Source organism: Corylus avellana, chromosome 4 (genome assembly GCF_965113065.1).
Source record: "Corylus avellana chromosome 4, dhCorAvel1.hap1.2, whole genome shotgun sequence".
Taxonomy (NCBI): domain Eukaryota; kingdom Viridiplantae; phylum Streptophyta; class Magnoliopsida; order Fagales; family Betulaceae; genus Corylus; species Corylus avellana.
In genome coordinates, this window is record NC_142493.1 from 18,698,024 (window position 1) to 18,770,112 (window position 72,089).

The 72,089-nt window shown below is 36.4% G+C and overlaps 2 protein-coding genes across 2 annotated transcripts; both read right to left on the reverse strand.

The window, feature by feature from the left end:
- Nucleotides 1-2,990: 2,990 nt before the first annotated feature.
- LOC132179751 (ubiquitin-conjugating enzyme E2 variant 1B) lies at nt 2,991-13,349 on the reverse strand. The gene is made up of 6 exons (XM_059592516.2): nt 13,142-13,349; nt 6,742-6,881; nt 4,159-4,284; nt 3,956-4,082; nt 3,431-3,494; nt 2,991-3,277 (listed from the first exon to the last, which is right to left on the reverse strand). Exons 1-5 carry the CDS (start codon nt 13,167-13,169, stop codon nt 3,436-3,438), a joined length of 480 nt encoding a protein of 159 aa, XP_059448499.2. The 5' UTR covers nt 13,170-13,349; the 3' UTR covers nt 2,991-3,277; nt 3,431-3,435.
- A 15,407-nt stretch (nt 13,350-28,756) lies between these two features.
- Nucleotides 28,757-40,004, reverse strand: LOC132178170 (uncharacterized). The gene is made up of 9 exons (XM_088515620.1): nt 39,834-40,004; nt 39,181-39,368; nt 38,398-38,899; nt 37,437-37,518; nt 36,808-37,256; nt 36,532-36,654; nt 35,184-35,280; nt 29,054-29,186; nt 28,757-28,946 (listed from the first exon to the last, which is right to left on the reverse strand). Exons 1-9 carry the CDS (start codon nt 40,002-40,004, stop codon nt 28,757-28,759), a joined length of 1,935 nt encoding a protein of 644 aa, XP_088371746.1.
- Nucleotides 40,005-72,089: the final 32,085 nt, after the last annotated feature.

Genomic DNA, 72,089 nt, shown 5'->3' on the forward strand with positions numbered 1-72,089 from the left:
TTGCTACTCAAAAAAAAAAAAAAAAAAAAAAAAAAAAAAAAAATCACAACAAAAAATTTATCAAACACGCCCATTCACTAGAACCATCGGCACTCTTCACAGAAGCAGTGAAAGCGATGAAGTTCATTGTTTTGCCCTTGGATTTCTTGTAATTAGAACATTCACAACCTATACATGGTTGTATCCACTACATTCATGACATTGAATGTCCTTATCTTTTTCTTTCTTTCCTTGGAAGGCTCCATTGGATCCCCCTTTAGAGATATTCAAGGCAAGGTTCTTGTTGTTCCTATTTCTAATCCTTTTTTGCTAACAAAGCCAAATCCTCAAAATCAGTTGAGTCTTCATCAGAGTAGACATGAACTTTCTTCTTTAGATGTCTTTAATGCCAAATTTTTATTCTTTGGCCTCATCCAAGAACAATTTATAAGTTTAAAGAGACCTAAGAAGCTCTTCATCTTTTATGTAGTCCAAATCCTTGCTCCACTCAATAGCCGTCACTCTAGGTCCAAACCTCTCAGGTAAAAACCTCAATATTTTCTTGACAATCCTATTATTGTCGAAAATCTTCTCCCTAATATTAAAACTTGAATTGACAATGTCATTCAACTTAGCATAGAACTCATCGAATGTCTCGCCGTACTTCATTCTAATTTCTTCAAAGTTAGATGTCAACATATGAAGTTGGGAATTCGTTACGGTCTTGGTATCTTCATGGGTAACCTCTAGGATTTCCCTTACTTCCTTAACAATCTCACACAATGAAATTTGCTTGAATTCCTCGAAAAATGCAGCCATGAAAATAACAGTCAGACCTTTATTATTCCAGTCACACTCGTTTAACTCATCTTTGGACCATGCATCCACAGGAGTGTGGCCGTTTCAAGCCCTTCTCAATGGAAGTCCAGACACGTTCATCCAAAGATTTTAGGAAGGCCCTTACGCAAATCTTCCAATAGACATAATTGTTTTCATCAAAACAAAAAGGCACATTCATCTAGGAAGGCTCTTATGCGAATCTTCCAATAGACATAATTGTTTTCATCAAAATAAAAAAGTCCCAACAAGGACTGTGAATGAGCCATTGATAACGGGGTCAAAGATCACAATTAGGAGGTTAATCTAAATGGAGTGAACCTTGTTCTTATAACAATTAAAAAATAAATAAAAATAAAAAACAATTTCGGTCCCAAACAATCACCTGGGGGGGTGGAGAAAAAACCCTGCAAAGGTAAAAAATTCTAAGGCAGTCCAACACACAGGAAATCAGTCACCATAAAGGAATGAGAAGTTTACAATAAGTTCATATTTACAAAACCTTTGTAAATGACCCTTTATTGTACTCAACGAGTGGCCCACTTGTCCATCTAATGCAGTAGGTCTCCTAGAACCTCTAAACAATTCTTCTATTCGATCTGTTTAACCAAAACTTCGTCTAGACTAAGGTTGTTGATTGACTTTGTGGTTTGAATCAAAACCCAAAAGATTACAATGAAAAAGGTCACCACAAAATAACTCGCTTGGCGCACAATGAAACAAGAAGGCCAACTGCTTCAGCCAAGCAAACTTCGTGTCTAATGACCCTAACCTGCACATTGACAAACCTTTGAACTCGTGCAAATCACACAACGGTGTAATAGCAAAGACGTCAGGATGAATTGCTACCATAGCTCTCTAAAAATTATCGTTTTAGGACATCTTGTTGACGCCATTCCTAATGACACATCATGTATCAAAAACGAGTCATGATTCAGAGCACGCCTGGCGTGCTTCAACAGTGAAGCACGCCAGGCTAAATTTTTTTTTTTTTTTTTTTTTTTCAAAAAAATTAAAATAATAAAATAATAATAAAAAAAAAAATCACGGCTGTGAAGCACGCCGGGCGTGCTCAATATCTTTACCCATCAAAAACTCTAGCTGACACCATCAATGATGATGCTTTCAGTGGGTTTTTTTTAACGACCTCGTCAAGACGGCTAGCTGACACAATTGTTGACGAGGCTCTCTAGAGTGCTATTGGAATGGTCACATCAAGACACCTCTATTGACACAATAGCTAACGCATGTTCAATTGTACTATCACTTAATCCTTGAGTTTCCAATTTAATTTCTTGATTATTCTTATATTCTTGAAATCATATTTTATTGAATATATTTAATATTACTAACTCTTTCTTTTTTTTTTAATGAGTATTGTTGTATATATCAAAAAGAGCAGAGTGGCGCAACCTGGTAACTCTTTACTTTTTTTGATAAGTAACCCTAGTAACTCTTTACTAAAATGCTCCAACCAAAGATTCAAAATAATCAATTTCCATTAAATTTATCTCAAGTAGATATTTCATCTCCTTTATTAAAAGCAAAGTGATTACGGAGTCTACAGTTTGTAGTGTTCTCACAATGGTTCATGTGATCACCCACCCAATACACCAAGATTTTGACCATAAAAGATATCTCCTAAATGAACCAAAATGACCTCCATTTTATATTTGAGTTTACATTCCTTTCAGAATTCAAAATCAATGCTACAAACAATCGTGAGTTGGAGTTATTCAATTTACAGTAATTTATAGAATATTCAATAAATGTCAAAACTTAAGCCCTTAATGGCAAAACTAAAAACTTATAAGGGTAATCCGAAAAACAAAACACTAAGTAATGGTTACAAGATCTGAAGATCAGGCTGGCCGGAGTAGAACAAGGTTAAAACAGGGTATCCTAAATTTATGATGGGAGCCATAGCCAAAATTCTGCAAAATGATAGTAACAAAGCCTGAAGCATTTCCATATATTACAGTCCAGGTAACCTTGGTTTAAGAAGGGAGAAAAAAGCCATTGAAATACTTACGAAATTCAGTAACTATACACTACGTCATGAGACAAGGCCTCAAATGCTGCATCATGCTCTAAAAGTGCAATAGCATATGACGACGACGACAACAACAACACACAGATTTCTAAATACAATCAATGAGTAGGTACTAATAAACTGACAATTCAAGGTGGGCTTACATTATAAAAACACAATATCAGAGAAAAAGGTAAACTCGAGACAATGTGTCAAACTGCTCAAGGTTCCATATCAGATTGGTCCTTAATTACATTTTCAAATGCGTTGGCCATGAATAGGTGTATGATCCGATTTATATAATTATTTACACTATCATATTCATTCATCTCTCACCCGACATACAGAATACATTCTTCTCTCACCTGACTTACAGAAAACAACATCTCAGAACTAGCCCCTTTTGATCCATCCTTTCCTCTTCATTGCCTGAAAAAACATCGACACATTACTTCGAGATAACATCTATCCAAGAGAAATAAAATGCATTTTCCGATTACATTTTTCAACTGCATTGCCCATGAATAGGTACGGTCTGATTTATATAATTATTTACACTTATCATATTCATTGATCTCTCACCTGGCTTAAAGAATACAACATTTCAGAACTAGCCCCTTTTGATCGATCCTCCCCTCTTCATTGCCTGAAAATACATCCACATATTAGCTTGAAGGTAACATCTATCCAAGAGAAATAAAAGCCAGCTTTATAATCAAATCAATAGAAACAGGGATTGTACTGCTGTCCATATAGTTAGACATCTTCCCATCCAAACCTAGCAACTAAAAGACATATAGACATCATGAGGAGGTTGCTCATGCCTCGTCCCATGAATTTCCAATAAACAACATGCTTCAATCACCATCTCAACCAAAACCCATCAGTTCAAACCAAAACCCACATTTCCTCTCTCTCTCTCTCTCCCCCCACCAAAAAAATAAAAAAAGATTTTTGTGCAGGTAACAAAAAGATGGCCCATGATGGCAGAGAAGAACATGGACCAAATCATTTCCTAGAAGGCATTAATGTACTATAATTAGATTGGTGTAGATAGAAAACAAAGGATAAGCCAGAATTAATTAATCAGACGTAAAATGGACACACCTTCAGGAGGCTGAGTTAGCTTCCGGTTTTGGGGAGACATCATATCTTTCTTCAGTTGAGTCAATATGTCCTCCATTGTATACTCCCTTTGCCAATTAGCAAGCATGGGAAACAAACTAGGTTCAACCTGGTAATTTGACCATCCATAAGCTTATCTTCAATCATATGACAGCATAAATTGCCTTAAGAATCTTATCACCTACCACTCCAGTTTCTTGATTGACACAAGTCATGTTTATCCGGGTCTGGAACCTAACAGTTGGTGGGTTATCTGGATAATCCTTCCCGCAGAACAGCTTCAACTGGTAGATTCTCCCTTCATGAACAGTCTGAAAGCAGCATGATTAACAAGACATCAATCTTCTCCTTTTAGATGTAACAATGAAAATTATACACTAATAATGTTGATCAGTGAAAATATCAGGTCCTAAATTCCAAGGAAAAGAAATTGAAATAAAAAATCAGAAACATTCCTAGTTGTAGGTGAACCATCTCACAATTGTATTACAACTAACAGATACTGGTGTGTTTGGACATGTTTGAAAATGCCTAGCTATGACCAGAACTTTATAGACACATGGTTGACACGTGTTTTGAAATGCAAGGACACTTTATCACATTAAACATAAATTACAGAAAACCTGGGTTGGATAATTATTTATAAATTGAAGTGTTATAGAACATGGAGATTCCACATAAAAGCAGGGTCAGGAGGATACCATCACATATACAAATAATTATGTCTCTCAATTCTTTATCCATGCTGCGTATCTATTTTTCCGCAAATTATTATTATTATTATTATTATTATCATTTTTTAACAAAAGAGAGAAAGAAACAGATGATAACTGAAACTTGCACCTTTTAAGGTGTTCTTTCAGCCCCAATCATGACCAATTTCTGGGGCCATGTGTAATACAAAGATTACAAATTTAAGGCGAGCCACCAAATTCAATGGATATTGTCTTCAGGATCACAAAATGGAAGCAAAAGACAGAAGGTTAAACAATCCTCAAATAAAAAGAGAAATGGATTTTGTGATCTTGGTAAAAGTTTTGATTGCAATTAATGGTAGCTATATATGGCTAAGATAACTACTTAAGAGGATATCAAGGTTCTGAACCTCACTATATTAATATGTATCACGGATATTAGTATCTACTGCTTAAAAACAAAAGAATTTTAGAGTTCAAGTCCTTGATACATTATGTGCAATTGGAAATCACTACAACGAGAGTCCCAAAGAGTAGGTGACAAAACAGATACAGACTGGATATGCCTGCGAGAAACTTACCAGAGAAGTCCCACGACACGGTGATAGAACAAAGAAAGTAGAGCTTGGATAGAAAAGAACTGTTGTCAATCTGCCAAAGGGATTTTAACTATTTAAAAGGTATTTATTGCAAGGTGAGGGGCTTGTACGATTGTTGGTGGTCGGGAGGAAGTTCTTGAAGCGCGGTAGTGTGGAAGATGATCCCTTTGTGCCTTATGTGGTGTATTTGGAATGAAAGGAATGCTAGATGCTTTGAGAACTCCACTAGGACTATAGAGAAATTGACTCATTTTTTCTTCTTTACTTTGTATTCCTGGACGGCCGCTTGGCTAGCTCCTATTGAAATTAGCTTCTCTGATTTTCTTTTTCATTTTTCTCCCTCTTAGGCGCTCTCTTTTATACTTCCCGTGTATGTGGGTTGCGCCCCTCTGCGCTCTTTTATATCATATTTACTTATCAAAAAAAAAAAAAGGTATTTATTTTTCATCTTTTGCTTTACATAGTAGTAGAACCTAATACCCGCTGCCACCCAACCTTATTACTTTACCATGTTCGCTGAGGCCCAGTGGTCTCTTCTATTGAAAATGAAATTCATATGATGAATTTCTGAAAATCAGAAAGTCTTTTTAAGGGGTAGCTTCAACTAGGATTGGACGTATGGCATAATATGAAACAAAAAACAAAAAAAAAAAAAAAAAAAATTGAGGATAGATCATTCTCCTTACTCCTTAATAGTGTCTTGACACTCATATATAATAACAAAAGCTGCCGGGTCCCACAACAGAAGAACCCAAAGCAAGCAATTAACGCTTGAACTTCAGACAATTATTCAGCGTGTCAACTACAGCCGGTACACAACAGGTGGTTGACTATGTTATAATTCAATATAATGCCAACCATCTGATTTGCAGCATGAATCTAATAATACTGCCAGTCCAATCTAATTAAAGCACATCTGCTCTCTCTCTCTCTCTTAATCATGTCAACTACAGGCTATTAATACAATATAATGCCAACCATCTGATTTGCAGCATGAATCTAATAATACCACCAGTACAATCTAATTAAAGCACGTCTGCTAGGACTCCACACTCAGCATGTCAACTACAGCCGGTATGCAACGGATGGTTGACTATGGCTATAATTCAATATAATGCCAAAATCTGATTTGCAGCATGAATTTAATAATACTGCCAGTCCAATCTAATTAGAGCACACCTCTCTCTCTCGTCCAATAAAAGCCCCAGTGTTTTTACATTCTTCTAAAGCACTCAATCAGTCTACCTTTCTACTGTCTACTTGTCTACAATTAACATGTCCATATTTACATAGTTAAACAAAGTATCCCATTTGAAAGATGGTCATTAGTACAAGACTGGTCACATTGATTTTAAGAATAAGTAAAGGCAGGCAGTGCACACACACCCGAAGTACAAAACATATATAGAAACGATGGGCAAAGAAGAGAAAAGGAAAGAAAAGGGAAAAAAAAAAAAAAAAAAAAAAAACCTACATTGGGGGGACCAATGACAGTCCCTGTCCACGACTGCATGAATATATCATCAGCATCATCCATTCCATAGCTGACAGTTCCATCCCCAATTCCTTTTTCACCTCTCTCAAGTTCTTCCAGTAATCTGAAATTCCTAGGAACTGTAATGACCACAAATTTCAATCAAATAGTTATAATCCACCCATGCATGTATCATAAAATATACGCTACTATGAAAAATTTGCCAATGAGATAGTTATACTGACTGATGAAGATTGTCAAATGCATATTCATTCCAGTTTTCAGAAGAAGAAAAAAGGCAAACGTAGAAACTACATTAAGATTCAGTTGCATCAAATTTATCTTGATTCAGTACTGCTTTTACAAATTCAGAAACATCTCAGTATGAGATTACAAGCAAGAAGAACTTGAAGCTCTAAGTTATGGCCAACCACCTGTGGGATGGTTATAAGAGATCGTGCAGTATCATTCCATTAGCAACACAAGGACACCAAGTTCTTTTTCACAACATTTTCGACAATAATTCCAAAAACAATCAGGGAAAACTATCAGTTAAATAGTCACAAAAATCTCACACTACCATTATGTTTGTAACACTAGGGCATCGAGACTTCTACTTTTATATATGCAAGTAATTGAAGTTCCTTTTTTCTTTTGATTAGTAATTGAAGTTCATTAAAAAGCGCAACAGTGCAACCCAGGCACACAAGAAACATACAAGAGAAATACCAAATCAAAAGAAGAAAAAAGATATAACAAAATAACAAAAGCTAGAAAAATGAAAGCAATTTAGGGCAGCTGTCCATTGGTAAAGGGTATTGAAGAAAAAAGCTTTTAATTCCACCAATTTCTCATGGTCTTCAAAACTTCGATCATTTCTTTCTCTCCAGATACATCATGAGGCAAGACGGAACCTACTTCCACACTATTGTACTATGAGGACTACCGGATTGCCCTCTCCAACAGGCGAAGAGGCCTACGACTCGTCTAGGCATGACCCAATCTAACCCAAAAAAACTAAAACTAGAATCCCAAAAGGAACTAGCAATCCTAGTGGGGTAAGAAGTGATCAATAGATTCCCCCCTCTTCTTGCACATGCAACATTACTATACCACTATGATATGCGCTTCCTCATGTTATCCATAGTGAACTTAAAGGAGAGTTGAGAAGTACAGTTTTCCTTGATTACAGTGTCTAACATCAGCCATGGTGCTCCTTCAACAGGAATTTGTTTTCACAATTTGTTGCACTACATATTGACCAGCATCATGAAGTGAATATGCTTAGTGAACAAGCGACCATCGACTATTATTTAGTCATTCTGGGCGTGACAGCATCCACAGAATGAAATCCTTCCAGGCCCTTCATTCAGCCTCTAAATGTCACCTATTTATTGCCCTTCCACCTTGTTTCTCTACTCTCCTGCTAAAGAAAGTGTTGTGAAATGTGGTCCTCCCCGTAGCTCCATTGTCAATGCATGATTACATGCAAGAACCACAGACCAGAATGAGGTATATGGAGTCACGGTAACCTGAGGGTGCCACAGTATCCCAGTTATCATGCTCACTCTGACAAGGGGTCTACCATGAGTTGCAACTTGATACATCATATGAGAAGAACATGACCGTCAGATTAGAAGCATTTCAAAATGTAGGCTCACCCATTTGATAACTTCATTTCAACTTGCCTTCTCTATGATGCCACAAACTTGGTTATACATCTCTATCAGATCCTTGGCAGCAAACCTCTGAATGTAACCATGTATGTGGCCCCAAAATAAGATTAAGGGATGTATGTCTTTCAAGACAAATGTAATATCTGGTTTCCCTATACTTCACAGAAAAGCAAAACTTGCTGGAACTAACCTAGGTTAAAGTTTAGAAGATAGGTTCAAAATGAGTAAAAGGAAGACAAAGCAAACATCAGCTTAAAGCCCAAATATATTTATGAAGTATTTAAAATTCCATTAACAACAATTTTTCATTCAACACCAAATATTATTTTAATTTTAAGCCATCAATAATTAGTGTATCAGCATGAAATCCATTATTTTTATTGTGCAAAACCATTATAAAAGAATTACTATAGCATCAAACTTTCACAGGAGATCGAAGTATAAAGATTACTAGCATAGCAAACACATCCAATGGCCATCACCATTGGGGTGCATACCTTCTAGTCAATGCAACATAAACCAACACAAAGTAGCAAGTGCTGCAATTTATCCTAGAACCAAAATAGACGAGGCACTCCTAATGACAAATCCTAATAATTTTTTTTTTTTTTTTTTTTTTGGGTGATAAGTAAAGGAAATTCATTAGACGTGCAAGGGACACAACCCAAATAAACAGAAAGTATACAAAAGACAACACCCAACAAATCAAGAACAAGAAAAAAGAGAACAAAACTCTGCATAGCTAGAGACACAGGGTAAAGAGGTAGCAAAGCTCCACTCAAATAAGGTTTTGAGAAGACATGTCCATAGAACTGGACTCGTTCTCTCTTGATCATTGAAGCTTCGAGCATTTCTTTCTCCCCATATGCACCAAATAAGGATTGAATTGCACTCTTAAACAAAAAAATTTTCCACCTAAGGCCCCAATACCAAAACGCCAAAAGGTCTACCACCCATTTAGGCATAACCACTCTAGCCCAAACATCTGAAAAACCACAATCCATAGCTCTCTAGCGATATCACGATGAAGAAAGAGATGACCTAGAGTTTTCCCACTTTTTACACATACAACACCAATCGATCACTAAGATGTGACGCTTGCGGAGATTATCCAAAGTAAGAATTTTTGCAAGGGAAGCTGTCCATGTAAAGAAAGCCAACTTCTAAGAAGCCTTAGTCCTCCAACCACTCTTCCAAGGGAAAGGGGAAACACCATTAGGAAGGAGAACCTTATATAAAGTTTTAACCACAAAAGATCTTCTTGAGGACCTCCAACAAAGGCTATCATCACCTTCCCGATCCACTCTAGCATAGTACAAAACATTGAAGAAAGAGGAGACAGAGTCCACGTCCCAATCACGCACTACGCACCAACCTGGTGAAGTTATTGTCCTAATGAGTTGTATCACTACTAACACTTCTAATATCAACCACCATTGCATCCCTATTCCTAGCAAGACAAAATAACTCGGGAAAAGAAACCTTTAAAGGACGATCTCCACACCAAATATAATGCCAAAAATTGGTATGAGAGCCATCATCACCCACCTCCACGCTAGTAAAATTACAGAAGATATCCCACCCTCTCCTAATGTGTTTCCAAAGGCTCACCCCATAAGCTCCATTGACCCATTAGTACACCAACCCCCACCAAATTCCCATACTTTTATCCACAATCTGGTGCCAAAAGGCCGCTCTCTCCAAAACAAACCTCTACAACCACTTACCCAAGAGGGCTTGATTGAACATAGACAAGTTCCTGATCCCTAACCCTCTTAAACGGATAGGAGAGCAAACCTTCTTACAAGTAAGAAGATAGAATTTTGGCACATCATCCAAACCACTCCACAAAAAAACCATCTGCAATTTTTCTAACCGATTAGGTACACTTACCGGGATAGGGAAAAGCGAGAGAAAATAGGTAGGAAAGTTAGACATAGTGCTCTTAACCAACGTTACTCAACCACCATTAGACAAGTAAAGTCTTTTCCAACCAGCTAATTTTCTCTTCATTTTCTCAATGATAGAATCCCAAACAGACTTAACCTTAAACGAAGCACAGCACCCAAATGGAGACCCAAATATTTCAAAGGCAAGGAAGAAACCCTACGAGCCAACCCACTCACATTGGGAACATAACCCACCGGAACCAATTTCTATCTAGCCAAGTTAGTCTTCAGGCAGTTTCAAAACAAAGGAGGACACATCTTAAGTATTGAATCTGGCCTGGCGCAGTCCAACATAAAATGAGTGTATCATCTACAAAAAAGAGATGGGATGTAGAAACAAGATCATCACTCCTAGCCCCCCACCGAAAATACCAAAAATAAAGCCCGCATTCACCGCCGATGCCATCATGCGACTCAAAGCTCCCATAAAAATCTCAAAAAGGGGGTCCAAAGAGGGTCTCCTTGTCTCAAACCACCAATGCTATTGAAGAATCCATTGGGCTTACCATTAACCAATTGAGAACCGAACTATAGATATGCAATGAGCAATCCACTTCCACCACTTCTCCCCAAAACCACATCTCCCTAGCAAGTAAAGCAAAAAGCCATAGGAAAGCCAACTGGACTCTGAGCCTTATCCTCATTCATGTCTTTTACTACCTCATAGACCTCCCTTTCCTCGAAAGCTCGTTCCGACCAAATGAAAAGGGAGGCCATCCACATCCGGGCGCCAATGCTTACTCTCGGAGTAGAGCTAAGAGTAAAAATTAATTTTATGCTCCTTGATATCCGACGGATTGGAGGAGGTAACGCCATTGCTAACCAGCTTCTCTATAGAGTTGCAACTTTTGTTAGAAGAACTTGGGTAGCCTAATCTAAGTAACAACCAAGAAATGAGACTCTCAAGCAGGAGAAAGATGAGAAATCTATCAATTCTATACAAAGAGGGGGAGTCCCAATTGTTGGACCAGGTGAAACTTCTACCCTGGAGAGGTATATCCATAACACACTGCTCAAAGATAAAGTCTAAAAATTCTTCCACAGTGGGAGAGGAATTAGCCCCCAATCTCTCATTAGGGCAACCAGAGACGTTGAAATCACCCCCAATACACCAAGGGATATCCCACCGCGAAGCTAGACCTGCTAGCTCCTCCCAAAGCAATCAAAGGCCAACATCTGAAGTGGGCCCATAGACACTGGCGAGAACCAGCTCAATTAATTCCATACCAATTATTAATATTTGACGGAAGCATTATGTTCTTGTGGTACATATTAGGCTTCATTAAGTAAAACCAAAAAAACATTTGTGCTTCATAGATGGCAGAACCATAAATTTAATGCGATTTCATAAAAAATAAAAAATAAAATAAAAAATTCACCCCATTTATTGATCAAGTATTTAAAATTCCAATAACCCCAACCATTTTGAATTCAACACCAAACTAATGTGTTGGAATTCACCTATCTATTAGCATGAAAATAACATTGCTTTAATTTTTGCCATCAATAATTAGTGTATCAGCCTGAAATCCACTATTCATATTCTGCAAAACCATTTAAAAAAAGAATTACTATAGCATCAAACTTTCATGGGAGATCTAAATTATAAAGATTTAGCATAGCAAACACATCCAATTGCCATCACCATTGGCGTGCATACCTTCTAATCAATGCAAGTAAAGCCAAAATAGACGAGGCACACTCCTAATGACAAATCTTAATAATTTTTTCTTTTCTTTTTTTGGTGATAAGAAGAGGAAATTCATTAGACGTGCAAGGGACACAACCCAAATACACAGAAATTATATAAGAGAAAACATTCAACAAATCAAGAACAAGAAAAAAGAGAACAAAACTCTGCATAGCTAGAGACACGAGGTAAAGCGGTAGCAAAGCTCCACTCTGTAGATCCGCGCTCGTTCTCTCTTGATCATTGAAGCTTCAAGCATTTTTTTTCTCCCCATATGTACTACATAAGAAGGAAGGAATTGCATTCTAAACAATAATGTTGTCATTCTGGTAAACCCCACTATGACAACACGCCAAAAGGTCTACCACCTGTTTAGGCATAACCCACTCTACCCCAAACATCTGAAAAACCATAATCCACAACTCTCTAGTGACATCACAATGAAGACATATATGACCCGGAGTTTATCCAATCCTTTTAACATATACAACACCAAACTATCACTATGATATGACGCATGCAAAGATAATCCAAAAGTAAGAATTTTCCTAAGGGAAGCTGTCCATGTAAAGAAAGCCGACTTCTAAGAAGCCTTAGTCCTCCAAACCCTCTTCCAAGGGAAAGGGGAGGCACCATTAGGAAGTTTTAACCTCAAAAGATCTTCTTCTTCAGGGCATCCAACAAAGGCTGTCATCACCCTCCCGACCCACTCTAGCGGAAAAGAAAGAAATTAATACCCAATACTGTTATATGACAAACCTCAAAATTCAACCCACAAACACCACAAATCCTAAACTTCCTCTGCTAGGCATTTGCCAAAGCTGAACACCTCAAAACTCAGCAAGAAACAATCAAATTCTTCAAACCCAAATCGTACCAAATCAAACCAAGAAAAGAACCCATATTTTAGAAACAAAACCAATCCAAATCCCTATGTAACATCCGCAGCAACACAAAACAGAATACTAAGAAAATCCCATCAAAACTCCCACAGAAATTTACAAACTAAATGGCAACAACCGCATGATCGACAAAAAAGTAAATAAATAAATAATAACAACAGTAGAGTGGGAATCTTAGTTTACCGACAACACTAGATCCCTCAGAGCCCATTTGACCCAGCTAGGGTTTCTGAATAGTAGAGAGAGAAGGAGGATGAGAAGATGTACTCGGGATGAAGAACGAAAGTCCAACTCTTGTTGTCGCAAACTGCGAAGGTCCACCTCCTACACATGTACCATGGACCAACAAGAGCAGGGATTAAAGGACTGGCAGACAGAAAGAAATTATTTTCTGTGCGAAGTCTATCTGCTGTTATTCTACACCTTCGAAATTAGGATTCTTTTTTTGGAAAATATTTTTAATTATTTTTAGTAGGCGGCCGCGGTGCCACGTACGCTCATTCGGAGAATATATACACGAGACGAGACCACGAGTACTGAATGTGCCCTTTTGCAAATGATTTTCTTCCAATTTGTTGTCCTTTAAATTGTTATTAAACTTTTAATTTTGTTAATTAACCTTTTAGCATTTTTCCCATATCATAAATAGGCCATTTCATTAATATTTTTGGGTTTTTCTAAACCGAATTTTATTGGATGCACAATTTGAGTAATGTTACAAGTCACTCTTGTGTTTCTCTTGTTTATGAATTTGAGTTTACATAAATTCAATAGTAAATTTATTACTATCAAAGGTGGTAGTTCAATGGCTTAAGGAAATGCTCAAGTGGTTAGGTAAATAATAGGGTGTGGATTTGCATTTTCGTAATGAAGAATTTACATGTCTGATTAGTATAAATTACTTTGGTTCTTATTGATGCCTTAATGGGGCGGGCGATTAAGCTATGATTTGACTGATCTTAAGGGTGCGCTTACCTTTTTTATTAGAAAAAAATAATAATAAATTCATTAATTGACTATGTAAAAATTGTTAAAAATAAATAAATTTTATCAATTTTTTCTTTTTATAAAAACAAGATGTGACTCGTATATCATTTGTGGACATGTAAAAAAAAAAAAAAAAATCTATGCCAACGTGTCCTGATGGAGAGTTCAAGTGATTTACTATATGGGAAATGTACAATGCAAGAAATTTTCCACAATTGGCCCATCTAATTCATATGTGGCAAAAGGCACATGACCATTTGCAATTTTTTATTATTTGATTTTTTTTTTAATTTTAAAATTAAAATCAGAATATAAAAAGATTAATAAAGAAATCAAAAAAATAAAAAGGGGTGGAAGCCACCCCATGGCTCTGGGGGGTGGTTCGTAATTGGTCAGTTAAGGGCAGATGACACTAATGAGGATCGAATATTACATCTCACATAAATGTAAAGTCCACTGAAAGGCATTATGTTGAGATTAAGTAATATCTATGCTCAAAAGGTGTAATAAGACTCTAATAAGGTGTATCAAGAAAAACCATAGGAATAATAGCTTTGAAGGAAGTACTTGATAAAAAATTTAGCGTAGGTCGACACATGGTTTTGTGTACGGCTAAAGTCATCAATTGTGGAATGAGTGTGGACTATACTCCCAACCATGGAGAATTCATGCCATTCGTTTGAGAGATAGCAAAATGAAGTCATCTCTAATATGCTATCGGTAAGGAAGTATATGGTAAAGGATGCGGTCAGATAAGATGACGAAAATGTGCGCACGTAAAGCCATGTCATGATCTGACGCCAATCTGTAGGTTTTACAAATGAGAGTTGGCATGAGGCAAAATTATTACTACCTTGTTAATCATGCTTAACTAATGGTAAAAACAGCATAATCAAAAGGATTCAGGGAACGCCTGAATGAATGATGGTATGCGTTTCTTTTGCCTCATTAAATGTAATAAACATTCTTGGGTGAATGACACTTGTGAATAACAAACATTATAAACTGACATAAATGTAAAGTCCACTTAAAGGCATTATGTTAAGTTTGGTATAATATCTGTATACTGATAGTCATCAGAAAGAAGTGTCAATATAAATCTCAAATAGGGATAACCTTGGAGATAAGAAATTGAATGAAAAATTGAATACAAGTTTACATATGGTTACTACGTAAAAATCATTAATTGTAGTTTGGGTGTGGACTGTATTCCCAACTATGGATAATTAATGTTATTTGCTTAGATTATATAGCAAGTAAAGTCACCACTAGTATGTCATCAAAATGACACATATGGTAAAAAGGTGCAATCAGATGAAATAACATAAGTGTGTACACATCAAAGATGTTATGATCTGATTATTGTCTGCAAGAGGTAGCAGATAAGGAGTTGACATGTTTTATGGTACCAAAGGTAAACATGTACAACTAGGGTTTTATTACCGATCATAATAGTATGATCAAGTGGGAGATGAAGGTGCATAGGGTAATCACACTATTATAAGTATGGCCATCCCCATACCAGACTGTATAAATATACAGGAAAGTAATATAACTTCCAATTGAGGTAACCGGTTAAGAGATACAACTCTTGGTGAAGAGTTGAGTTGGGACTCTATAAATAGAGTCCTATGAGAACACAAATTCTATTCCTACAATTTCAATATATGTACGTTAGTTTTACGTAATTGGGAGTGGGTGTTTTTCAAGTTCTCTTGATCTTCACAGGATTTCTACCCTAACGGGAGAAATCATTCCTGAGATTAATTATACAAGATCCTATGATCCTTTAGAATCCAATAGTTCGGCCACCCCAAGGGTCAAATCTGAAAAAAAAAAAAAAAAAAAAAAAAAAAAAAATTATTTATTTTTTTTGGCCCTTGGGGGTGGCCGAAGCCACTCCTAAGCTAAACTGAGGTGGTGGCCAGTCTGGGTTGGGCAGCCACCCCTTTTTATTTTTTTGATTTTTTTATTAATCTTTTTATATTTTGATTTTAATTTTAAGAATAATAAAAAATTACAAATGGCCATGTGCCTTTTGCCACATACGAATTAGATAGGCGAATTGTGAGAAATTTATTGCATTTAGCATTTCCCTTTACTATATACCTTTGTCCGTAGTCTAGCATCCAAGAGTTTCCTCGTAGTGGTATTCACATTCCATTGACTTGTTCCTTAAGTCATTCTCCCATTGTTACACTAATTTATAAGGCCTAAGTAGTATATGTTGTAACAATATCTCATGACATAAATTAACTAGTAATTAATTTGTGGTATGTCTCCATGTCTCTATTTATTGAATAAATAAGACACAAGGATTTGGGACCCTCATTAGAGGGCTTACAGCGAAATACTCATCACTTGCATAATAAAATAGTCGTCACTAACCCACATCAAGTAATAATAATCGGAGCAATTAAAAACATCATAACATAACTTATCATAATGATTGCACCAAATGTCTCAGTTTAGGTTCGATTATAAAGTTAAGTAACCCTAAGGGTCTCCCACTCAACTTTGTATAACTGACCTCGATCATATCTGCCAACACTTGGCAGTCTAAAAAACAATCTAGCGAGATCATCCAATGACATCCTCATGCTTGGGCACCCAAGCACCATCCCTAAAGAACACCCAACTGTAAAACAACTCAACGCATAAGTCCATGACTTAGTGAGTAAAGTACATCCAGAACATGTCATCATGCATGCAGTGAACTCAAGCAGTTTATAAAAAGATTAGTAAACCACATTCAATATTATAAAACAATGTCCTTGTTAAAAGAAATGCAAAAAATCATTCTAATCCAATATAATTATAGTATATAATATTTCACGTAAACAAGTTATAGTCAAACTTCATATGGCTTATTCGAATCCATAACCCCTTCTCGATAGGGTTTGTGCCTCCTAAAGGACCTCTGATACTACATCGGTGCCCTAATGAAACACAAGATAAAGCCATCATTAATGGCCTGACCAAGTCTAACCCCTGGTGATCCACACTATTTACAATGCCGCAGGACGTAACTACCACATGTTTATGGTAGCACTAGTCACTAACATCCATTGGATCTAATGCCAACAACATAAAAGTAAAATGTAGACCATATGGCTATTCCCATGTAATGGTAAGCCCATAACTGCCATCTGTACATAGCATGTTATGTTATACAATGCAATTAATCATCATCTCTTATATGCATGCACTTATAAAACTTACATTATGCAACATTCTATTTTAAAACGCTCTATTTACTCAAAAGATAGAGTTCACAATATTTGCAAAGCATTTCATGTGAGTATAAAGCATGCATGTTTTGGACATATAAAATTAGTATGTCATAAAAGGATGACAACAAGTATCTGTGTGAGCTTAACTCACCTTTATCGTAAAAGTTGTAGCGCCCCGACTTTACTTAATGAAAGGCGAAAGTGGAAATCTCCAATTCCCACTAAGCACTACTATTTCTTCCTCAATATCATCAGAGATTATAAATCTTGCAGCGGAATAAATTATTTTTTTCTTATATAACCCTTACAGAACACACCAGAGCTGATAATAAGACTTCTATATTAAACAGATTTTTACATTGTATTTTACATGATAAGAAACACACTAGTCAAAAGTGCCATAGACAGCACATAAGTAACTGTACAGCAAAAGTACCTAGAACATGTCTAACTATAGATACATTTCAAAAGATAGATATCTTCATGATATTCTACAACAAACTAAGGCACCAAAAAGCCTTATCCATAATAACCTAGGCAGGCATATGGATCATCTTCACCCTCTTCTACATCTGCATCAACATCTATGTAAATGTGGTGTAATTGTGGTGTAATTGTGGTGTTACCACATTTACATAGGTGGATTAATGAGTCCACGATCTCAATAAGTGTAAGAATTACTGATATTTTCAATATGAGTCATCTTTTTCACAAATATCTCTAACATGGTGATTATAATAACAGCTACGTTAGGTTTTATAGACAGATTCGTTTTTGTATAATCCATAGCTGATAAGATAAGCACTGTAAAGCTATTTTGTAATAAAATCTACTTATCTTCTTTACACATTTTCTTTACTATATACGACTTTATATTTATACATATGTGGATTTTACTTGTATCTCATAAAATGAATATGCATATAAATATAAAGAGGTAAAACAAATAAATCACAAAACATATAAATCACATTATTCAATGTATGTAATGCAATCTTTGGCTTTTTCGGCTTTCTAAAGGACTTGAATCTTTCGTTTACAGCTATCCGGAGACACCTACGGCTCCTCAGTTAGCACCTGGCTTCTTATTTTAACCTGAAAGGCTCCTTCAGCTTCCACCGTTAACATAAGAACATCTTATAATTTTACATTCAACTTTAGGAAGACAATAGGCTTCTTATTTAACCTGAGAGGCTCTTTCGGCTCCCACCGTTAACATTGAAAAACCTTCTTGCTTAATATTTAATTAATCTCTTATTCTCAATGTTCAATAATATGCAATAACATGTCTCTTAAAATCATTCTTTTGTTCTCATAATCATCTTCTTTCATTTCGCAACATATTTCACCGACACATGTAAAAATAATTGAAAGCATATAATCATGTTACTAACAAAATATTAAGGCTCATGTAATAATCATACTTCGAAAGCTTTATAAAATAATATCAGTCCCAATAAGTAGTTATACTTACTAAAATAGTATCATGCTCAGTAAGTAGCTATACTTACTTTTCATTGTAAACCGTCAAGTTGGATTCCCGCTCTAACCCTTGATTCTAATATTCACTGCATTTAGTGCGCCCGTACGCGACCATATATTAGTTTAAAATTATATTTAAAAGGCTAAAATAACGAACTCTTAATTTCTCCTTATGCTCTATACAAAATTGGACAGCATAACGACTATATAGCGTTACCACATTTTTTTATATGGGCATTACTACGGCATTAATATAATATTTATCTAAAACTTCTAATATTATTTGGGCATCACAACGGCGCTATTGTAAAATACCTAATAAAATTTAGGTAGCACAACGACGCATTTGTAATATTTACAAGGATGATTGAATATAATATCATTCCCTGAGATATTCAATCACACTTTCCCGAGCAATTTAGACATCATAATGACATAAATTAAATTCTAATAACTAAAATTGACGTAAATTAAGGATAAAAGAATTATATCTAACACTCCCACCTGAAGTAGCTCCAAAGCTTTAAGATTAAAGCTTATTACTATTATATATATATATTTCTCACTATTTAGAATCTCTCAGTAACCGACTCGTGAGAGAGGGAGAGAGCATTGCTGTGATTTGAAAAACACAAGCATCGCACGGCCTATTTATAGGCAAGGTTTGGGGACAAGGGTGGAATTAGCTGCAAAGAGTTCAAGCGGTGGAAAACAAAACTTGATTGCCGTTAATTTTTGTAGGCGTGGAATTTTCCAGAATTGGTTTGACTTGTTAGCGCAGCTTCCAAACCAACCCAATCCACACAATATCAAACATGAATCTTCTACTGTGTGTATAAAACCAGCTTTTGCAAAATATATATATATATATATATATACCACATCCACGTTTGCCACTTAGTAAAAATAATAATCTAATTAAATGAGTTATAACCTTAACTCATATTGTTACCTACTATATATATATATATATATATATATATATAGTAGGTAACAATATGAGTTAAGGTTATAACTCATTTAATTAGATTATTATTTTTACTAAGTGGCAAACGTGGATGTGGTATATATATATATATATATATATATATATATATCATTCAACTAATCCATTTTCTTTTGAAGTCTAATTAAATCTTGAATAACAAATTATTAATAATGTGAATCAAAGCCTAGTTCAAACCAACTACTTCTCAAATTAAACTATAACATAAAATTAGATATCAAATATATTTTCCTAATATATTTGATTTAACTTAAGACCAAAGTTTATACCAAAGCATTCTTAGTCATCTTTAATAAATTAATTCCTCGGAGGTTACATCCTCCCCTCCTTATTGGAATTTCATCCTCGAAATTTGTATGTAAACTTTGTTGACTTATCGTGCGCATTTCTATTGCACTGCCTTAGTAAACCTTAAAGATTATTTTTGCCAAACATACCACTCTTGCTATTACAACCATATTTAAGCTTTTATATTCTACTCACTAATATTCATTCTTATATTTTATATCACTACTCCGACACTCAACCATTCTAATCTTACTTTATCATCTACAGTTCTCTATCCCATCTACACATGGATCATCATACTGCATATGACCTTTAAAAGAATCACGTCCCATCTTCTATTTCTCTCAATTTCAACTCAAACTACTAAGTCTCTTTAGTCAAATCAGTTCTCTAACTAATATATTGCATATCACAATATCATTAATTTTCTAGTGACTCTTGTCATCCTATGATCTTATCCTTAACCTCAATCAGAGATCACCTTGTCGTATCACAATTTAAGGTCTCCAATTTTTATGTGTCATGCATTGGACAACTATAATTCCTCGAGCACTATCACAATCAAGTACCTTCATATTGTGTATCGAGCCATTCACCATACATCTATTACATATTTTCCCATCATTACATATTAAGAGACTCATCTCCAAAGTGCCCTATGGGTCATAGTATCATCATCTTCCAAGGATTAACTGAGAGTCTTACTACTTTATTTTCTATCTCTCAATCACATGGAAACAATATGCTACATTGATCGTTTAACACTACTTTGCTCATCAGATTGCCAAATTGCTTTCTAATCCATATGGAACTAGTTGACTTAAAATGACGTTGTCATAGAACTCCCCTCCTTATGAAGAAACTTATTATTCTAACTTACAACTTAACGATGATTATTCATAATCTCTTTATCCCTTAAATTTCTATATATCCTTCTGTATTGATCTTTAAGCTAAATATTCTCTCTTAGCAATCAAATCCTTAGTTGCAGCAAAGTTCTATCTCAAAATTTTAGCTAGTAAATCTAATATTTACTTAACCTTAATGGCATTCAATTGTACTTATACATATGAAAGGTGACCTCCCTTCATATAAATTTGTCTATCTCTTATTCCCTAGCCATACTGTGGCTCCGTCACTACTCTTACAAGTCCTACGATCATTTCTTTTGTAGTTCCTAGCAGCATAACTTGAAATATTTAACTATACATTTAAATTAAAACTTTCCACATGAGCTCACTACGTGTCCTCAATACTATTTTAATCAACTTAGTCAAAAGCGTGTGAAATAGTAATTCCATTTCTTTCTATCTCTTAATATTCGAGCTCATGCACCACCGACCTAATTATCCAAACTTCTATTTCCTCAATTTATATCTGGGTACGAATCCTTTTATGGTACCATGATTTGTTTCTTGCTTAAGCATAGATACTATAAGTCTATAATCCTCAATATATAAAATAATGAAATAAATATCTTTAATCCTACCTCTCTATGCTTTCACTAGTACCTCAACCATAATAGGAAAATTGTTTATCTTAAGCTCTTGGTGCACTAGGAAACCTTTGATTTAAATCTTATTCACCAAACTATTTTCCAATCATTAATCCTTAATAACATATTTTTCTCAATTCTCCAAAATTAATCAAACATGTATTAAAATCTCAATATTCAATCTCTTGATTCTAAAGTTGCTCCCACTATGGAAAATCAAAGAGGTAGGGAAAATTTCTCCTATATACTCATGAAGCAACAATAAGGTGCTTATCTAATTTAATCAATCTTATCATTCCATAAATCTATAAAAGCAATAAGCATCAAAATTAAGCAATTTATGTCCCCCAAAAATATTATTTCCTGACTATACCTCAAAATGACACTAAGTATCAAGCCCTTTTACGCAGGCAGTCATTTTTATTTCCATGCTTCTAGTTGGCCAATGACTAACATAATCCAAACCTTTTGCTAGACCCTTTAGGAATGGCTGTTCAACTTAACTCTTAGACCTATTAAACTTATTCTTCCCATAGACTGATCATAGCCTATGAGGTGGCATCGATTCCAATATAAATCCTAGAGATTTAAACTCTAATAAAATCCATTTCCTAGGGCCCTCAGAGCCAACTGCTCTGATACCATAATGTAGCGCCCCGACTTTACTTAATGAAAGGCGAAAGTGGAAATCTCCAATTCCCAGTAAGCACTACTATTTCTTCCTCAATATCATTAGAGATTATAAATCTAGCAGCGGAATAAATTATTTTTTTCTTATATAACCCTTACAGAACACACCAGAGCTGATAATAAGACTTCTATATTAAACAGATTTTTACATTCTACTTTACATGATAAGAAAACACACTAGTCAAAAGTGTCATAGACAGCACATAAGTAACTGTACACCAAAAGTACCTAGAACATGTCTAACTATAGATACATTTCAAAAGATAGATATCTTCATGATATTCTACAACAAACTAAGGCACCAAAAAGCCTTATCCATAATAACCTAGGCAGGCATATGGATCATCTTCACCCTCTTCTACATCTGCATCAGCATCTATGTAAATGTGGTGTAATTGTGGTATTACACCACATTTACATAGGCGGATTAATGAGTACACGGTCTCAATAAGTATAAGAATTACTGATATTTTCAATATGAGCCATCTTTTTCACAAATATCTCTAACATGGTGATTATAATAACAGCTACATTAGGTTTTCTAGACAAATTCATTTTGTATAATCCATAGCTGATAAGATAAGCACTGTAGAGCTATTTTGTAATAAAATCTACTTATCTTCTTTACACATTTTCTTTACTATGTACGACTTTATATTTATACATATGTGCATTTTACTGGCATCTCATAAAATGAATATGCATATAAATATAAAGAGGTAAAACAAATAAATCACAAAACATATAAATCACATTATTGAATGTATGCAATGCAATCTTTGGCTTTTTCAGCTTTCTAAAGGACTTGAACCTTTCGTTTACGACTATCAGGAGACATCTACGGCTCCTCGGTTAGCACCTGGCTTCTTATTTTAACATGGAAGGCTCCTTCGGCTTCCACCTTTAATATAAGAACACCCTATGATTTTACATTCAACTTTAGGAAGACAACAAGCTTCTTATTTAACCTGAGAGGCTCTTTTGGCTCCCACCATTAACATAGAAAAACGTTCTTGCTTCATATTTAATTAATCTCTTATTCTCAATGTTCAACAATATGCAATAACATGTCTCTTAAAATCATTCTTTTGTTCTCATAATCATCTCCTTTCATTTCGCAACTTATTTCACCGACACATGTAAAAATAATTGAAAGCATATAATCATGTTACTTATAAAATATTGAGGCTCATGTAATAATCATACTTCAAAAGCTTTATAAAATAGTATCAGTCTTAGTAAGTAGTTATACTTACTAAAATAGTATCATGCTCAGTAAGTAGTTATATTTACTTTTCATCGTAAACCGTTAAGCTGGATTCCCACTCTAACCCTTGATTCTAATATTCACTGCATTTAGTGCGCCCGCCCCGCGCGCGACTATATATTAGCTTAAAATTATATTTAAAAGGCTAAAATAACGACCTCTTAATTTCTCCTTATGCTCTATCCGAAATTGGACAGCATAATGACATATATCTAAAATATTATAATGTCACTCGAGCATCATAACTGTTGGAAGTCCTACATTGTCTAGGTATTAAAGAGATGGGCCATTTATAAGGGTGAGGGGAAACCCTCAACTTTTGAGCTAGCTTTTGGGTTGAGTTTGGCCCAAGACCCATTTCTAATATGGTATCAGAGCCCAAGTTTACCAACAAGTCTCTGCCCAATAGTTCATGGGAGAAACGAGTTGTCGCTGCTCCGATCCAGGGCCCGATGTGTGAGGGGGAGATTGTTGGGGTTATATCATATCGGTTGTGGAAAGGGCTGGTGGTCACTTTATAAGTGTAAAGGAAAGCCTTACCTCTTGAGCTAGCTTTCTGAACTAGCTTTTGGGGTTGAGTTAGGCCCAAGATCCATTTCTAACATGCATCTTATTGATTGCATGTTTATCATGGTATTAGAGCCTAGCCTAACTCAACCCAAAAGCTAGCTCTGGAGTTGAGGTTTTACCTTACCCTTATAAATGGCTCATCTCCTTAATACCCAGGCAATGTGAGACTTCCAACACGCCCCCTCATGTGTGGCGGGAGGACATCCAAGCCAACATGTGCGACAATGGGTGACGGTAGGCCACAACCAATTGGGCTAGGCACATGTGACGGGAGGACATCCAAGCCAACACATGCGACAATGGGAGACGGCGGGCCACAACCAATTGAACCTGGCTCTGATACCATATTAGAAATGGGTCTTTGGCCTAACTCAACCCAAAAGCTAGCTCAGGAGTTGAGGTTTTCCTTCACCTTATAAATGGCCCATCTCCTTAATACCCAAGCAATGTGGGACTTCCAACAATAACGACTATGTAGCATTACCACATATTTTTATATGGGCATTACTACGATATTAATATAATATTTATCTAAAACTTCTAATATTACTTGGGCATCACAACGGCACTATTGTAAAATACCTAGTAAAATTTAGGTAGCGCAACGACGCATTTGTAATATTTACAAGGGTGATTGAATATAATATCCTTCCTTGAGATATTCAATCACACTTTCCCGAGCAATTTAGACATCATAGCGACATAAAATAAATTCTAATAACTAAAATTGACATAAACTAAGGATAAAAGAATTATACCTAGCACTCCCACTTGAAGTAGCTCCAAAGCTTTAAGATTTAAAGCTTATTACTATTATATATATATATTTCTCACTATTTAGAACCTCTCAGTACGTAACTCGTGAGAGAGGGAGAGAGCATTGCTGTAATTTGAAAAACACAAGCATCGCACGGCCTGTTTACAGGCAAGGTTTGGGGACAAGGGTGGAATTAGCTGCAAAGAGTTCAAGCGGTGGAAAACAAAACTGGATTGCCGTTATTTTTTGTAGGCGTGGAATTTTCCAGAATTGGTTCGACTTATTAGTGCAGCGTCCAAACCAGCCCAATCCACACAATATCAAACATGAATCTTCTACTGTGTGTATAAAACCAGCTTTTGCAAAATCCACTCACCCACATCCACGTTTGCCACTTAGTAAAAATAATAATCTAATTAAATGAGTTATAACCTTAACTCTTATTTTTACCTACTATATATATATATATATATATATATATATATATATCATTCAACTAATCCATTTTCTTTTTAAGTCTAATTAAATCTTGAGTAACAAATTATTAATAATGCGAATCAAAGCCTAGTTCAAACCAACTACTTCTCAAATTAAACTATAACATAAAATTAGATATCAAATATATTTTCCTAATATATTTGATTTAACTTAAGACCAAAGTTTATACTAAAGCATTCTTAGTCATCTTTAATAAATTCCTCGGACGTTACAAAAGTCCTCCTAGTAACCATCCTCGAACTCACCAACACCAAAATATGTAGCACCTCGGCTTTACTAGGAAAGCCGTAAGTGGAATTATTTAAATTTTCATGTGACACTACTACTTTTTCCTTACTAAATAACATAGCGGAAAACTAGTAATAAATTTTTCTTTTCTTTTTTATAACCAATACTCGCTGATAAATACATACCAGAGCTTCTATTATATATCATTATGACATCATAAACTTTATCCTTAATACAATGAGTCATATGTGTCATAAATACAACTAAACTAACCATACTAACTTATGACAGGATAGCTCTTCAAAAGTAGAAGCCTTTTGCAAGCCTGAAAGGTAAAAGTCTAATCAGGCATATGGATCCTCAGCGACAGTCTTTGGAATGACATCTATGGAATCATTATGGTTTTACAGGTAGAAGTGTGAGACTACGGCTCAGTAAGTTCAAGCAAACTGACCATTTATAATGTGAGCCGATCTTTATTTGAAAATCAATCTTATCACCAATATTTACTAAATAGCCATATATGTAGGGTTTTCACAAATAAGTTTTAATAAATGTATGGTGTTGTGCAAATTTATTTAACTCACAAGTGCACAAATTGATTGTAGTCAATGGATTACAAGTGCGAGGTCGATCACACAAGAAATTGTGTTCTTGAAAGCAAATTTATATCTAAATCAATTGAACCCTAACCTAGTTCCAAATTTTGAGAGATTTTTGTTTGAATGAAAAATTAAAAGTATAAGCAATTTAAAGTGATTGTAATCTAATGATGAAGTGCTAGGGTTTCGGAATCCGCACTAACAAATTCATAGCAACATAATTTCATGATCTATAATATTCCCCAAAGTTCTCACATGTAAATCTTAGGTTTGTTTTACTATTGCTTCAAAGAATTAATTAAAATATCCCATGTATCCATTGATAACCTAAATCACAAAAGAAATCCAATATTCAATCAAATCATTAACTGTATCAATAAATCACAAGAAAATATCTAATTTTTATCAAAACATTAATTGTATCGAGAGAATAAATCACAGGGGAAATTAAATTTTTAACAAAGAAAACCAAGCAATCAAATGTATTGAATAATCTTAAATCATCAAGTATATCTTTGAATCACAAAAGATATCAAAGAATTATTGAATCCAATTGATTAGAAGTAAAACAATAGGGCAATTAAACCATTAAATTGGGAAACATTACATACATGAAACAAAGTTGCTAATTATAAGTGAGGCTTTATCTTCAACCTTAGTTGAAGGTTTAGCCTCTCATGTTATTGAAAGACAAAACAAGATAAATTGAATTCATAATGGAAAATTATTGAGTACTTACAAATATAGAATCACAAAGTTGAGATCCAAAAACTAGGAAATCCTAAAACTCTCTTCCCTCTCCTCTGAAATCTCGAAATTCGCAGCCTCTCTCAACTAATCTGAAGAGTTTTCTATTTATAGACCTAACACTAGGTTTGCAAGTAGGATTAGAATTAAAACTCGTTGCCAGATCGGACATTGCACTCGATCGCACAATTCCTGCGCTCGAGCATGTAGCTTCCCCCTACCATGCAAACATGTGCACGGCTTAGCTTTCCAACGGGCGCGTCTGCGCTCAATCTTGGGGCGCTGGGCTCGAGCGTAAGTGCGCTCGATCGTAGTATCCGGCGCTCGATCATAGGTCCGATGGTAGCTTCTCCAAAATGCTCAACTTTATCATAAATCCTGCAGTTTTCCCATAGCAACCTATAAAACACTAAAGACACATAACTAATCCAGAACATCAGATAATAACACAATTAAAGGATTAACACAAGTAAATTAAGGGGTCCAAATATGCAATATTTGACACGCATCAAACACCCCCAAACTTAACTTTTGCTAGTCCCTTAGCAAAAAAAAAAAAAAAAAAAAAAAAAAAAAAAAAAAAAAAACAAAACATAAATCCTCTTTCGCGGGAGAGACGGTTGCATTTAGCATATGCAACAAGCATTTTAAACCCCTAGGCATCCCTAGAGGACGAGTGAAGTCTCGTGAGGGCTTAACATGAATGACACCCACAAACATTGTAGCACTATGTTGTTAACAAGAAAGAATTTTCACATAAACCATGGTTCTTGTTTATGAGCAAACTTTAAAAGACAAACACCATCATCACAGTCAAAAGCAAATCCAAAATCAATTCACTCATAAATGGATAATTGAAACCTCATATGTTCTGAAAAGTGCAAAGTGTAATTAGCATATAAATATGAGGCTTATAGCTTAAACTCAAGACAAATTCCATGAAATTTGTAAGAATCCCTAACAGATGAAATGACCAAGGCAAGATATGCATTTATTTATTTATTTTTTTTACAGGCTCTACAATGTCTAACTCCCTTAAGCTTTCTAATTGACATATGTAACAAGTGTTAGGCCAATGACTCCCAAGCCAGGTGGCTTTAGGGCACTAGATGTAAACATCCCTAAGGGATTATTAACTTAAGTAAAAAAGGTTACGAAGTCAGATTAGCCATATCATAAATCAACTAGAACTTCACACCTTTTGACGCGAATACTCAATGCTTAATGAGACAAGAGGTCCGGTTACTCAGCGGAAAACTCAACATGATCTTTCTTTTCTTTTTCCTTCTCTTTTTTTATTTTTTATTTTGTTTATATCTTGCAAGCCAAGGTTATTCATCAATAGGTCATCCAACAAATCTCAAAGGAAAAAGCTTAAGCTAAAACATCATACCTCACTGAAAACATGCTAATGTGCTCATAAAAATTTATCTCAAAACAAGTGAAATCTCTTTTACCCAAAAATATGTCAAAGAACTCAGACTCCTAATGACATAATGATGTGTTCAATCCTTTAAGCAAGCCAATGAAATGCAAACCACAGTTAGTTTAACTCAACTTGACAACAACATAGCACAAAATGTTTTTTATTTTTTTCAAAAAATTTTAACACAAAAAGACAAATAAAACTAAACAACAAAAAGACAAATAAAACTAAACAAATAAGAGCAAAAATAAACAGACAAAGTGTTTTTCCATACTCCCAAACTTGAATTACACATTGTCCTCAATGTGGGCAAAAATACAATACCAAGAGGTGCAGCGAACCAGAGTGAGCAAAGAGACGACCCCCAAACTTACTCGTGAACACACCCGTCCTGAAAACACAAAAATAACAAAAATAAACATAAACAAAACAAAAACATATAAATAAAAATAAAAGGAAAGAGGAGTGCCTCCCATAAGCGCTAAGTTTACCGTCTTCAGCCAGACTTTTCACTGCCGACGATTAAGTAGATGACGTAGGATCTTCCAAGGGCAATTCCTCTATCTCCAGAATCTCCAATTCCAAGAACGGCTTCAATCGCTGACCATTGACCTTGAGAGTACTTCCATTTTTAGGATCCTCGATCTCGATGGCTCCATGAGTAGAAATGCACGCAGTATGAATGGTCCAGTCCATCGGGATTTGAGCTTTCCTAGAAACAAATGCAAACGTGAGTTGTAAAGGAGGACTTTCTGACCAACTTCAAATGATCTTCTCAAAATGTCTTGGTCATGAGTCTTCTTCAGTTGAGCTTTGTACCGCTTGGCACAGTCATAGGCATCATTCCTCAATTCGTCTACTTCATCTAGTTGTAGCATCCTTTGATCGCCAGCCTTGGTGAGACTGAAATTCAGCTGCTTGATAGCCCAATAAGCCCGGTGCTCCAGTTCCACTAGAAGGTGTCAAGCCTTGCCATACATGATTCGATAGGGAGACATGCCAATTGGAGTCTTGAATGCAATCCGGTATGCCCACAAAGCGTCATTGAGTCGAAGAGACCAATCCTTCCTTGTCGGGATCACAGTCTTCTCTAATATTCTCATGATTTCTCTGTTGGATATTTTAACTTGCCCACTTGTCTGAGGATGGTAGGGAGTTGCAACTTTATGAGTGATGCCATATTTCTTCATGGGTTGCTAAAAAAATCGGTTGCAGAAATGCTTCCCCCCCATCTCTAATGATGGCACGTGGTGTCTTGAAACGTGGGAACAAATTTTTCTTCAGAAATTGCAGCACGACTCTATGATCATTAGTTTTGCATGCAATGGCTCCACCCACTTCGAAACATAATCCACTGCCACAAGGAAGAAAAGGTACCCATAAGAATTAGGGAATGGTAATGTGGTATTTTTGTGACCAAAAATATCAATTATAAGAGTACCACTCGCAATAGTACGTGATGTGGTATTGTTGTGACCACAAATATCAATTATAAAAATAACCACTCGCAATAGGACGAATCTTTGTAGGATACGGCTATAGAGAGGGTGTCGAACCTCAAGGACTGCAGGGGTTTTATTATCAAAATTTGAAATATCAAAATTAACTTAATTAAAAAGAGAATTGATTTGATTTTCTTTAAAGCGAAAGTACAGGAAAATAAAAGAGATTTAAAATAAGAGAGAGAATGTAAGGTATTGACTTCACCTCTATCTGCACAACAATGGCTAATCATAATTAATCCCAGAAATTCATTCTATGCATGTTATAAATAAACAAGAAACTACCTTATTAAAGAATAAGCATAATCTATCTTTGGTTGGCACGGATCGTCCACCTAACCACTAAGATGCGGTACTACCCGTCTTCCCTAGGTATAAATTATCAAATTCTTTAACAGGATACATATAATCAATGAATAAGTGTAACCCATCTTCGGTTGGCACGGATTGTCTACCTAAATTACATTAAACTAGGGTGTAGTACAATCCGTCTTCCCTAGGCATGGCCTATCAAATCCTATTGATCATATGTCAATTAAACCCATTGTATAACCATCATTCTCATAATCACAGAAAACAAGAATGATTTGAGATCAATAAAAGTAAAATACTTTCTAAGACAAGAGAAGAATTTTACAAATATTGATTTTGAAATTTAAGAACAATTGCATTTAATATGAAGAACATAAATCAATTGTAGAAATCCTCATAGTTCTACAATCAACATGCATAAATTGAAAATGTAAAAATTAAATACAATCAAACCATTGTGCTGGGATAAGGTTACATCAACACCCCACGAAGGGGTTTAGCCGCTCATGATCTTCTAAGCTCCAAAGACAATTTTCTGATTTCTAGCTCTAGGAAGTGGTGTGTTTGTTTAGAATGTTTAGAGCCCTATTTATAGGGATTAGGAGAACCCTAAAATCCCTAGAAACCCTCAAAAAACCGTAATTCAGTCTCCCAGTCGGATTGGGAGACCTAGAAAAACTTTCCTTCTCAATTTCGGAGTCTGTTTTGCCTCTGGCGCTCGTGTGCGCTCGAGCGCACTGTAGCTGCGCTCGAGCATACTGTAGCTACAGTAACATGCTACAGTAATTTGCTACAGTCCCCCCTGCTACAGTATTTTGCTACAGTGCCACTACAGTACTTGAATTGCATTTTGAGCGCAAAAACAACGATTTTCTTTGTATCTTTATTAAACACCTGAAAACACAAAAGCAAAACAAAATCAAACAAATAACAACGCTAAGAAATTAACATATGCAAATTAAGGAGCTTGAATGTGCAACATTCGGCGCTTATCACACCCCCAAACTTACATATTGTTAGTCCCTTAGCAATACAAAACAGAAAATAAACTGAAAAATAAAAAGATAAATCCATCTTTCGTGGGATATACGATTGCATTTAGCATATGCAACAAGCCTTTTAAACCCCTAGGCATTCCCTAGAGGACGAGTGAAGTCTCGTGAGGGTTTTCCAGGAATGATATCCACAAACATTGTCATCATTATGTCATTCAAATGGATAAAGCATCACAAAAATAATGGTTTTCATTCATTAGCAAGCTTAAAATTATAAACTCCATCTTCAAAATTCCAAAGAATTTACAAGTCAAATCACTTACAAATGGCAAATTGAGATACACTAATTTCAATTAGTGCAAAGTAAACTAACACATAGTCATGAGGCTTCAAAATAATTCCAATATGAATGAATCACCATCTCAGAATTCATTGGACTTCATATCAAATGAAACAACCAAGGCATACAATTTTTTTTTAAAGGCTTTGTAATGCTTAGCTCCCTTAAGCTTTCTAGTTGACTCATGTATCGAGTGTTAGGCCAATGTCTCCCAAACCAAATGGCCTTAGGGCATTAGGTGTAAAGACACCCCTAAGGACTTACTAACTCGAGTAAAAAATGCTACGAAGCTAAGCTAGCCATTTTATTAATCAACCCAAAAATTTCACTTTTTGACGCGAACACTCATTGCTTAATGAGGCAAGAGGTCCGGTTACTCAGCGAAAAATTCAAACTTGATTTTTTTATTTTATTTTATTTTATTTTTTTTATACATATATAGCATGCCAAAGTTATTCATCTAATATGTCACGCAATAGAATTCAAGACATTGAAAACAAACATAATTGGTCTCAAAATTCATACCTCATAGACATGTGCTAGTGTGCTAAAGATAGATTTAAATTGAAACAAGAAGCATCTCATGTTGCCAAAAGTAAGTAACAAGACTTAAAATCCCTAAGTCATATGATCATGTGTTCAGAACTTTAAGCCTATCAATGAAATTTAAACAAAAATCAAAGCTCAACCATATGCTTAATAATGACATAACAACAAAAATGGACTGTGTTTTGTTTTTCCATACCCCCAAACTTGAATCATACATTGTCCCCAATGTATGGATAGAACTAAAGAATAAGATCAAAAGTATAGGAATACCTGAATGAGCAGATGTGGGCATATCATACCCCCAAACTTGAATGCAAAAACACATGTCCTAAAAATGTGATACTCCAACCAAATACCAATCAAGTGCACACATTGTTGTAAAAATATAAACAAAGAATGGAGCAACAATGGATAAAATAAACCTGGATGGAGATCATGTGCCCTGGTGGAGTGAGGAGTCAAGCGCACAGGGCCTGCACTCGATCTTATGAAACTAACTCATCTAGTCAAAATATATGGAATCTGCCAAGTCAACGGAATCCATATCCTTGATGCGCGCAGTGTTCTCTGACCCTTAAGTTTAAATTTGAAGCACCAATCTTTTCTTCTCTTAGACCAAAGAAAATAAATTTTACCCACAAATGGGTAATTCCAAATGTCAGCATATCGAGGTAGATCCTTCTGAGTATTCCCAAACAATTTCTCATCCGAAAAGGAATCATGAATTGGAATAAAATGGGGAGAATACTTGGGGAGTTTTTCTACATTAATGGTCTCTTTTTGCTCGTCTAACAGCCCTAACAGACTACCCTCCTGGCCTCTTGGTAAGTCATAAGAAATAATGACCGGGATAGTGTCATCTGTCCCAAAAAATGAAGATTTCAGATTACCTGGAACAGGGGCTTGGGGCTCATATGGCATCTCGGGAATAGGAGGTGATGGTGAAGAAGCCTTAGTGCTCGCTTCCTTGCTTTTTTCCCGATGTAGATCCTGTGGGACCTCAATTTGCTCCTCCTTCCTTTCTTCCACGGGGTTTTTGACCACCTCTCCACTCCTCAGTGTGGTGATAGCTTACGCATGACAAGAAGTACTTTCTTCCTCCATGTAGTGTCCATCAGGATTGGCCACCGGCTGACTTTGAAACTCTTCTTCTTCCATCCTATTGAGGTGGTTGATGATTTGTTCAACATGAGCTTCCATCCTGGCGTCTATCTCGGCGAAGAATTGAGGGGTATAAAGTTCATGTTGAGATTTCACCGTCTGCTTTATCTCGCCTCCCAGCTCACTCATCATTTTTAGCATCCGATCCTCAAAATTAGAATCTAAGGGAGGTGGTGTGGCCTGGTATTGTTGTTGTGAAGGCCAGTAGATGGGAGATGGCTCCTCAGAACCCATCAGAGGAGGTGGTTCGGTTTGGTATATCTGTTGTGGAGTTGCTTGATATGGAGGAGAATAGGATTGATCATTGAATTGAGGATATGCCTGATGGTATAGTTCATGACGTTGTGGAGCATAATTCCCAGGAGCTTGAGTTTGCCAAGAGAGATTAGACTGGTTGCTCCACGCCGGGCTATAGGAATCAGAATAATGGCCATTCCCCGGTCTAGAGAACGATTTGTTCATATGCTCATAAGAATAATTAGAAAATTGTCCCGCTGTAGGACAATCTCTAATATGATGATAAGGATTATAGCAATATGAACATGGTCCATGGGGTGTTGGAATGCCTCCCTACATGAACTAAACTAATACAATTAACATAACATAATAATAGAAAAATAAAAATAAAAACTCACAAACGGCCTTTAGGTGCACTGGAAATTTGGAAGCTGACTGTTGCTAATGCGCTCGATCGCATGGCAGGGTACGCTCGAGCATACTGTTGCAAATGGGTGTGAGCACAGGAGTGGAGGGCTCGAGCCCAGTCACAGAGATGGGCAGCTACGGACCTGAGTGAAAAAACTCAACAAAACCAAAATAAACCCCCCCCCCCCCCCCCAAAAAAAAAAACAAAATTAAATTAGAACCGTAAAATAAAGAAAAACTGAAGAAACAAAAATTAAGCTAAAATTAATCCTTAAATTTTGATAATGAAACCGTTCAGCAGTCCCCGGCAACGGCGCCAAAAATTGATGTGGTATTTTTGTGACCAAAAATATCAATTATAAAAATAACCACTCGCAATAAGACGAATCTTTGTAGGATACGGCTATACAGATGGTGTCGAACCTCAAGGACTGCAGGGGTTTTATTATTAAAATTCGAAATATCAAAATTAACTTCATTAAAAAGAGAATTGATTTGATTTTCTTTAAAACTAAAGTACATGAAAATAAAATAGATTTAAAATAAGAGAGAGAGTGTAAGGTATTGACTTCACCTTTATCCACACAACAATGGCTAATCATAATTAATCCCAGAAATTCATTTTATGCATGTTATAAATAAACAAGAAACTACCTTATTAAAGAATAAGCATAATCTATCTTTGGTTGGCACGGATCGTCCACCTAACCACTAAGATGCGATACTACCCGTCTTCCCTAGGTATAAATTATCAAATTCTTTAACAGGATACATATAATCAATGAATAAGTGTAACCCATCTTCGGTTGGCACGGATTGTCTACCTAAATTACACTAAACTAGGGTGTAGTACAATCCGTCTTCCCTAGGCATGGCCTATCAAATCCTATTGATCATATGTCAATTAAACCCATTGTATAACGATCATTCTCATAATCACAGAAAACAATAATGATTTGAGATCAATAAAAGTAAAATACTTTCTAAGACAAGAGAAGAATTTCACAAATATTGATTTTGAAATTTAAGAACAATTGCATTTAATATGAAGAACATAAATCAATTGTAGCAATCCTCATAGTTATACAATCAACATGCATAAATTGAAAATCTAAAAATTAAATACAATCAAACCATTGTGCTTGGATAGGGTTACATCAACACCCCACGAAGGGGTTTAGCCGCTCATGATCTTCTAAGCTCCAAAGCCAATTTTCTGATTTTTAGCTCTAGGAAGTGGTGTGTCTGTTTACAATGTTTAGAGCCCTATTTATAGGGATTCGGAGAACCCTAAAATCCCTAGAAACCCTCAAAAAACCGTAATTCAGTCTCCCAGTCGGATTGGGAGACCTAGAAAAACTTTCCTTCTCAATTTCGGAGTTTGTTTTGCCACTGGCGCCCGTGTGCGCTCGAGCGCACTGTAATTTGCTACAGTCCCCTACTACCGTAATTTGCTACAGTGCCCGCTACAGTAACTGCTACAGTCATGAATTGCATTTTGAGCCCCAAAACAATGATTTTCTTTGTATCTTTATTAAACACCTGAAAACACAAAAACAAAACAAAATCAAACAAATAACGATGCTAAGAAATTAACATATGCAAATTAAGGGGCTTGAATGTGCAACATTCGGCGCTTATCAGTACGAATCCCATAGGATAGGGCTATATTGAGGGTGTCGATCCTCAAGAATTGTAGGGGTTTTATTTTCAAAATTTGAAAGATTAAAATTAACTTAATTCAAAAGAGAATGATTTGTGTGTGTTAATTTAAAGTGTGTAAAATAAACGAAAATAAAGAGAGTAAATATATGAGAGAGAGAGTAGGGTATTGACTTCACCACTATTCGCACATCAATGGTTAACCATATTTAATTCTAGCAATTCATTCTATGCATGTTATAATTGAAACAAGAAAAGATATTATTGAAGAATAAAAATAATTCATCTTATGTTAGCACAGATCGTCCACCTAACCACTAAGATCTGGTACGACCCGTCTTGCCTAAATATGAATTATTTAATTCTTTAATAAGTTTCATACAATCAATGGAATAGCATAACCCATCTTCGGTTGGCACAGATCGTCTACCTAAATTACACTAAACTAGGGTGTAGTACGATCCGTCTTTCCTAGGTATGGTCTATCTAACCTATTGATTGCATGTCAATTAAGAACCATTGTATAACTATCATTCTTATAATCACATAAAATAAGAATGATTTGAGTTCAATAATAGTAAAGTACTTTCTAAGACAAAATAAGAATTTTACTAATATTGAGTTGAAAATTAAGAACAATTGCATTTAATATGAAGAACATAAATCAATTGTAACAATCCTCAGAGTTATACAATCAACATGCATAAATTGAAAAAACTAGAAATTAAATACAATCAAACCATTGTGCTTGGAAAGGGTTACATCAATACCCCACAATTGGTTTAGCCGCTCATGATCTTCTAAGCTCCAAAGACAATTTACTGAATTTTTAACGCTAGGAAGCGGTGTGTCTGTTTACATTGTTTAGAGCCCTAATTATAGTGATTAGGAGAACCCTAAAAACCCTGGAAAAGACGGAGGTCAGTCTCCCAGAATATGTTTGATCTCCCGGTTAGAAACTTCTACTTGGCCACTTGTTTGAGGATGGTAAGGAGTGGCTACCTTGTGTGTGATGGAGTACTTGAGAAGCAAGGTTTAGAAAAACCGGTTGCAAAAGTGTCTACCTCCATCACTGATGATGGCCCGAGGAGTACCAAATTTGCTGAAAATGTTGGCTTGGAGGAACTTTACCACAACCTTGTGATCATTGGTCTTGGTGGCAATGGCTTCTACCCACTTAGAGACATAATCCACTCCTACCAAAATGTACTCATATCCACAAGACGATGGGAAGGGTCCCCTGAAGTTGATACCCTAGACATAAAAAATTTCAACAATGAGGATGGGGCTTAATGGCATCATCTCCCTCCGAGATATAGTTCCTAGGCGTTGACATCTCTCACAAGCTCGGCAAAATTCATAGGCATCTTTGAACAAGGTTGGCCATGTGAATCCGCATTGTAGAACCTTGGCTACTGTCTTTTTAGCACTGAAGTGTCCTCCACAAGCTAGAGAATGACAGAATGTGAGAATACTGGAAAATTCACTCTTAGGGACACAACGTCGGATGATCTGATCAGCACAATACTTGAATAACTCCGGATCTTCCCAAAAATAGAATAGAACTTGCTTGAAGAAACGGTCATTATCTTGCTTAGACCAATGAGAAGGAATCCTACCTATGGCTAGATAATTGACAATATCGGTATACCACGGCGGATTTCTCGGAGTAATTTCAAATAGTTGCTCATCCAGGAAAGAGTCATGAACAAGAACCAGCTGAGGTGTCTCAAACAAAATCCGTGACAGATGGTCGGCAACAACAGTCTCAGTGCCTTTCTTGTCCCGAATCTCAATATCAAATTCTTGCAGAAGTAGTATCCAGTGGATCAACCGGGGCTTTGTTTCCTTCTTGGCTAGCAAATGTCACAGAGCAGCATCATCAGAATAAATGATTACCTTGGACCCCAGAAGATATAAGCAGAATTTGTCCAAGGCAAAGACCACGGCTAGCAATTCTTTCTCGGTGGTTGTGTAATTGACTTAGGCATCCATTAGAGTCTTGCTAGCATAATAGATGACATGAGGGAGCTTACCTACCCGCTGTCCCAATACTGCACCCACAACATAGTCAGATGCATCACATATGATTTCAAAGGGCAAAGACCAGTCAGGAGGCTGCATGATAGGGGCAGAAGATAACAGAGACCGAAGCTTCTGGAATGCCTCTTGACATGCTTCATCAAAGTGAAAAGGGGCATCCTTGGCAAGTAAGCTACACAAGGGCCTTGAAATTTTACTGAAATCCTTGATGAAGCGGCGATAGAAGCCGGTATGCCCTAGGAAAGAACAAATCTACTTTCACTGAAGTGGGTGGCGGTAAATTCTCAATTAGCTCAACTTTGGCCCGGTCCACCTCAATACCTCTTTTGGATACTATGTGGCCCATAACGATACCTTCTTGCACCATGAAGTGGTTTTTCTCCCAACTTAAAATTAGGTTAGTTTCTTGGCAACGTTGAAGCACAAGTGAAAGATTATGGAGACATTTATCAAAAGAAGAACCAAAAACAGAGAAGTCATCCATAAATACCTCCAAAATTTCTCCACCATGTCGGAGAAGATAGACATCATACATCTCTAGAATGTGGTAGGTGCATTGCATAATTCGAAGGGCATGCGTCGGTAAGCAAAGGTGCCAAATGGACATGTGAACGTCGTCTTCTCTTGGTCTTGGGGATCAACAGCTATCGGATTATACCCAGAATAGCCATCTAGGAATCAATAGTAGCTTTGGACAGCAAGATGCTCCAAAATTTGATCAATGAATGGGAGCGGGAAGTGATCCTTCCAGGTATGGGAGTTGAGCTTTCGGTAGTCGATGCAAACATGCCATCTCGTGGTTGTGCACTGCAGAACCAACTCTCGAGCTGAGTTCTCAACGACGGTGATGCCGAATTTCTTTGGAACCACTTGAGTGGGGCTCACCCATTTGCTATCTGAGATGGGGTAGATGATGCCTGCATCAAGTAACTTGACTACCTCTTTCATCACTACCTCTTTCATGTTGGGATTCAGCCAGCGCTGTGCCTCACAGGAGGGTCGAGCATCTTCTTCCAAATGGATCTGGTGCATACAGATGGAGGGGTTGATGCCTTTCAAATCTGCCGTGGTCCATCCAATGGATTCTTTATGCTCCTTTAACACTGCTAGCAAACTGTCCTCTTGGTCCTTTTGAAGGTCTGAAGCAATGATGACTGGCAAAGTGTTATTAGATCCAAGAAATGCATACTTGAGCTTTGCTGGCAGGGGCTTCAACTCAAGCTTCGGTGGAGACTCTAGGGAGGGAACCGGAGGAGTGCTTGATGTCACAGGTAGGGGCTCCTTCGGTACTCTCCATGGATGGAAGTCTGCACTTGCGGCTGTCTCTAGCAAATCATGGACCTCTTTGATGTACTGGTTGGTGTTGAACTCTTCAAAGTCGAAGTGAGTCAAGCAGGCTTCCACTGGATCTTGGGTCAATAGACTAGGTAGTGAATCTTCTACATATTCTTCAATGCTGTCCAAAAAGAAACACTAATTTTGATCAGGAGCATGTTGGAATGCAGTAAAGATATTCAACCAAACCTTCATATTGCCAAATGAGATCTCCATGACTCTAGTTCGACAATTGATGCATGCATTAGCTGTGGCTAAGAAAGGATGCCCAAGGATGACAGGAATCAACTATCAAGATTGGGCACAGGCTCAGTGTCAAGCACTATAAAGTCGACTAGGAAGAAAAATTTATCCACCTGGATGATCACGTCTTCTACAATCCCTCTAGGCTTCTTAACAGACCGATCAGTTAGCTGTAGAATCACTGTGGTGGGCTTTAACTCCCCTAGGCCAAGTTGCTGATATACTAAATATGGAAGTAAATTCACACCAGCTCCCAGATCTAGGAGTGCCTTATCAATTTCCCTATGTCCGATGACGCATAAAATTGTAGGAGCCTCGGGGTCCTTAAACTTCGGAGGAGTGTTGTGCTTAATCAAGGAACTCACTTTCTCAGTAAGAAGCACTTTCTTGGGGATGTTATTTCTGGTTTTCCTCTTTTGAGTACATAAGTCTTTAAGGAACTTGGCATAGGCAGGCACTTGTGCGATGGCATTAAGAAGGGGAAGATTGATTTTTACCTATTTGAACACCTCCATCATTCCTTGTATTTTCTCTCCTTGTTTCCTAAAGTGGGAAGGTGCCTTGAGACGTTCTGGGAAGGGGGCTCGTGGTTCATATGGAATCTCTGGAGTGGGAGCTGCTGATGATGAAGCCTCATTGCATACTTGCTTACATTTATCATTCTGCAGAATTTGGGCAACCTCCGTTTGCTCATCCTTTTTCTCCTCCACATGATTGTCAACTATTCTTCCGCTTCGCAATGTGGTGATGGCTTGAACTTGCTGATGATATGAAGTGCCCTTATCTACCATGTAGTGCCCCTTAGGATTTACCACTGGCTGACTTGGAAGCTTTCCTTCGTCCCTTCTGTTGAGAGTGTTGGCAAGTTGTCCAACTTGAGCTTCCAGCTTGGCAATGGATTGAGAATGTGAGTTCACTATCTCTTGTTGAGATTTTACTGTCTGATTTATCTCTCCCACCTGGCCAGTCAGCTCACTCATCATTTTCAGCATCCGATCCTCAAAATTAGAATCAGAGCGTGGTAGTATGGCCTGGTATTGTTGCTGTGGAGGCTAGTAAGTGGAATGAGGTTGGTAGGGCTGCCTGTTGGATTGAGCTTGATTATGTAGCCTTGGGGCTGAGTCGCCTGAATTTGGATTCTTCCATGAGAAATTTGGATGATTTCTCCACCCGAGATTATAGGCATTGGAATACGGATCGTTACCCGGTCTGGAGAAAGCTGCATTAACCTTCTCATTAGTAACATCAGTATAATTTCCAGCAACAGGGCAGTTATTTATATGATGCATAGGACTAGTGCAAAATGAGCAAGGTTCATGTGGTGTGTGCGAGCAGTATTAGGAGCAAAACCAGCAGTCATCAAAACTTGATCTAGCTTTTTGGTGATAGCCTCAACTACTTGGGTGGCCATATTTGGTGAATGTCCTGCTTCATACAGACTCTTTGTCTTAAGTGCTTTAGATGCTGGTGCCCTTCGTCTGGTGGAAACCTGCTGAAGAGAATTATTACTTAAATTTTCAAACATAGTCCATGCTGCATCTTCACTTTTTAACATGAATGTTCCCCCACAAGATGCATCTACCATTTTTCTATTGGACCCAGTCAGACCATCATAGAAACATTGCACTAGCTACCATTTTGGGACAGCGTGGTGTGGGCATGATCTAAGTAAGTCCTGCAGCCTATCCCAAGTCTCATGGAAATCTTCTCCCTCATATTGGGAGAAGCAAGTGATAGCTCTCCTAGTGTCATTGGTCATTCCTATGGGAAAATACTTCTTAAGAAATTCTAGCTGCAATTGAGCCCAAGAAGTGATAGAGTTGGGTGCTAAGGACTGGAACCAATGTTTGGCTTTTTCCTTGAGGGATAAAGGAAAAAGACGAATCCTTAGGGCATCCTCAGTGAATCCCGTCATTTTAATGGTAGAACAAATTGCTTCAAAATCACTGAGGAAGTCATAAGGGTTTTCGGTGCTATGCCCTAGGAAAGAAGGTAAATTTTGTATAATGCTAGGCTTAATTTCATAATGGGTTGCCGTAACATCCGGTAGCCGGAGACGTGGGGGTAGAGTAAGTGGTAGGGAGATAATGATCTCTCAAAGGCACGTGGTTAGCTTCGCCCATGGTCTCAGTGGGACTCACTTCTAGCAAATTAGGAGTCCTTTCGGATCTAATTCGTCTAAGAGTGCGTTAAAGTTCAAGGTCGCAAGGAATTAATGGAAAAGACAAAGAACAGCGACCTAGCATGAAAAAACAGAAAGTAAAAAAAAGAAAAACTAAACTAAAACAAAAAATTAAAGCTCATAAACGGCCCTTAGATGCACTAGGGTTTTGGATGCAGGCTAATGCTGGTGTGCTCGATCGCACGGAAGGGTGCACTCGAGCATACTGCCGTAGATGGGTGCAAGCACAGGAGGGGAGGGTGCACTCGTCCGTGCGCTCGATCGCAATCACAGAGAGGGCAGCTACGAACCTGTTTGAGAATTCTTAAAAAAAATAAATAAAACAAAACACAAAAACATAATTAAAGTTAGCAACGTAAAACAGAAAAATAGATTATTAAGCTAAAATTTATCCTTAAAATTAGATAATGAAACCGTTAAGCAGTCTCCGGCAACGGCGCCAAAAATGGATGTGGTATTTTTGTGACAAAAAATATCAATTATAAAAGTACCACTCGCAATAGTACGAATCCCGTAGAATAGGGCTATATTGAGGGTGTCGATCCTCAAGAACTGCAGGGATTTTATTATCAAAATTTGAAAGATTAAAATTAACTTAATTCAAAAGAGAAATATTTGTGTGTGTTAATTTAAAGTGTATAAAATAAACGGAAATAAAGAGAGTAAATATATGAGAGAGAGATAGGGCATTGACTTCACCACTATCCGCACATCAATGGTTAACCATATTTAATTCTAGCAATTCATTCTATGTATGTTATAATTTAAACAAGAAAACACATTATTGAAGAATAAAAATAATTCATCTTATGTTAGCACAGATCGTCCACCTAACCACTAGGATGTGGTACGACCCGTCTTCCCTAAGTATGAATCATTTAATTCTTTAATAAGTTTCATACAATCAATGGAATAGCATAACACATCTTCGGTTGGCACGGATCGTCTACCTAACTTACACTAAACTAGGGTATAGTATGATCCGTCTTTCCAAGGTATGGTCTATCTAACCCTATTGATTGCATGTCAAGTAAGAACCATTGTATAACCATCATTCTTATAATCACAGAAAATAAGAATGATTTGAGTTTAATAATAGTAAAGTATTTTCTAAGACAAGATAAGAATTTTACTAATATTGAGTTGGAAATTAAAAACAATTGCATTTAATATGAAGAACATAAATCAATTGTAGCAATCCTCAGAGTTATATAATCAATATGCATAAATTGAAAAACTAGAAATTCAATACAATCAAACCATTATGCTTGGAAAGGGTTACATCAATACCCCACAATTGGTTTAGCCGCTCATGATCTTCTAAGCTCCAAAGACAATTTATTGAATTTTTAACTCTAGGAAGTGGTGTGTCTGTTTACAATGTTTAGAGACCTATTTATAGGGATTAGGAGAACCCTAAAAACCCTGGGAAAGTCGGAGGTCAGTCTCCTAGTCGTGTAGTGCACAGCATGAATCCTTTTCCAGCTTGGATTTGGTTTTCAGTCTCCCAGTCCAACTGGGAGACTGAAAACCAAATCCAAGCTGGAAAAGGATTCCTGTTGTGCACTACACGCCCGTGTGCGCTCGATTCGAAGGTTGTGCGCTCGAGCTTAGCTGTTGTGCGCTCGAGCGCAGGCGTGCGCTCGATCCTTTGCCGTAGATGCTTGAGCGCAGGTGCGCTCGAGCTCAAGAATAGCTGCACTCGATTCCAAGTCCAGAATGCCTAGCTTTTGCCCTTTTAAGCCCAATTTTCAATGGTTTGCCAAATAAAACCTGAAACGCAAAAACAAAACAAAAATCAAACAAATAACAATACTAAGGAATTAACATATGTAAATTAAGGAGCTTGAATGTGCAACATTCAGCGCTTACAAAAGGGCCCCATGAAATCGATGCCCCAAACATCAAAATGCTCCACAATAAGGATCGGGTTCAACGACATCATATTCCTTCTTCTCATACTCCCCAACTTCTGGCATCTATCACAGGCTGAATAGTATGCATGGGCATCACGAAAAATGGAGAGCCAATAGAATCCATTTTGAAGAATTTTCGCCGCGGTCTTTTTATAACTGAAGTGGCGTCCACATGCATGATCATGGCAAAAAGAAAGGACATTTTTCTGGTCAGTTTCAGGAATGTATCTCTTTATAATCTGTTTTGGGCAGTATTTGAACAGTTAAGGATCATCCCCAAAGAAGTACTTTGCCCCAGCCAAGAATTTTGATCTGTCTTGCCTAGTCTAATGTGATGGCATCTGGGCAGTGACGATGTAGTTCACAATGTCTGCAAACCATGGTGCAGGAGTCTAAGAGATGTGCATAAGTTGTTCATTAGGGAATGTCTCAGCAATTGGCATATAATCTTCATTGAAGTCCACAACCAGCCTGGATAAATGGTCAGCTACCATATTCTCGAAACCCTTCTTGTCCTGAATTTCAATATCAAACTCTTGTAGCAACAGAATCCACCGGATGAGACGAGATTTAGTATATTTCTTTGACAAAAGATACTTCAGAGCAGCATGATCTGAGTAGACTAAGACTTTAGACCCTAGCACGTAAGATCTAAACTTATTCGAAGCAAACACTACAGCCAACAACTCCTTTTCAGTGGTGGAGTAGTTGAACTGTGCATCATTCAGAGTCATGATGGCATAGTATATGACATGCAGAAGTTTCTCCACTCTTTGCCCCAAAACGGTTCCCACAGCATAATTGGAGGCATCACACATTATCTCGAACAGCACTCCCTAATTAGGTGGCTGAATGATTGTTGTAGAAGTTAAGGTCTTCTGCAGAATCTCAAAGGCTGTCTAGAACTTGTCATTAAAATCAAACGGAATATCTTTTGCTAGCAAGTTACAGAGGGGTCTTGCTATCTTGCTGAAGTCCTTGATGAATCTTCTGTAGAACCCAGCATGTCCCAGAAATGACCGAATCACTTTTACTGTCCACAGGGGTGGAAGGTTGGAGATCAGATCGACCTTGGCTTTGTGAACCACGATACCTTTGTGGGAAATAACATGCCCCAAAACAATCCCTTGTTTTACCATGAAGTGGCATTTTTCTCAATTTAGAACCAGATTCTTCTCCTTACACTGTACCAACACCATGGTGAGGTGATGCAGACACTCCCCAAATGACGAAGCGAAGACTGAGAAATCATCCATAAAGATCTCCAATTCACGCTCAACCATATCTAAAAAGATGCTGATCATGCATCACTGAAAAGTAGCAGGTGCATTACACAACCCAAACGGCATATGGTGATAGGCAAACATATCGAAAGGACAAGTGAAAGTAGTCTTCTCTTGGTCTTCAGGGTCCAGTGGAATTTGGTTGTAGCCAGAGTAGCCATCATGGAAGCAGTAGTAATCATGGCCAGCCAATCTCTCCAACATCTGATAGATGAAGGTAGAGGAAAGTGGTCTTTTCTTGTCACGACATTTAGCTTCCTGTAGTTAATGCACACTCTCCACCTTGAATGCACATGAGTTGGGACCAACTCATTTACCTTGTTCTTGATCACTGTAATCCCTGGCTTTTTTGGCACCACATGAATGGGACTACCCATTTGCTGTCAGAGATCGGGTATATGATTCTCGCATCTAGAAGTTTAATTACCTCAGCTCGAACTACCTCTTTCATGGCCGGATTCAATCGTCTCTGTGGCTCGAGAGAGGTTTTAGCATTTTCCTCCAAGTGAATCTTATGCATCACTACTGCAGGGATGATTCCTTTTATGTCTTCAATTGACCACCCGATTGCTTCTTTATGCTCTCTCAAGACATCTAGTAGCTTCTGTTCTTGATCATTATCCAGGTTAGCAGCAATGATCACTGGTAGAGATTCCGTAGGATCCAGATACTTGTACTTCAGGGTTTCTGGTAGAGGCTTCAACTCCCGCTTGACAGGCTCAACTACTAATGAAGATGGATTAGGGGATGATGTCTTAGTAATTTCTTCAGTCTTAGTCTCTATCTCAGGAGTTGAGTCCAACAAGGCGTTAGCTTGTTCCAATAGTGTATCCAGGTCAAAGTCACCTCCCAATGCAATGTTAAGTGTCAAAAATATTCATATTTTAGCCCTTAACTTATATTTGTTAATTTCTTAGTCTTGTTAATTTATGCCATTTTAGTTCTTTTATGTGTTTTCTATGTTTTTGTAGGCTTTTGGAAGAAAATGAAGCAATTCTGGAAGTATCGGGCTTAAAGAGCAAATTTGGGAAAAGTTGGAGGCTCTGGTAGTGCGATCGATTGCAGAGGACCTACAATCGAGCGCATTACAAGCAAAAGGACCAGACGGGCGCAAGGCGTGCGCTCGTGTGCACAAGTAGTAGCCTCGATCGCACCTGCGATCGAGCACCCAACACCAAAGATCAATCGCAGTCTTGCGATCGAGCGCACACGGGATGCGATTGAGCGCACCTGTGTGTGAGGAGCAAGTCAGCTGCAACCCTATTCTAGAAAGTGTTTTCTTTTAGGGTTTTGAAGCCTTGTGCAAACAATGGCTCAAACCCTACGATGTTTAGGATTTCTAGAGTGTTCCTAAGGCCTATAAATAGACCCTTAAACCTTTAGAATGGAGACACAATTTCAAGGAAACAAGTTTTTGAATTGGAGGCTACTTCAAGGAGTCGTTTTTGGCTCTTTCTTTCCCTTTTCTTTTTAGTTTTATTTTAATTAATGTTTTCTTTTCCTCCAAAAAACTATAAAACAAAGAAAATACAAAAAGGAAATAAAATAGCATAAACTAACAAAACTAAGGAATTAACAAATATAAGTTAAGGGCTAAAATATGAATATTTTGGCACTTATCACTTCGCCCAACATAGAGAAACATACATACCAGGGATACATGTCATACCTCACAAAAAAAAGAAAAATATGCTAGTGTGCTTGTTTGGATCAAATCAAACAGATGAATTCTCACATGCCTAAAGTAAGTAACCAAACTTAGAAACTCTTTCATCAGATCATGTGTTCCCAATTTTAAACTCGCTAATGAAAATCAAATCCTACTTCTCAAATCAAAAAAATTAAGATAGACATGAATATGCACTATTACTTCAAAATTAAAACAAAAATAGGGACAAAGTGTGTCATGTGTCTCCCATATCCCCAAACTTAAATTACACATTGTCCCCAATGTGTATAAAACATGGAAAGATCTCACCTAGGAGATGGGGGAACTGGCTGGACTGGTATGGCTCGAAGCACACCCCCAAACTTGAATTCAAGCTCACTTGTCCCTAAAATACAAAATGATAAGTGCCAAATATTGCATATTGACCCCTTTATTTACATTAGTTAATCTTTTAGTTGTGTCGTTATTTAATATTTTGTGTTAGTTTTGTGTTTTTAGTATTTTGTAGGTCGTTGAAGAAAAACTACAGCTTTAAAGGGAAAAATGCGAAGTATGGAAGAAAGCATACTTTGAGAAGACCTAGATGATGTGGTTAAGTCTAACCAAATCCAAGAAAAGGTTAAATCAGATTAAAGTCCAGATTTGATAAGATTTCGGATCGGATTCAAATTCAGATTCTGCACACATCTTAGTATTTTGACCATAACTCTCCGCTCAAATATCGGATTGAAGTGATTCAAACGGCATTGGAAAGCTAGCTCAAAATAATACAATTTGTTGTGAAATAGGATTTTCGTAATTCGTACAGTTACTATGTCAAAATCGCCCCGCAATTAAAGGACACAAATCTAGACGAATCCTATTCCGATTTCAGACTTCTATTTTGACTGGGAGACAGACTTCCGAATTATCTAAGTTTACTTGGGCTTCTAGGACTTCCCTAAGCCTATAAATAAACTTCTTTGCATTCAAGAAAAGATACACAATCCCAGAGAGCAAAATTCTTTTGTTTAGTTTTTCTTTAGGTTTAGGTTTAGGTTTAGGTTTAGATTTTATTTTTATATGGAGCTAAATTCCCAACTACGGTTGGGGATGAAGCCTCACCAATGAAGAACATCAATACTTTTATGTAAGTTTTTATTATTCTGATTTTATTGGGTTTTATATTTCAATTGTTTTACTTCTAATCAATTGTGTGGAGTAATTCTTGGATATCTCTTGTGATTCAAGGATACATGTGATGATTTGAGATAATTTCATATGATTGATTGCTTGGCTTTTAACTCATAAAAATTGGATATCCCTTGTGATTTGTTCTACGGATACATCTGGTGTTTCAATTTAATTTGGATTCCTTTTGTGATTTGGTCAATGAATGGATACATGAGATGGTTTTGATTAATTCTTTGAAGTATAGTAAAACATATCTATGATTTAATTTGTGAGAACTTCGGATTAATATTGATGAACATAAAATATGTTGTTATGATTTGGTGAGTGTGAATTCCCAAACCTTAGTACCTTTATCCTTAGATTTACTTATTTTATTTAGTTTATGTTTATCCTTTAATTTTCAAAACTCAAAAAATCAAAACCCTTTTGGAACTAGATTAGGATTTAATTAGTTTAGATATAAATTGCTCTTTCAAAAATACAATTCTCTGTGGGATCGACCTCGCACTTGCAATCCATTAAACTACAATTGATTCGTGCACTTGCGAGTTAAATAAATTTGCACAACAAGTTTTTGAACACCCCCAAACTTACATTTTGCTAGTCTCTTAGCAAAACAAAACAAAAAATAAAATGAAAGCAAGAAACATAAATCCTCTTTCGTGGGAGAGACGATTGCATTTAGCATATGCAACAAGCCTTTTAAACCCCTAGGCATCCCTAGTGGACGAGTGAAGTCTCGTGAGGGCTTAACAGGAATGATACCCACAAACATTGTGCACTATGTTGTTAACAAGAAAGAAGTTTCACATAAACCATGGTTCTTATTCATGAGCAAACTTAAAAAGACAAACACCATAATAACAATCAAAAGGAAATCCAAAATCAAATTACTCATAAATGGACAATTGAGACCTCATATGTTCTAAAAAGTGTAAAGTGTAATTAGCATACAATCATGAAGCTTTCTGCTTAAACTCAAGACAAGTTCCATAAAATTTGAAAGAATCCCTAACAAATGAAACAACCGAGGCAAGATATGCATTTTTTTTTTTTTTAATAGGCCTTGCAATGTCTAACTCCCTTAAGCTTTCTAATTGACTCATGTAACAAGTGTTAGGCCAATGACTCCGAAGCCAGGTGGCTTTAGGGCACTAGATGTAGAACATCTCTAAGGGCTTATTAACTTAAGTCAAAAAGGCTACGAAGTCAGATTAGCCATATCATAAATTAACACTGAACTTCACACCTTTTGATGCGAACACTCAATGCTTAACGAGGCAAGAGGTCCGGTTACTCAGTGAAAAACTCAACATGATCTTTATTTTCTTTTTCCTTCTCTTTTTTTTATTTATTTTTCTTCTTTTTTTTTTTTGTTTTTTTTTTGTTTTTTTGTTTTTTTTTTTTTGTTTTTTGTTTTTATATATATATCTTGCAAGCCAATGGTTATTCATCAATAGGTCATCCAACAAATCTCAAAGAGAACAAGCTTAAGCTCAAACATCATACCTCACAGAAAACATGCTAATGTGCTCATAAAAATTTATTTCAAAACAAGTGAAATCTCTTTTACCCAAAAATAAGTCAAAGGACTCAAACTTCTAATGACATAATGATGATGTTCAACCCTTTAAGCAAGCTAATGAAATGCAAATCACAGTTATAGTTTAACTTAAACTTGACAACAACATAGCACAATTTTTCTTTTTTCTTTTTTTTCAATTTTTTTAACACAAAATGATAAATAAAAATAAACAAATAAGAACAAAAATAAATAGACAAAGTGTTTTTCCATACCCCCAAACTTGAATTACACATTGCCCTCAATGTGTAGTATAGAAATACATTACCGGAAGTAAAGAAATCTCAAGGTATGAAAAAGGCTAGGGTGTCCCCCAAACTTAAACACCAAGACACCTGTCAACAAAAACTAAGAACAATATTTTTTTCATAGAAACAAAACATCAAAAGATCAATTGCTGTTAGAAACAAAACAAATAAATAGAAATGCAATATAATGAAAAAGGAAAGAAAAAATTTGTGGAGTGAAGTGCAGAAAATAAATTGGAGGAGAAAACTTTACAGTGCTTCCCCCTATCATGCGGATGTCCAACCAATCCCTTCCACCCCTTCTTCTTCAAAACTTCATACCCCCCTGGAAGGATGTTTCGCCATCTTATGTAGAATTTCTTGCTTTGAAGGATTGTCTTAGGAAAGTGGTTCCTAGATTTGTGTGCTTGTGTGCACAAGTCCTTGAGTATCTTGACATAAGATGGCTCTTTGAGATATTTAGGCGCTGAAGCTTTGGGCTCTTGATGTGTCTCAAGAGGGACAGTGATGCTGGCAGGAGCTTCAGTACTCACTTCCATGTCACTAGGCAGATTAGGATCCATTGGGAGTTCACCATTTTCATGGTGCTCAACTTGCTCAAAGTGCTCAACTTGCTCATCTTTCTCTTCCTCCTCTTTGTTATCCACAATTTCCTCACTCTCAAGTGTGATGGTGACTTGGGCATGCTCATGATAAGAATTTTCAGAATCATCCTCATCCATCATGTAGTGTCTTTCAGCCATCAGCTGACTTTGAAGCTCTTCTTCCTCTATTCTGTTGAAGTCAGCAACTAGATGACCGATCTGTCCTTCTATCTTGGTCATGGCCTGCTTAAGTTCTTGTATGTCTCTACCATTAGCCATGTTGGAATTCCTCAGCTCCTGTACAACTTGATTGGTAAAACCTTTTAGCTCTTGTATAGCTTGGGAGTTGGAATTCTTGAGCTCTTGTATAGCTTGGGAGTTGGAATTCTTGAGCTCTTGTATAGCTTGGGAGTTGGATTGGTCGACTTTTTCTATTAGTGTTTTCATCATGGCTTCCAATGATGACTGTGGTGCAGGCTGTGGCACTTGAGTGGTAGCCTGATAAATGGGCGGTTGAGCTTGCTGATCGAACTGCGGATATTCTAAATGGTGCAATTCATCAAATTGGTGAGCATAATTTCCTGTAGCTTGAGCTGACCATGAGAAACCAGATTGGTTGCTCCAGTCCGAGTTATAACAATTGAAATTTGAATCAAACCCCAGGCTGGAGAAACTAGTGTTCATTTGTTCATATGAAAAGTTAGATCTAGCTGCTCTGATTTGGTATAATTTGTCCCATAAGTCATCGAGCTCAGCTCGCAAATCTGGACAATTGTTTTCCTCATGATAAGGATTGAAACAAAATGAACATGGTTTATGTGGGTAAAAATTTTGAGGATAGTTGGTAGGAGCTGATGTCCTATAACTAGGAGATGCATTAAAATCATTAAAATGAAAATTCATGCTTCCCCTCACTTTTTAGCATGCAGATATCCCACATAAAATATTAACCAATTTTTTTTTTTTTTTTTTAAATAAAATAAACTAAAAGAACAGCTAACACAATAAAAAAAATGAAAATGAAAATTTAAAAACTCACAAAAAGGACCAAAAATAAATTTTTGGCAAAGATCTACGGAACTGCTGCTTTTGCTATGAATGCGCTCGATCGCGCTGATGTGCGGAAGGTGCTGCGGCAGAACTGTAAAACAAGCCAAACAAAACAAAAAGCAACAAGAAAAATCTTTTTTTTTTTTTTTTAAGTAATACGAATAAAACAAAACAAATTGCAGAAAAATAAAATCCTAATTATAACTAGTAGAAGAATAAAACTAATTTAGAAATAAATTGGTTTCAAAAATTGAACAATTCCCCGGCAACGGCGCCAAAAACTTGTTGTGCAAATTTATTTAACTCGCAAGTGCATGAATCAATTGTAGTTTAATGGATTGCAAGTGCGAGGTCGATCCCACAGAGAATTGTATTTTTGAAAGAGCAATTTATATCTAAACTAATTAAATCCTAATCTAGTTCCAAAAGGGTTTTGATTTTTTGAGTTTTGAAAATTAAAGGATAAACATAAACTAAATAAAATAAGTAAATCTAAGGATAAAGGTACTAAGGTTTGGGAATTCACACTCACCAAATCATAACAACATATTTTATGTTCATCAATATTAATCCGAAGTTCTCACAAATTAAATCATAGATATGTTTTACTATACTTCAAAGAATTAATCAAAACCATCCCATGTATCCATTCATTGACCAAATCACAAAAGGAATCCAAATTAAATTGAAACACCAGATGTATCCGTAGAACAAATCACAAGGGATATCCAATTTTTATGAGTTAAAAGCCAAGCAATCAATCATATGAAATTATCTCAAATCATCACATGTATCCTTGAATCACAAGAGATATCCAAGAATTACTCCACACAATTGATTAGAAGTAAAACAATTGAAATATAAAACCCAATAAAATCAGAATAATAAAAACTTACATAAAAGTATTGATGTTCTTCATTGGTGAGGCTTCATCCCCAACCGTAGTTGGGAATTTAGCTCCACATAAAAATAAAATCTAAACCTAAACCTAAACCTAAACCTAAAGAAAAACTAAACAAAAGAATTTTGCTCTCTGGGATTGTGTATCTTTTCTTGAATGCAAAGAAGTCTATTTATAGGCTTAGGGAAGTCCTAGAAGCCCAAGTAAACCTAGATAATTCGGAAGTCTGTCTCCCAGTCAAAATAGAAGTCTGAAATCGGAATAGGATTCGTCTAGATTTGTGTCCTTTAATTGCGGGGCGATTTTGACATAGTAACCGTACGAATTACGAAAATCCTATTTCCAATGCCGTTTGAATCACTTCAATCCGATATTTGAGCGGAGAGTTATGGTCAAAATACTAAGATGTGTGCAGAATCTGAATTTGAATCCGATCCGAAATCTTATCAAATCTGAACTTTAATCTAATTTAACCTTTTCTTGGATTTGGTTAGACTTAACCACATCATCTAGGTCTTCTCAAAGTATGCTTTCTTCCAAACTTCGCATTTTTCCCTTTAAAGCTGTAGTTTTTCTTCAACGACCTACAAAATACTAAAAACACAAAACTAACACAAAATATTAATTAACGACACAACTAAAGGATTAGCTAATGTAAATAAAGGGGTCCAAATATGCAATATTTGGCACTTATCACAAAACACTAAAGCAAATAAAAAGGAAAATAAACATGAAAACAAACTAAAAAATAAAAGGATAATCTGTGGGGTGCCTCCCATGAGCGCAAAGTTTAACGTCTTCAGCCAGACTGTTGTCCTTTTCTCACTATTGTGGGGTGGTCTCAATACCACTATTCTGGACCGACTGAAGCACCATGTTCTTATCACATAGCCCAAAGTTCCTCTCCAAATGGCTTCGCTCTATGTCCATTAACTTTGAAAGTTTGATTTTCTCTTGGGTTATGAACCTCAAATGCTCCATGGGAAAACACTTTGGTGACGATATACGGACCATAGCATAGTGACATGAGCTTACAAGGAAAATGTCTCAACCTTGAGTTGTACAGGAGAACTTTTTGTCCTTCATGAAACTCTTTTCTGGCAAGTTGCTTGTCGTGATAGGCCTTGGTCCTTTCTTTGTACAGCTTGGCCATTTCATAAGCATCATGCCTCAATTCTCTTGGGTTATGAACCTCCAATGCTCCATGGGGAAACACTTTGGTGACGATATACGGACCATAGCATCGTGACATGAGTTTACAAGGAAAATGTCTCAACCTTGAGTTGTAGAAGAGAACTTTTTGTCCTTCATGAAACTCTTTTCTGGCAAGTTGCTTGTCGTGATATGCCTTGGTCCTTTCTTTGTACAGCTTGGCCTTTTCATAAGCATCATGCCTCAATTCTTCTAGCTCAACTAATTGAAGTTTCCGCTTCTCACCGACTTGCTTCATGTCAAAATTGAATTTCTTTATGGCCCAATATGCTCGATGCGCCAACTCAACTGATAGATGGGATGCCTTCCCATGTACTAGTCGATATGGTGACATGCCAATGGGAGTCTTGTAAGCTGTCCAATTTGCCTATAATGCGTCATTCAATTTCAAGGACCAATCCTTCCTATTTATGTTCACCGTCTTCTCTAGGATATGTTTGATTTCTCGATTGCTGATCTCTACCTATCCACTTGTTTGGGGATGATATGGAGTGCCTACTCTATGTGTGATCCCGTACTTCCTTAGTAGAAATGCAAAGTGTTGATTGTTAAAATGGCTTCCTCCATCACTGATGATTGCTCTTAGTGTCCCAAATCGAGCGAAGACATTTTCCCGCAAAAACTTCACAACACCTTGATGATCATTAGTCCTCGAGGGTATAGCCTCAACCCATTTGGACACATAGTCTACACCAACAAGAATATATGAATACCTGAATGAGCTAGGAAATGGGCCCATAAAATCAATGCCCTAAACATCGCAGAGCTCCACCTCTTGAAAGTTTTGCATTGGCATTTGATTTCTAGAGGAGATGTTCCAAGTGCTTTGACATTTGTCACAAGCTCTACAAAATTCATAAGCATCTCTAAATATATGAGGCCAAATAATCTAGATTGCAATACCTTAAGTGCCATTTTCTTGGCTCCAAAATGTCCTCCGCATGCAAGCTGATGGCAATGCTGCAAGATACAAATGTGCTCTTCCTCTGGTACACATCCCCGGATGATTTGATTAGGGCAGAATTTGAATAGATAGGGTTCATCCCAATGGTATTGTCGAGATATGGCCATCAATCTCTTCTTTTCTTAACTGGACATGCCTGGAGGGATGACTGTTGCAGTGATATAGTTTACAATGTTAGCATACCATGGTGTGTGGACTTTGATGCTGAATAACTGCTCATCTGGAAATTGTTCGCCTAAAGGTAGCTCATTTCCTTCTTCTTCATCGAGCAATCTGGTCAAATGATCTGCCACCACATTTTCACTTTCTCTCTTGTCCTTGATTTCTAGGTCAAATTCTTGCAGCAGTAAGACCCATCTGATCAGCCTAGGTTTTGCATCTTTTTTGGCAAACAAGTACCTTAGAGCATCATGGTCAGTGTAGATGATGACTTTAGATCCAATTAGATATGATCTTAATTTCTCCAGTGCAAAGATAATAGCTAATAACTCTTTTTCTGTGGTGGAGTAGTTCAGCTGAGCATCATTCAGGGTCCTAGAAGCGTAGTAGATGGCATGAGGTAACCTCCCAAATCCCTGTCCCAAAACGGCTCCTAAAGTAAAATCACTGGCATCACACATTAGCTCAAACGGTAGGTTCCAATCTGGTGCCATCATTAATGGTGTAGATGTGAGCAACGTCTTCAATATATTGAACAATGAGCAAGGCATGGTATCTACTCTAATTCCTTTCTTTCCAAAGGAAAGCATAAATCTATGGAAATCGACAACCACATGATGCCTAGGGCATGGTATCTATTCTTGGTTCCCCATGTTGATTAAGCTAAGAACTTATGATGAGGTTCTTTTGTCAATTTATTAAGCCCAGGACTCGGTCATTCAAATTGCCTTAAATAACATAAATCCAAAGACAAGCATATGGTAATCATGCACACACATATGAAGAATTCAAGTAAACAGAAATTAATCAAATTAAATACTCAAAAGATAATTGTAGCAAATGCGCCAATATTGTAACCCTAAAGAGACTGATTGGGGCTTCAAACTAGCCTTAATTAAATTACTAACTACATAACAAAAATAAAAGGGGAAGAGAAGAAAAACCCAAACTCTTCTTGATCTAGCCTTCAATTTTTTCTAGAGCTTGTGTCTGCTTCTCCACACTTTTTTCCTATAGGCTTAGAGGTATATTTTTAGGCTTAGGAAAGACAGAAGCCCTAGAGAACCTAATAAAATCGTAGATTTAAGTCCTAGAACAAGTGGACTTTGAAAACCTATTTTGGGTTGGAAAAGGAGTCTTGGCCGCATATTCTAGTGCTCCAGCACATGAGTGCACTCGAGCACAAGCCTGCGCTCAATCGTTGCCCATGTGCGCTCGAGCGTTGATGCGCTCGAGTCTTCTTCTTGTGCACGATCTCAACCTCCAGATTTTCCCAAAAATACCATTTAGGTCCGAATTTTTCAGAAATGCTTCATTTTCTTCAAAAACCCATAAAAAGACATAAAACACAAAAAGGAAACAAAATATCAAATAATAACAAAACTAAGAGCCTAACATATGTAAATTAAGGGGCTAAAATATGTATATTTTAGCACTTATCATACCCCCAAACTTACATATTGCTAGTCTCTTAGCAATACAAAACTGAAAATAAATGAAAAACAAAAAACGAAAAAAATAAATCCTTCTTTCGTGGGATGTACGATTGCATTTAACGTATGCAACAAGCCTTTTAAACCCCTAGGCATCCCTAGTAGGATGAGTGAAGTCTTGTGAAGGTTTAACATAAATGTTACCCACAAACATTATGCAAAATTCATGTTATCCAAAAGATTGAAGTATTACTCAAAACATTGATTTTCATTGATTAACAAGCTTAAAAAAATAAACTCCATCTTCACAATTAAATTGGAACTCCAAAGTCTAATCACTTACAAAAGGCAAGCTGAGGCATCACAAGTTCAATTTAGTGTAAAGTGAACTAACACATAATTATGAGGCTTCCAAACTATTTCCAATATGCAATGAAACAATATCTCAAAGTTAACTAGGGTTCCCATTAGAATGTATAACCAAGGCATAATTTTCTTTTCTTCCTTTTTGGTTAGGCTTTATAGTGCTTAGTTCCTTTACGCTTTCTAATTGACCCATGTAACGAGTTTCAAGCCAATGACTTCCAAACTAGATGGTTTTAAGGCATTAGGTGTAAAGACACACCTCTAAGAACTTACTAACTCGAGTAAAAAAGGCTACGAAACTAAACTAGCCATGAAATTAACCAAATCAAAATTCTCACATTTTGATGTAAACATTCATTGCTTAGTGAGGCAAGATGTCCAGTTACTTAGTAAAAATCTCACAATGATCAACTTTTTTTTTTTTCTTTTTATTTAATTTTATTTATTTATTTATTTTTTATATGCCAAAGTATCCATCCAACAAGTTACCCAGCTTCACCCAAAACATTGAAACATACATAATCAGATTTACATGTCATACCTCACAAACTACGTGCTAATGTACTTGTGGCAATTTAAAATTAGGGAAAAATCCACTTTACCCCCAGAAGTTTCATGGGGTTTTCAATTTGAACCCTAAAGTTTAAAAATTGGCAATGTACCCCCCCAATGTTTCAAAAATTTTCAATTTAAACCTTCCGTTACTAATTTCCGTTAAATTGGACGGAAATTTTTTTTAAAAAGCCTAAGGGTAATTACGTAATTTTAGAGATTTTTGTCCAATATGATGGAAATTAGTAACGGAAGGTTTAAATTGAAATTTTTTGAAACATTAGGGGGTACATTGCCAATTTTTAAACTTTGGAGTTCAAATTGAAAAACCCCTAAAACTTCAACAGGGTGAAGTGGATTTTTCCCTTAAAATTAAAACAAGTAAATTCTCAAATGCCAAAAGTAAGTAACAAAACTTTCAAAATTCTAACCATCAGATCATGTGTTCAACATTTTAAGCCCAACAATGAAAGTCAAATCACAATTTTCTAGATCAACCAAAATCTCAAGAATAACATGAACATACATTTTTTCAATTTTCTAAAAAAGAAAAAAAAGAAAAAATTTAGACAAAGTGTGTGTGTGTTCCCCATACCCCAAAACTTGAATTACACATTGTCCTTAATATGTAAACAAAATGGAAAGATCATACCCGGGAGATGAGAAAACTAGTTGGACTAGGTATGGCTCATAGCATACCCCAAAACTTGAATGTTGGAGCTCTTGTCATAGAATGGGGTGCCTCCCAAGAGCACTAAGTTTAACATCTTCAGCCAGACTGTTGATAGTAGCTTTTGTCACGCCCCCGATTAAGGTGAATAGGGGAAACGCGAACTTAAAAGAAAATCACAACAATTTAGAAACAATTATCTGAGATCATTATATTAGTACTAAGCCAAGGAAAAATAGGAAGTCAAAAGTCATATAAAATTAGTGTTTTACTAATAACATTTACCAAAAATCTCGTTTACATGAGCTGGAAATCCAAACAAACATTTCAAGCTATGTCAGGAGGCATAAACAAAAGAGACCACTATAGGGGGTTATAGCCTCCCCATGTGTCAAGTGTTCTCCTATATATATACATAGCAAAAATTGTGCAGTCTACAAAAACAAAAGTCTGCACAACAATGGCTTGATCTTGCAACCAATTGGACTCTCCAGCTCTAACACCCCTACGGCTCCGCAAAGCAGTAGGTCCAGGTATCCCAAGCATATGGCCATACAATAGGGTCCTCAATAGCAAGGACGCCTACGGGAATACCCATTCTCAGGATTATAATGTACAGCGGCATCTGAAAAAATTTAAAGGGAAAAGGGGTGAGTTCGGCAACTCAGTAAGTAGCCACAACACCAAAATGCTACAAAACATGCAATGCAGATGTTATGCTATAATATCAGTTATGCACAATAAATAAATTAAATGACAATTAATACAAGAATATTAAGTGACTTATGAGATGTACAAGCACTTCCTTTTTCTTTCTTTCAAAACTGCTGTTTTACCCTTTTGACTCGACGCCACAATTTTTACCGTGAGCAGCGCACGTTGGCTTGTCCCGAAGGACCTATATGTTCATCCTATCGTCACAGGGGAGAGCTACCAGGTTGGGAACTTCCCTAGGTGAAGGCCACCTGGCCGGTAGCACACACCTTCTTGTAACCGTCCTTCGGTGTGCTTGCCCTGCTACCCAATGCGGTACCGATCGTCACTATAATCGTGTCTCGGGTTAAACATTTAAAACCATGAATGCACATATAACATTTCATATGATCTGTAAACTCATCTGTAACTGTATACTGTGCCATGAATGCACATATAACATTTCATATGCTCTGTAAACTCATCTGTGCCATGAACTTTGAGAGCTCTTTTCATTCATAATTGCAGTCATGCATAAATCATGAAATAGGGTAACTGTATCACGTAAAATTCTTAAACAATGACATATGAATAAATAAAACTTGTCATTAAAATATGGAAGGAAGTGCAATTGAAAATCATGTAAGTGGATTCTTTATAAAATCCCCAACATTTTTCTAAAAGATTTATAATAAAATCTGTTGGGGTTTTTGGTGTTGTGTCCCCTTACTTGGATTTGATGCCGGGTTGGGTCGAGTCATCCTTTCACCTAAATAAATTGTAAAGATGAATTTAGAAGAGTTTTTAAAGTTTTAGTCAAAGTTTTCAATAAAATATTCATATATAAATATATACACGTGTGTGTGTGTGTGTTTGTGTGGGGGTGCACGGTCCCCCATGTGTAATTGCACATGTATATATATATATACATATAATTCCCATGATATATCAATTTCTCTCCCAATATGCTGTGCACGTGTATAAATATATATATATATATATATATATACAAAACATCATGACTATATATGTATATATACACATGTGTGAGGTGCTAGACATTTATTCAAGAGATTAACACAATACAAATTTTATTATTGCTATTATGGATGTATAATATTTAATCACAAAAAAATCTGTCTACACAAAATATATAATCTCTATAAAATCTACAAACTAACATTTCAATATTAACAAGAATCCTAAAATACTCATAAAAAGCAAATACTAACTTATCCTAATTTCTTTCAAGAAAATAAAATAGCAAAATAATAATAATGGAGAAGGGGACTTACTGTGGGGGTTTGCAAGAGAAGGAAGAAAGAAAACTGAAATATGCTCTAATTTGCTACTGGTGGTCGTGAGGGAAAGAAAGGGTTGTGGACATATATATAATGGAGGAGGGAGAGCTAGCTCATTGACAAGTGTAACACAACTAGGGAAGGAAGCATGCCATTGGACACATGCATCCTTACGTGGAGACATGCATGAAACCTCATGGCTCCTTCAAGAAGGGTGAGACACGTTGGTTAATAGGTGTCCAAAAAGAATCTGAATGAACCAAGTGTTGACACGCTTTTTTTTTTATTTTTTATTTTTAATAAAATTATTATTATTAAGCAATAAATCTTAAAGCTCCCAAGTAATTAATAGGCTAACAACCCCTCTAATATTCTCCTAACTAAAAGAATCCTCAAATATATATATATATATATATATATATATATATATATATATATATAAACAAAATGCTTTATAATTTTATTTTAATCCACAAAATATATAAGATATCACAGCTTTAGTTCTACTATTCTCTGTGAGATGCTAGTTGGAATAGGTATGGCTCATAGCATACCCCAAAACTTGCATGAACAATTATCCCTAAAACAAATAAATACTCCAACCAAATACCAGTCAAGTGCAACACATTGTTGTAAAAATATAATCAAAGAATAAAAATTGAACAACAATGGAGATAATAAAACCTGGAAGGAGATCATGTATCCAGGACTGATGGAGAGCTCAAGTGCATAGGGCAGGCGTCGTACAGAATGATGGCTAAGTTTTGAGATCGATGACCTTGCATGAAAAAGAGACCAATCAAATTCGGAAATTACAGTAGTTTCAGTATTGTTGTATGGAATTGCACTCGATCGCTGAGGATGTTGTGCAAATTTATTTAACTCGCAAGTGCTAGGTCGATCTCACAGAGAATTGTATTCTTGAAAGAGCAATTTAAATCTAAACTAATTAAATCCTAACCTAGTTCCAAAAAGGTTTTGAATTTTGGTTTCTGAAATTAAAAGACAAGAATAAACTAATGAAAATAAACTATGAGATAAAAGACTAAGGTTTGGGAATTCACACTCATCGAATCATGACAACATACTTCCATGTTTATCAATATTAATCTGAAGTTTTCACAATTAAAATCTTACATATGTTTCACTATGCTTCAATAGTTAATCAAAACCATCCCATGTATCCATTCATTGCACAAAAAACAAGGAATCCAATATCAATTAAATCATTAGATGTATCCGTAAATCACAAAAGATATCCAATCTTAATTGAAACACCAAATGTATCCGTAGAACAAATTACAAGGGATATCCAATTATTTAAGCAAATAAAATCAAGCAATCAATTATGTGAAATTATCTTAAATCATCAAGTGTATCCTTGAATCACAAAAAGTATCCAAGAATCACTCCACACATTGAAAAGAAGTAAAACAATTGAAATATTAAACCTAATAAAATCAGATAAATAAAGACTTACATGAAAGTATTGATGTTCTTCATCGGTGAGGCTTCATCCCCAACCTTAGTTGGGAATTTAGCTCCATATAAAAATAGAACCTAAATTAAAAAGAGAAAAACTCTAGAATTTTGCTCTCTGGAATTCAATATTTTCTTGAATACAAATAAGTCTATTTATAAAATTAGGGAAGTCCTAGAAGCCCTATTAGACCTAGATAATTTGGAGGTTTGTCTCCCAGTCAAAATAGAAGTTTGAAATCGGATTAGGATTCGTCTAGATTTGTGTCCTTTAATTGCGGGGTGATTTTGGCATAGTAACCGTTCGAATTAGGAAAATTCAATTTCACAAAGAATTGTAGTATTTTGAGTTATCTTTCCAATGCCGTTTGAATTACTTCAATATGATATTTGAGCAGAAAGTTGTAGTCAAAATACTGAGATATGTGCATAATCTAAATTTGAATCCAATCCGAAATTTTATCAAATCTAAACTTTAATCCGATCTGATCTTTAATCCGATTTAACCTTTTCTTGGATTTGGTTAAACTTAACTACATTATCTAGGTCTTCTCAAAGTATGCTTTCTTCCAAAATTTGCATTTTTCCCTTTAAAGCTGTAGTTTTTCTTTAATGACCTACAAAACACTAAAAACACAAAATATTAAATAACGACACAGCTAAAGGATTAACTAATGTAAATAAAGGGGTCCAAATATGCAATATTTGACACTTATCAGAGGACATGCACTCGATCCCAGTGGTAGGCTCGATTCCTATGGTTGGGTGCTCTGTCACACTGCCGCAGAATAGAAATACAGCAACTTCAATGCCGCTGTCTGGTAGCGGTACGCTCGATTGCTGAGGACGCGTGCTCGATCAAGCTATTGTGGATCAGAAACAGACTTGCAGAGACAATGAACAGGAAAGATTAGAATTTAAATAAGATAAGAAAAAAATTAATGGAACAAAAATAAAACAGACAAAGAAAACAAAAAGATAAAATAAAATAAAATAAAAATTAAACAAACTGAAATTTAAACAGAACAAAAACTATAAAACATAAAATAAAACTTGAAATTAAAAGAGAATAAAAAAATAAATAAAATCATAATTGAAATAATAGCAGCATCAGTACTGCTGTCTGGTTGTGCGCTCGATCGCACAGCTGCTCTCGATGTCCCTGGAATGGGCATTCGAGCGCACTGTCGCAAAACATAACACAAAATCACAGCAGCGGTACGCTCGATCGCAGTGAGCCTACGCATGATTGCATTGCCGCAAATTAGAACAGATTTGCAGACAGAAACAGAAACAAAGAAAAAAAAACAAAACATAAAATTAAACAGAAACACAAAAGATAAAAATAAATAAACAAAATTGAAATAAAAACAGAATTAAACTAAAGGAAAAAATTATAAACAAAATTTAACACAATACTAGGCAATGGTGCCAATAACTTGTTGTGATAAATACCCACCTAAATTAATAGGGGAATATTTGCTACGTTTTAGTCGCAAGTTCACAAGATCAAATGATAGTATAGCAGGCAAATATGAGATCATTCCCACGAGGATTGGTAAATAATGCTTAGAATGTATTTTCCTATTTAATTAACGAGTTTAAAACAATTGTCACAAATTGAATTAAACTAAAGAAATACTAAAACTAAAAGGGATTAGGGTTTTGAAATCCATCGCTAACCATACTCAAATAAGATTAACAATATGCCAATATTCCAATTATCTCTAGATATCCAATGTTTGTCGACCTAAGGGCATGGTATCTACTCCTTAAGCTATTGATTTTCCTAAACAACGAACTAGGCATGGAATCTACTCTAATTCTTATCTTTCCAAAGGAAAGCATAAATCTATGGAAATTCACAACCACATGAAGCCTAGGGCATGGTATCTACTTCCGGTTCACCATGTTGACTAAGCCAAGAACCTGTGATAGGGTTCTTTTGTCACTGTATTAAGCCTAGGACTTGGTCATCCAAATTGACTTAAATAACATAAATCCAAACACATGCATATGGTAATCAGGCACACACATATGAAGAATTCAAGTAAACTGGAATTAATCAAATTAAATACCCAAAATATAATTGTAGCAAATGTGCCAATATTGTAACCCTAAAGAGACATGATTAGGGCTTCATACTAGCCCTAATTAAATTACTATCTACATAAGAAAAATAAAAGGGGAAGAGAAGAAAAACCCAAACTTTTCTTGATTTAGCCTTCAGTTCTTTTCAGAGCTTGTGTCTGCTTCTCCACACTTTTTTCTAGAGGCTTAGAGGTCTATTTATAGGCTTAGAAAAGATATAGAAGCCTTAGAAAACCTAATAAAACTGTAGGTTTAAGTCCTAGTACAAGTGGGACTTTGAAAACCTATTTTGGGTTGGAAAAGGAGTCTTGGCTGCATATTCTAGTGCTTCAACGCACGAGTGCGCTCGATCCCAGGTGCGTTGCGCTCGAGCGTAAGCCTGCGCTTAGTCCTTGCCCGTGTGCGCTAGAGTGCTGATGCGCTCGTCTTCTTATTGTGCCCGATCTCAACCTCCATATTTTTCCAAAAATACCCTTTAAGTTTGAATTTTCCATAAATGATTCCTTTTCTTCAAAAACCTATAAAAAGACATAAAACACAAAAAGGAAACAAAATATCAAATAATAACAAAACTAAGAGCCTAACATATGTAAATTAAGGGGCTAAAATTTTAGCACTTATCACCATCCTACAAGGTCCCCCAATGAACCCTGTTACACTTCCATCACAACTCCAGTGTCTCACTCTTCTGCTGTGGGACCTGAGGGTTGTTGGAGGTACGTCCATATGACCTTTGGGGTAGAAAACTCCTCTCTACCATCCTCTTAGCTGGCCCGACTCCTCCTGCTGAAGTACTAGGTCCTTGGGCACTTCTCTTATAGTCTGCGTACTCCGCTGTGTTCTCTTTCAAACTTTCCTTATAGATCGAAGCCCGATGAACCAATTGAGAGAAATCACGAATGTCAAAGCAACTCATCATAATCCGAATACGAGAGTTCAAACCTCATTCAAACTTCTTCACCTTCTAGTCCTCATTCGGAATGAGGTACATGCCAAACCGTGACAACTGCAAAAACTTTGCTGGACCAAGTCCAAAAATTCTCGCGCCTTCGCCTCCTGCACGACTATGGGAAAGAAGTGTCGATTAAATTCATGCTTGAAAATATCCAAAGTGATAGCAGCCTCCAATCCCAAGTCAGCAACATGCATGAGCTTCTTGTCTTGCCACCAGCGTTTGGCTTCCCTAGTCAACCTATAAACAGCATACATCACCTTCTGCTCATATATACATCCCGTGGTAGTCAGAAACCCCTCCATGCCATTTAGCCAGTTCTCTACGCTGATGTGATCACCTTTTCCGTCAAAACTATTTGAGGTATGACGGCAGAAGTCCTTTAAAGAGCAGCCAATCTCTGCAACTGGCTGTCTTGCCATCCTATCTTGATTCGAAGCCGCCACTAGTTGCCTAATCACGTCTGTTGTTTGATCTCTTCTAGGGGGTAGCGCCTCGTAGACTAGAATGTCTTGTGCCAAATACCCACCTAAATTAATAGGCGAATACTCGGTACGTTTTACTCACAAGTGCACAAGATAAATAGATAGTATAGTTTGGCAAATACGAGATCATCCCATGAGGATAGTTGATTTAACTAAGAATTGATTTTCCAAATTAAAAAGATCAGAATTGTCATAGATTTGCAATGTTAAAAAAGATAAAGATAATGAAAAGGTTATGGTTTTGATACCCATCACTAATCCAACTAATTAAGAAAATACTAGGCAAATGTTCCAATCATGTGGTATAATTAATGCTTGTCAACCTAAGGGCATAGTATCTACACCTTAAGCTATTGATCACCCTAAGCAATGAATTAGGCATGGTATCTACTCTAATTCTTTTCTTCCATAAAGGATTTAGCATGGTATCTACTAAGTTGTTCTTTAGGGAAACATAATTCTATGGAGATCAACAAACACATGAGTTCTAGGGCATGGTATCTACTCCTAGTTCCCATGTTGATTAAGCCAAGACCCCATGATGAGGTTCTTTTGTTACTTTATTAAGCCCAAGATTCGGTCATCTGAATTGACTTAACTAACAAATACATACCATAAAATATGAAGAATTCAATCGCATAGACATAATCAATTAAAATAAACCACAATATGATTGAAACAAAGGCACTAGTATTAAACTTAAGAAGACATGATTAGGGCTTCAGTCTAGCCCTAACAAAGAGTTTAGTTACACATAATGAAACTAAAACTAAAAAGAAAAGGGAAAGAAGAAACCAGGAATCACTTCTTGAAGTAGCCTCCTATTTCTCTCTCCATAATTGTGTATTTTTCTAAGAGGCTTAGAGGTCTATTTATAGGCATAGGAAAACTCTAGAGCCCCTAGAAAACCTAATAAAATTGGATGATAGCCTCCTAGTCCAATTGGGACTTCTAAAACCTAAGTTAACTTGGAGAAACGGTCTTTGCTCATCTTGGCCGCGCGAGTGCCCTCGATCGCATGGGGTGCATTCGATCGCTGCCTTGCGCTCGATCCTATGTCTTATGCGCTCAAGCTTGTTTCTGGTGCGATCGATCCCATGATCTAGTTTTTCCCAAGGTTGTTCATTTATGCTCAAAACTTCCAAAAATGCTTCATTTTCCTTAAAACACCTAAAAACGGACAAAAACACAAAAATGAAGTAAAACAAAACAAAGTAGCACAACTATGAGATTAATACATATAAATTAAGGGGCTAAAATATGTATATTTTAGCACTCATCAGAATGTCCTCAGGCTCTAGATGAACGTCGTCCTTGGCATTTGTTGTGCTAAATACTACCTAAATTAATAGATAATATTTAGTACGTTTTACTCGCAAGTGCACAAGATCAAACGATAGTATAGTGCAGCAAGTACGAGATCGATCCCACGAGGATTGTTAATCTTATTTAGAATTAATTAAAATATCAAAATTGTCACGAGATTGATATTAATATTAAGGAAAAGAAATAAAAATAAAGATAAAGATAAAGATAAAGGTAAAGGTAGGGCTTTGATATCCACGACTAATCATGCTCAAATAATATAACAATATACCAATGATCCAATCATATTATGAATACCTAATGTTTGCCAACCTAAGGGCATGGGTGTATATTCCTTGAGTTATTGATTTTCCTAAGCAACGAGTTAGGCATGGGTGTATACTCTAACTCTTTTCTTTCTCAAAGGATTTAGCATGGGTGTATACAAAGTTGTTCTTTAAGAAAGCATAAATCTATGGAAATCGACAAACACAAGAAACCTAGGGCATGGGTATATACTCCCAGTTTTCCATGTTGATTAACCCAAGAATCCGGTGTGGATTTCTTTTGTTACTCTTATTAAACCCAGGACTCAGTCATCCAAATTGATTTAATTAACTAATCCATACCACATACATATAATGGCCAATCACACACATATGAGGAATTGAAGAAAACAGGAATTAATCAAGTTAAGCAACACAATATGATTATCACAAAGGCGCTAATATTGAAATATTAAATAAACATAATTAGGGCTTCAATCTAGCCCTCCTTAAGAGTTAGTTATATATAATTAAAATAAAAGAAAAGGAAAAGAGAAAGAAAGAACCGAAAGGTAGCCTCCAATTCCCTTCAATTCCTCTCCCCAAAGTTGTGTCTTTTCCTAGCCTGATTGTTCTCAAGGTTTAGAAGTCTATTTATAGGGCTTTAGAAGTCCTTGTTACACTAGTAAACCTAGAAAATTTGTAGGGTTTTAGTCTTATTACAAGTGATACTTGAAAAACCCTAATATGGAAGGAAAGGGAGTCTGGCCACAGCTCTGGAATTCTCCAACGCACAGGTGCGCTCGATCGTAGCCCGTGTGCACTCGATCGCAGGACTGCGATCGATCCTATGTGTGCGGTGCTCGATTGCAGATGCTGCATAGCTGCTTGTCTTCTCTGGTAGTGCACTCGATCGCACTGTTAGGGACTCCAATTTTTCCCAATTTCTCTATTTGAGCCCAAATCTTCCAAATTTACTTCCTTATCTTCCAAAAGCCTATAAAAGCATGAAAAACATATAAAAGAACTAAAATAGCATAATTTAACATCATTTAAGGAATTAACACATATAAGTTTAAGGGCAAAAATATGCATATTTTGGCACTTAACACACCCCCAAACTTACATATTGCTAGTTCCTTCGCAATAGACAACTAAAACAAACTAAAAAACAAAAAAAACAAAAAAAAGATAAATCCATCTTTCATGGGATGTATGATTGCATTTAGCATACGCAACAAGCCTTTTAAACCCCTAAGAATTCCCTAGAGGACAAGTGGAGTCTCGTGAGGGTTTTCCAGGAATGTTACTTACAAACATCATGCACAGTTCATGTTATCCTAAAAATTAAAGTCATGATTCTCATTCATTAGCAAGCTTAAAAAGATGAACTCCATCTTCACAATGAATTGGAATTTAAAAGTTTAATCACTCACAAAAGACATGCTAAGCATCACAAGTTTGAAAATAGTGTAAAGTGAACTGGCACATAAATACGAAACTTTCAATTATTTCCAATGTGCAATGTGTCAATATCACAAAGTTCACTGAAATTCCTATTAGTATGAATAACAATGCCATATTTTTCTTTTCTTTTTTTTTTCTTTTTTTTTCTTTTTCTTCTTCTGTCTGGTTGTGCAATGTTTGTTTCCCTTAAGCTTTCTAATTGACCCATGTAACGAGTGTTAAGTCAATGACTCCCAAACCAGATGGTTTTAGGTCATTAGGTGTAGAGACACCCCTAGGACTTACTAACTCGAGTAAAAAAGGCTATGAAACCAAACTAACCATGACATTAACCAAATCAAAATTCTTCACCTTTTGACGTGAACACTCCATGCTTTGAGGCAAGAGGTCCAGTTACTTAGTGAAAAGCTTATCAATGATCATTTTATTATTATTATTATTATTACTATTATTTTATCACATATATATATGCCAACGTATCTATCTAATAAATCATCCAATTTCACCCAAGATATAGAAACACACACATTAGACTTCATGTCATACTCCACAAATTATGTGCTAATGTGCTTGTATAAAATCAGACCAAACATGTGAATTCTCAACTGTCCTAAGTAAGTAACCAAACTGAAAAACTCAATTATCAGATCATGTGTTCAAAATTTTAAGCTCACCAATGAAATCAAATCACAATTTTTAAGATAAAAAAAAAAAAAAGAATTTAAGACAATATGAACATGCATATATATTTTTCGTTTTACAATTTTTTGTTTTACAAAATAAAAATAACATAAAAACTGGGACAAAGTGTGTGTAAAGTGTCTCCCATACCCCCAAACTTAAATTACACATTGTCCCCAATGTGTCTATAACATGGAAAGAATTTACTCAGGAGATGAACAAACTGTTTGGAATAGTATGGCTCATAGCACACCCCCAAACTTCAACTGAAGCACACTTGTCCTTGTAAAATACTAAAGTAACAAAGGAAAACAGAAACAAAATAAAATAAAACAAACACAACAAAATAAAAATAAAAATAAAACAAACAAACAAAAATAAAAAGGATATGCTGTGGGGTGCCTCTCATGAGCGCTAAGTTTAACGTCTTCAGCCAGACTGTGGTACTTTAAACTTGAAGCACCAATCTTTCATTCTCTTGCACCAAAGGGAATGAATCTTTTCTGTTGCAAGGTACTCCCGAGTGTCTATAGATCGGGGAGGACCACTTTGAGTTTTCTTAAACAATTTCTCATCCGGTGGGGAGTCATGAACGAGAATAAAGTAGGAAGAAAACTCAAGGTGGTTCTCTATCTTGATGTCCTCAATTTGCTCATGTGGTAGCTCTAACAGACTTCTCTCATGGCCTCTTGATGTTTTAGGAATAAGAGCTAATGTTGAAGAAATCTCAGTGCTTTCTTCTTTTTCCTGATGTGGCTCCTGTGGAACTTCGATTTGCTCCTCCTTCCCCTCTTCCACTTGATTTTCAGCCACCTCTTCACTTCTCAATGTGACAGCTTGCTTAGGATAGTAGGTGTACTCTTCCTCCATGTAGTGCTCATTAGTATTGGCCACCAACTGACTTTGACACTCTTCTTCTTTGAGGATGTCTGATATTTGCTTGAGATGAGCCTTCATCATTTCAAATGATTGCATGAGGGAGTTCTCCCTCCTTTCAAATGATCGATTTCTTTCCTCCATTTGGCTAAGAGAAGCTGATATTATTTCTTCTAAGCTAGCATGCGCTTCTTCTAAGGCATGGCTCACTTCTTCTAAAGCAGACCTTTTGGAAGGAGGGTGTTCTTCTTGGTATTTCAAATTAGAGTTCTTCATCTTCTCAATTGATGACCTGATCAGATCTAATGTATTTTCAGAAGACTCAAGAGGAGGTGGTTCAACCTGATATTATTGTTGTGGAGCTGATTGAGAGGAATATGCATGATCATAGAATTGCTGATATGAGTTATGCTGCATTCTATGAGATTGTGGAGCATGAATTCTGGGAGCTTGAGCTTGCCGTGAGAGATTGGACTGTTGGCTCCATGATGGTTTGCAAGAATCAAAATAGCGGCCGTTCCCCGATCTAGAGAAGGATGTGTTCTTATGCGCATTAAATTTGTTAGAAATTTCTCTCATTATAAGACATTCTCTAACATGGTGATAAGGGTCATGGCATAAAGAACATGGTCCATGGGGTGTCGGAATGCCTCCCCACATGTGTGAAAATAAAATAACAAAAAGTTAAAATTAAAAGGGAAAAAAAAACAAAATTTAAAAAGAAAACTTACTAATATGCAGACTCGAATGACCCTACATGAAATAAAAGAAAAAAAAAATTAGATCTATAATTAGTGCAGTAACTATGTTGCTCGTTGGATGTGCGATCGATCTCACAGTGAGGTGCGCTCGATCGCACTGGTGCGCTCGATTGCCCTTTTTGGGCGCTCGAGCGCACCTCCATAGGCCGAACAGGAACTGCGGAAAAAACTAGAAAAACAGAAAAATTTAAAACAAAAATAAATTAAAAGAAAAAAAATTCCAAACAAAATTAAACAATCCCCTGCAACGGCACCAAAAACTTATTGTGCTAAATACTACCTAAATTAATAGATAATATTTAGTACATTTTACTCGTAAGTACACAAGATCAAATGATAGTATAGTGCAGCAAGTACGAGATCGATCCCACGAGGATTGTTAATTTTATTTAGAATTAATTAAAATATCAAAATTGTCACGAGATTCATATTAATACTAAGGAAAAGAAATAAAAATAAAGATAAAGATAAAGGTAAAGGTAGGGCTTTGATATCTACCACTAATCATGCTCAAATAATATAACAATATGCCAATGATCCAATTATATTATGAATACCTAATGTTTGCCAACCTAAGGGCATTTGTGTATACTCCTTAAGCTATTGATTTCCCTAGTAACGAATTAGGCATGGGTGTATACTCTAACTCTTTTCTTTCTCAAATGATTTAGTATGGGTGTATACTAAATTGTTCTTTAAGAAAGCAAAAATCTATGGAAATCGACAAACACACGGAACCTAGGGCATGGGTGTATACTCCCGGTTTTTCATGTTGATTAACCCAAGAATCCGGTGTGAATTTCTTTTGTTACTCTTATTAAATCCAGGACTCAGTCATCCAAATTGATTAAATTAACTAATCCATACCACATGCATATAATGGCCAATCACACATATACAAGGAATTCAAGAAAACAGGAATTAATCAAGTTAAGCAACACAATATGATTATCACAAAGGCGCCAATATTGAAATATTAAATAAACATAATTAGGGCTTCAATCTAGCCCTCCTTAAGAGTAAGTTATACATAATTAAAATAAAAGAAAAGGAAAAGAGAAAGAAAGAACCGAAAGGTAGCCTCCAATTCCTCCAATTCCTCCAATTCCTCTCCCCAAAGTTGTATCTTTTCCCAGCTTGATTGTTCTCAAGGTTTAGAGGTCTATTTATAGGGCTTTAGAAGTCCTTGTTACACTAGTAAACCTAGAAAATTCGTAGGGTTTTAGTCCTATTACAAGTGGGACTTGAAAAACCCTAATATGGAAGGAAAGGGAGTCTGTCCGCAGCTCTGGAATTCTCCAACGCACGGGTGCGCTCGATCGCAGCCCGTGTACTCTCGATCGTAGGACTGCGATCAATCCTATGTGTGCGGCGCTCGATCATAGATGCTGCATCGCTGTTTGTCTTCTCTAGTAGTGCGCTTGATCGCACTGTTAGGGACTCCAATTTTTCCCAATTTCTCTATTTGAGCCCAAATCTTCCAAGTTTACTTCCTTATCTTCCAAATGCCTACAAAAACATGGAAAACACATAAAAGAACTAAAATAGCATAATTTAACAACACTTAAGGAATTAACACATATAAGTTTAAGGGCTAAAGTATGAATATTTTGGCACTTAACAGCATTCCCAATTTCAAAGGCATTAGGTCTAGTTGCTGGGTTTCTTCGGGCGGCATTCTTTGCGACGAAGAGCAGAGTTAAAACTGACTCGACTAGAATCGAGCGACCAACCTAGAGGCTAAGTTCTAACAACTTATCTAACTTATACTCTGGTGTGATCATAGTCTAGGTTCTCTTTCCCTTTATCCTATCATCCTTTCAAAGCATAAGGCTCTGGTACCAATTGTAACGACCCCGATGGGAAAATAAATTTAGTAATTGACCCCATAGTTTGTCTTTTAACCCTATCCCACATGGAACAAGACTCAGGGATCATAACCTCTTTTATTCGAAAGAATTCAACGGAAGACTTTTAAACTATGGGATAGGAGAACGATAATTAAAATAACCACACATTCATACACCAGAGTAAACTTAATACCTCATATCATAAAGATAAGTCACCAAATGTATCAGTTATCAGACCATCATCAGAACAAAATATTACATTCCCAAATCATAATTGTCTTACAAAAGATCCACATATCAAATATTAAGCTTAAGTAGGGCTAAAGAGATAATAATCTCGATCATGTCTGCTCGGGTGGTTCCTCCATCATCCTACATGGACTTCAACCACTAAGAGTCCATATCCTCAAAAATGACTTGGATCAAGTCCTGTGCAATTACCCATGTCGAGTCCAAAGGCATCTTCGTCTAGGCTAGCTAAACTGTGCAATTATTCATAGTGGAGGGAAAAAACATAAAAAAAGGGGGTAAGTCTAAAGACGTAGTAAATGTGAATGAACATAATACGCATGCTAGTTTAGTGATGAACTCTATGCAACAGTTTAATCATGCCGGTTTTCCATAGGTGTGATATAGATATATAATACATGCTTATAATTATAAGTGACAGTGATAGTTCAACAGTATGGTCTACTCGAGATATTACCCCTTCTCAGTAGGGTTGGCGTTGTCCCGGGCGACCTGTAATACAACATCAGTGCCCGGGATATTGTACGCTACTGTTCATAACACTAGTGGCATGACCGAGTCCGACTCGGGTGGCTCACACCACTAATAATGTCCGTCCTATAGTGGTCGCCTGTTAAGGGTGCGCCGACCATAAAGTTAACATGTATAGTAAGCCCATGACCGTTATC

Coding starts and splice junctions, on each gene's coding strand:
- LOC132179751 (XM_059592516.2), bottom strand. CDS start 13,169: ATGGGCTCTGAGGGATCTAGTGTTGTCG. Junction 4,285..6,741: donor CTGTCATTGGTCCCCCCAAT/GTAGGTTTTTTT, acceptor TGCTGCTTTCAG/ACTGTTCATGAAGGGAGAAT. Junction 4,083..4,158: donor TCAATCAAGAAACTGGAGTG/GTAGGTGATAAG, acceptor TCAAATTACCAG/GTTGAACCTAGTTTGTTTCC.
- LOC132178170 (XM_088515620.1), bottom strand. CDS start 40,004: ATGATGAGTGAGCTGACTGGCCAGGTGGGAGAGATAAATCAGACAGTA. Junction 38,900..39,180: donor ATTCTACAGCTAACTGATCG/GTCTGTTAAGAA, acceptor CTTTTTGGACAG/CATTGAAGAATATGTAGAAG. Junction 37,519..38,397: donor TGAATCCCAACATGAAAGAG/GTAGTGATGAAA, acceptor CCTATCATGCAG/CCTCCTGACTGGTCTTTGCC.